The sequence below is a fragment of the Apodemus sylvaticus genome, chromosome 2 (genome assembly GCF_947179515.1).
Source record: "Apodemus sylvaticus chromosome 2, mApoSyl1.1, whole genome shotgun sequence".
In the NCBI taxonomy this organism is placed as follows: domain Eukaryota; kingdom Metazoa; phylum Chordata; class Mammalia; order Rodentia; family Muridae; genus Apodemus; species Apodemus sylvaticus.
Window position 1 is genome coordinate 105,351,824 of NC_067473.1, and position 72,089 is coordinate 105,423,912.

The following is a 72,089-nucleotide window of genomic DNA, read 5'->3' on the forward strand; positions in this document are numbered from 1 at the left end:
ACCCCTGCTGTCTCCTGAGCTTTTAACCTTATCCATTCTGACTGGTATGAGGTGAAATCTCAGGGTTATTTTGATTTGCATTTCCCTAATGATTAATGATGTTGAACATTTCTTTTTTAAATATTTTTATTTTCTATATTTTTATTTACATTCCAAATGATTTTCCCTTTCCCCAGAATCCCCCTCCCCATATGTCCCATAAACCTTCTTCTCTCCATCCATTCTCCAATCATCTCCCTCCTTTTTCTCTGTCCTTATATTCCGCTCCAATGCTAGATCAGTCTTTTCCAGGATCAGGACCTCTCCATACTTCTTCATGGGAGTCATTTGTTATGCAATTTGTGCCTTGGGTATTCAGGATTTCTGGGCTAATTAATATCCACTTATCAGAGATTGCATTTCATGTGTATTCTTTTGTGATTGGATGATATTTTCCAGATCAAACCATTTGCCTAAAAATTTTGTGAATTCATTGTTTCTAATTGCTGAGTAGTATTCCATTGAGTAAATATACCACATTTTCTGTATCCATTCCTCCTTTGAGGGGCATCTGGGCTGGCATTCCAGCATCTGGCTATTATTAATAAGGCTGCTATGAACATAATGGAGCATGTGTCTTTATTGCATGCCGGGGAATCCTTTGTGTATATGCCCAGGAGAGGTATAGCAAGGTCCTCCGGAAGTGTCATGTCCAGTTTTCTGAGGAACCGCCAGACTGATTTACAAAGTGGTTGTACCATCGTACAGCCCCACCAGCAGTGGAGGAATGTTCCTCTTTCTCCACATCCTCCCCAACACCTGCTGTCTCCTGAGTTTTTTACCTTAGCCATTCTGACTGGTGTAAGGTGAAATCTCAGGGTTGTTTTGATTTGCATTTCCCGAATGACTAATGATGTTGAACACTTCTTAAGGTTCCTCTTGGCGATCTGAATATCTTCAGGTGAAAATTCTTTGTTTAGATCTGTACCCCATTTTTAATAGGGTTATTTGGTTCCCTGAGGTCTAACTTCTTGAGGTCTTTGTATATGTTGGATATTAGCCCTCTATCAGATGTAAGGTTAGTGAATATCCTTTCCCAATTTGATGGTTGCCGTTTTGTCCTTTTAACAGTGTGCTTTGCATTACAGAAACTTTGTAATATTATGAGGTCCCATTTGTCAATTCTTGATCTTAGAGCATAAGCTATTGGTGATCTGTTCAGGAATTTTTACCCTGTGCCAATGTCCTCAAGGGTCTTCCCCAGTTTCTTTTCTATTAGTTTCAGTGTATCTGGTTTTACATGGAGGTCTTTGATCCACTTGGAGTGAAGTTTAGTACATGGAGATAAGAATGGATCAATTCGAATTCTTCTGCATGCTGACCTCCAATTGAACCAGCACCATTTGTTGAAAAGGCTATCTTTTTTCCCTTGGATGTTTTCGGCTCCTTTGTCGAAGATCAAGTGACCATAGGTGTGTGGATTCATTTCTGGATCTTCAATTCTATTCCATTGTTCAACTTGTCTGTCACTGTACCGATACCATGCAGTTTTTAATACTATTGCTCTGTAGTATTGCTTGAAGTCAGGGATACTTATTCCCCCAGAATTTCTTTTGTTGTTGAGAATAGTTTTAGCTATCCTGGATTTTTTGTTATTCCAGATGAATTTGAGAATGGCTTTTTCTAACTCTGTGAAGAACTGAGTTGAGATTTTGATGGGGATTGCATTGAATATGAAGATCGCTTTTGGCAAGATGGCCATTTTAACTATATTAATCCTGCCGATGCACGAGCATGGCAGATTTTTTCATTTTCTGAGATCTTCTTCGAATTCCTCCTTCAGAGACCTGAAGTTCTTGTTGTATAGATCTTTCACTTGTTTGGTTAGAGTCACACCAAGATACTTTATCTTGTTTGTGGCTATTGTGAAGGGTGTCATTTCCCTAACTTCTTTCTCAGCCTGCTTATCCTTTGAGTATAGGAAGGCAACTGATTTGCTTGAGTTGATTTTATAACCAACCACTTTGCTGAAGTTGTTTATCAGCTGTAGGAGTTCTCTGGTGGAGGTTTTCAGGTCACTTAAGTAGACTATCATGTCATCTGCAAATAGTGATAATTTGACTTCTTCCTTTCCAATTTGTGTCCTCTTGACCTCCTTATGTTGTCTAATTGCTCTAGCTAGAATTTCAAGTACAATATTGAAAAGATATGGAGAGAGAGGACAGACTTGTCTAGTCCATGATTTTAGTGGGATTGCTTCAAGATTCTCTCCGTTTAGTTTGATATTGGCTACCGGTTTGCTGTATATTGCTTATAACGATGTTAAGGTATAGGCCCTTGAATTCCTGTTCTTTCCAAGACTTTTAGCATGAAAGGATGCTGAATTTTGTCAAATACTTTTTCTGCATCTAATGAGATGATCATATGTTTTTTCTTTGAGATTGTTTATGTAGTGAGTAGCATTGATGGATTTCCTTATATCAAACCATCCCTGCATCACTGGGATGAAGCCTACTTGATCATAGTGGATGATCGTTTTGATGTGTTCTTGGATTCGGTTGGCAAGAATTTTATTGAGCATTTTTGCATCAATATTCATATGGGAAACTGGCCTGAAGTTCTCTTTCTTTGTTGGATCTTTGTGTGGTTTTGGTATCAGCGTGATTGTGGCTTCATAGAACGAGTTGGGTAGAGTTCCTTCTGTTTCTATTTTGTGGAATAGTTTGAAGAGTATTGGTGTTAGGTCTTCTATGAAGGTCTGATATAATTCTGCACTGAAGCAATCTGGTCCCGTGCTTTTTTTGGTTGGGAGACTTTCTATGACCCTTTTTATTTCTTCAGGTGTTATGAGTCTGTTTGGATGATCTATTTGATCCTGATTTAGTTTTGGTGTCAGATATCTGTCTAGAAAACTGTCCATTTCCTCCAGATTCTCCAGTTGTGTTGAGTATAGGCTTTTGTAGTAGGATCTAATGATTTTTTTGAATTTCCTCAGTTTCTGTTGTTATTTTTCCCTTTTCATTTCTAAGTTTGTTAATCTGTATACTGTCTCTGTGCCCTTTGGTTAGTCTGGCTAAGGGTTTATCTATCTTGTTGATTTTCTCAAAGAACCAGCTCCTGGTTTTGTTGATTCTTTGTATGGTTCTCCTTGTTTCTACTTGATTGATTTCAGCCCTGAGTTTGATGATTTCCTGCCTTCTACTCCTTCTGGGTGAAATAGCTTCTTTTTGTTTCAGGCCTTTCAGGTGTGTCATTAAGCTGTTAGTGTATGCTCTCTCCATTTTCTTTTTGGTGGCACTCAGGGCTGTGAGTTTTCCTCTTAGCACTGCCTTCATTGTGTCCCATAGATTTGGGTATGTTGTGTCTTCATTTTCATTAAGTTATAAAAAGTCTTTAATTTCTTTCTTTATTTCTTCCTTGACCAAGGTATCATTGAATAGAATATTGTTCAGTTTCCATGTCTATGTGGGTTTTCTGTTGTTTCTGTTGCTATTGAAGACCACTTTTACTCCATAGTGATCTGATAGGAGGCATGGGATTAGATTGATCTTCTTATATTTGTTGAGGTCTGTCTTGTGACCAATTATATCATCGATTTTGGAAGGTACCATGAGGTGCTGAGAAAAAGGTATATTTTTTTGCTTTATGATTGAATGTTTTAACATATATATATATATATATATATACATATATATATATATATATATATATATATATATATATATATATATATATATATATATATATATATATATGTTAAATCTAATTGATCCAAAGCTTCAATTTGTTTCTCTGTGTCCCTGTTCAGTTTCTGTTTTCCTGATCGGTCCATTGAGGAAAGTGCAGTGTTGAAGTCACCCACAATTATTGTGTTAGGTGCAATGTGTGCTTTGAGCTTTAGTAAAGTTTAGTTTATGAATGAGGGTGCCCTTGCATTTGAGGCATAGATGTTCAGGATTGACAGGTCTTCTTGTTGTATTTTTCCTTTGAACGTCAAGAAGTGTCCCTCAGACTCTCTTTTGATGACTTTGGGTTGAAGGTCAATTTTATCTGATATTAGAATGGCTACTCCAGCTTTTTTCCTGAGAACATTTGCTTGCAAAATTGTCTTCCAGCCTTTTACTCTAAGGTAGTATTTGTCTTTGACCCTGAGGTGTGTTTCCTGTATGCAGCAAAATGTAGGGTCCTGTTTATGTATCCAGTCGGTTAGTCTATGTCTTTTTATTGGGGTATTGAGTCCATTGATGTTAAGAGATATTAAGGAATAGTGATTATTACTTACTGTCATTTTTTATGTTATTTTTTAAATTTGATTGCCTAACTTCTTTTGGGTTTGAGGAATGAAGGTTACTATCTTGCTTTTTCCAGGGTGAAGTTTCCCTCCTTGTATTGGTGTTTTCGTCCTATTATCCTTTGTAGGGCTGGGTTCATGGATAGATATTGGGTAAACTTGGTATTGTCATGGAATATCTTAGTTTCTCCATGTATGGTGATTGAGAATTTTGCTGGGTATAGTAGTTTTGGCTGGCATTTGTGTTCTCTTAGAGTCTGCATGAGATCTGCCCAGGATCTTCTAGCTTTCATTGTCTCAGGAGAGAAGTCTGGTGTGATTCTGATAGGTCTCCCTTTATATGTTGCTTGGCCTTTTTCTCTTACTGCATTTAATATTCTTTCTTTGTTTAGTACATTTGGGGTTTTGATTATTATGTGATGGGTAGTATTTCTGTTCTGGTCCAGTCTGTTTGGAGTTCTGCAGACTTCTTGTATATTCATGGGCATCTCTCTTTTTAGGTTAGGGAAGTTTTCTTCCATAATTTTATTGAAGATATTTGCTGGCCCTTTAAGTTGTAAATCTTCACTCTCATCTATGCCTATAATCCTTAGGTTTGGTCTTCTCATTGTGTCCTGGATTTCCTGGATGTTTTAGGTTACAAGCTTTTTGCATTTTCTTTAACTGTTGAGTCCATGGCTTCTATGGTATCTTCAGCATCTGAGATTCTTTCTTCTATCTCTTGTATTCTGTTGTTGATATTTGCATCTATGCCCCCTGATTTCTTTCCAAGGTTTTCTATCTCCAAAGTTGTCTCCCTTTGAGTTTTCTTAGTTGTTTCTACTTCTGATTTTAGATCCTGGATGGTTTTGCTTAGCTCCTTCACTTGTTTGTGCTTTCCTGTAATTCTTTAAGAGATTTTTGTGTTTCCTCTTTCATGACCTCAGCCTGTTGACTAAAGTTCTCCTGTATTTTTTTAAGTGATTTTTGTGTTTCCTCCTTATTGGCTTTTGTATTCTCCTGGATTTCTTTCAATGATTTTTGTGTTTCCCTTGTAAGGGCTTCTAACTTTTGATCCATTTTTTCCTGAATTTCTTTAAGTATGTCCTTCATGTGTTCCTCAACAGTATCATGACCAGTGATTTTAAATCCAAATCTTGTTTTTCTGGTGCGATGGGGTATCTATGACATATTGTTAAAGGAGAATTGGGTTCAGATGCAGCCATATTGCCTTGATTTCTGTTAGTGACGTTCCTGCTTTTGCCTTTTGCCATCTAGTTCTCACTGGTGTTAGTTGGTCTTTTCAATGATGGACTCACCAGTGCAAGCTGCCTCTTCCCAGGTGGCCTCTGGTGCACAGCTGACCTCCTGCACTGCCTGGAGACATGGTGCTGTGGCCCAGGCTGTTCAGATCCGAAGCAGACACCTGAAGGCTCCTCCCTGGGGCCTGCTGGACTCACCAGAGCACACTGACTCCTCCCAGTCAGCCTCCCGGGTGCCCCTCTGGCCTCTTGCAGGGCTTACTCTGGTGGGTCAGCACCACAGAGCTTAGGTTCCAGTCCTGAGGCCTCTGGCAGGAGCCTTCAGATCTCCACTTTGGGATCCAGAACAGCCTGGGCTACAACACCACATCTTCAGGCCCTGCAAGAGTTCTTATTTAGTACAAAAATTTTTTTTTTGATATAAAATCAAGGTTTTCATTGGTATAAATTTTTTCTATTGATACTAAAAATTTGAAAGTACATGATTTAGACCTAGTCCTTCTTTGCTGTTATTATAACAGATTAGAGAGGTTTAAGCCTGTAAGTTTAGGGCTAAATAACAAAATAGGCTCTGAGTTTATTGTTAGGGTATTTTTTAGATTTTAATCAGAGAGAGCTGATAGTAGTTAACAGACAACATTCCACATTACTTAACATAAATGGTTGGTTTTCAAAAACGTCAAATATCCACATGATGTGACATTTAATATTACTTATGCACTTGTTCATGAGACTAGTGTGCTCCTGACAGCTTCCCTTTCTTGGATTCAAAGAAACTGAGTATCAGTAGAGCTGCTTCTGTTGTGGTGAGACAGCCATGAGGCAAAGATTGCCTCTCTTAAAGGACACTTTTACAGGTTGGGACAGCTTGATTTCTGCTGAGCCACAATGGCTAGTCCTTAATAATTCCTGTTTCTCTAAGACTGTCAGATGACCCTGGGCAAGGAGGCTCATGCTCCAATGTTTACAGAGAAGGACTGTCCAGGTTTTCATCAGCCTCTACCATTTGGCTAAGTGTTGGGAGCTGTGTTAGTCTTCTTGTATATTTATAGTTATTATTGGTCACTCTTGGATTTCTGACAAAGTTGAAGTCTGTTAGTCTAATAGCCAGCCCAAGCTGTTGAACATTGAGAAGAAACTTGATATAGAATTTAAATAGATGGTTTTCAGATGACATACAATTTATAGGCAAGACATGAGTCAGGTGTTAATTATTATAGTCTTTTAAGATAGAATAGATGACAGAGGTTCAGTTTGATTAACAGATGGATGACTGAGTGTTAGGTCTATCTTGTACTTTATAGTTTACAGAATGGTAAAAGTTGTGCTTAATTTATTTTTTGAGAGAAGGTATTTATTTATTTATTTATTTATTTATTTATTTATTTATATTAAGCGGGAAGGGTGAAATGTTGCAATATATTTCCTATCCATTCACGTTGAGGCAGTGAGAGGCCAGTGATTGGAGAGGAGAGAGGAGGAGGAGCTAAGGAGGGGGGAAGCTCACTGAACCACAGGAACCCTAGGGGCAGGCGGGGGGGGGGGGAGGGGGCTTAGGAGGAATGGATATCCAGATGGCTTCAGATGTATTTCTGGTGTTTTGGAGAGGTTAGAAAAATAGGGATAAGACTTTATCATTGTAAATTGGCATTATGTAATTGGGAGTTTTATATACATAAGGATATTTGGTTAACTATTCAAAAATAAGAGTCATACTTTACCAGATACTTGGAAGGAGTGGTGCAGAGGACTGGCAGAGCAGAACTATTTATTAATTATTACCCACTACATTATAGTTGATACATACACTATTACCCCCCTTAGGAAAGAAAAAAGTTTTTTTGCCCCTTCGCACAACTATTAGCTTCTTGTGAATAGCTTGTTTAGTGATGAGACTTTGTACCCACTTTCCTTCCTCTTTGCTAGCATTTTTTCTGGCTTGAGGTTGTATTTTAGAGTATACACCTAGAATAAACCTCTTGTAGAGGAGCAGAAATAAGGAAGGAATCTTCTAGGAAAAGGATGTAGCATAAAGATTTTGAAATGAACAGAGGTAAAATTAGAAAATGAGGGTTAAATGGAGAGAACATGTAAAACACACACACAGGAAATTTCAGTGAAATTACGACATGATTTGGGAGGCACAATATGGTATTATATGACACCAAATAAAACCATAGCCTCGCCTTCTTGTGGTAGATAATTTTAAAGACATGGAAGAAAGAAAAGCTTACTTTTTGCTTGCTCTCAGTTTTCCTGGAAGGTTTATTTCTTCATTGTTAATAGGACCTAATTCTTTGGGGTTTCAGTATATACTAAAAAGTAACTGAAATGTCTAGCCTTGGGGACTAAACAACTACAGGGTTCGTAGAATTTCCATGAGGACACATGCATTGTTTTTATAGTTAGAACAGAATGTGTAATTCACTGTAATAAATTCTGGTATGTTCATCTATAGAACCCTGACTAATAGAGGAACCTATTAGCCAATGACCCGTAAAGATGCAAACCATTCCTGGGGTTATCATATTTGGTACCATATGATATCTATTGTTGGTATTGGTTCCCTAATAATACCCATTGGATACAGAATCCAAATGACATCCCTATCTGCTGGTAACATCTCAAGTACAATTGGATTTGCTGGATCATATGGTTCATGTAGTAGATCAGAATGTACAGCATCCTGAGCCTGTTGAGCTTTATCCTGTGACAGGCCCTACTCAAAACTAACTGCTTTCTGAGTTATTGTTATACGGATAGGACTAACATATGCAAGTGAGGAATGTGCTATTCTCAAAATCTATGTAGGTCCACTAAGCATTGTGCTTTTTTCTTGGTAGGGGGTGCAGGTGAAGTAATATATCCCTCATTTTAGAAGAAAGACGTCTGCAGACTCCTACAATTCTCACAGTGGCAGAATTCCCTTGAATTTTGTTTGGATGTATTTTCCCTCCTCTTTTGATATGCACATGTTACCACCAAGGCCAAAGTGGTTGCCCTACCTACTCATTTATGGTCAGCTACAAACAAACATTTGATAGATCAATAGCTATAGATAATGTACCAGGAGATATGCTAATGTGTTCAAGTCAGGATCACATCTGGTACAACAGTGTCAATCAGACTCACTACTTGATTAAGTTTTGAAAATGGACCCTTATTTTTCATGACCCACCTGTCTTATACACTGGCCAAGTAGGAAAGTTAAAGAAATGCTTAAGAACTACCCTCATATATATTTCATGTCTTTGATGGTGGCTTAATTTCGGCAATTTCTCTATTATTATCTAGCATTAATCATGATAGCAGGTGCCATATATGATATTGGCAGATAACAAAATAATGAGTCTCACCTATGAACAAACCACACAAGCTAAGATAATGACCTGCCTATAAGGCATTGTCACTGCTGTAATAGTAATTACAGGAATACAACCACATTTAAATGCTGAATTTAAGTCCATCTACATGAGATAGAACCCTAACCCAACACTTAGTTTATTATTTTTACAAATTTATGCATATCGTTGAGATTATAATATAATCATATATTTCTCCATTTCCTTTCCTTTCTCCAAATCTTCCTATATACCTATTGTCCTTCAAATTTATGGTCTATTTTTGTTGTGCAATTAGAATAATGAAAATACATTCCTCTCTCATACAGCACATAAGACAATTTCTCCTCGCTCCACTCCTCCCAGTTTCCCAGCTTGCCTTTTCCCAGGATTCACTTTTTCTTCTCTTACGGATGAGCAGACATCAGAAAGACAATAAACAGACAAAATAATTGAGATACAATAAGGTAAATCAAAGTTCACTTATAGGACTGGACAGTGTAATTAAATGATAGTAAAAGAGTCCCAAAAGCAGGTTAATTAGTCAGAGACACACCTAATCCCATTGTTAATAATTCCACAAAAAGCTCAGGCTAGCAAGCAGAACTATGCACTGAACACCTGGTAAAGACCCTTGCACCCCAGGATTGTGGCTTCAGTCTTTCTGAGCTCATGTGAGCCCTGCTTATTTGATTCAGTGCATGGCCTCTTTCTTTATTAATGGTTTTCTTCAATATGACTTGCTCATTCCATATGTGTGTTTGTCGGGGCCAACTTGTTGGCACTGAACTAAATGAGGTACCATTTTCTGAGGAAGATTGCCTTTCCCTCTTTCAGCTTTCCTTAATTGCCTATTGTGTAGTGTTGATACATCACACGTTTGTACCACTTGATTTTGGTATCCTCCATGTTTACATCATATCTGGACAGTCATGTTTATGAGACTTTATGGGTCTAGTTTCTAATTCTAATACTATTTAGAAGGAGTCTACACCACTCTTTCCAGATATATCCATTCTTCTCTAACCCCAACTTTATATCATCTGTATAGTAACCCCTCCAGTAATTCTCCAGCAATACTACACATATATACTTGATTTGAAAATCATAATATGCTTTGAATTACTTTATTTTGGAGAAGGCATAAATATACTCTACTCCCTTCCTATACATAGTTCTATGAATGATTTTAGAATATATACTTAAGTCAGGCACTGGTGGTGCATGCCTTTAATCCCAGCACTTGGGAGGCAGAGGTAGGCATATTTCTGAGTTTGAGGCCAGCCTGAACTACAGAGTGAGGTCCAGGTCAACCAGGGCTATACAGAAAAAGCCTGTCTAAAACCCTGGTCCCTTAAAAAAGACATTAAGAGAATATATACTTAAATGCTTTACAATTATTATCTTTTTATGTGATAGTTGTTTGTGTTCATGTGCCATGCTCTATAAGAGTCAGAAAACAATTTGTGTGACTTGATTCTCTCCTTGCAAAATGGGGTTTCAGGGTTGTAACTTGGACCCTTAGTCTTGGTGCCAAGCACGTTTACTCACTGAGCCATTTAACTAGCACCAATTCAATAAATCCTTTTCTTAATGCATTCTTAAAAGCCAATATTTTCTGTGAATATTAGAGCTATAATTCTTAGCCAGGTGGTGGTGGTGCACTCCTTTAATCCCAGCACTTGGGAGGCAGAGGCAGGCAGATTTCTGAGCTCCAGGCCAGCCTAGTCTACAGAGTGAGTTCCAGGACAGCCAGGGCTAAACAGAGAAACCCTATCTTAAAAAAAAGAACAACAACAAAAAACAAAACAAAACAAAAAAACGGAATTATAATTCTTATTTTGAAATTAAAAGCATTTCACAATATGTTTTTACATTTACTTTTTTGTTCTGGTTACTTTGTGTCAGTGTTTCAATAAGTATCTCAATATGGCCTAGAAATCTCTATGTAGCAGAGGATATCCTCAAACTTAATATAAGCCTCATACTTCAGCCTCTAATGTGTTTTAACACTACAGGAATGATTAGTTTTTAGTAATATTAATGTTCAAATTTTTGGGTAGTATGCTTAATAAAATTTATAATAGTAGACATTCCTTTATTCTTCTTGATTGTAGCATGACATTCAGTTTTAATTAGAATGTTGACTAAAGCATTTTGTTTGTTATATATTTTAATTGAGGTAATTGCCAACTTCTAAATTTCTGAATATTTTTCGTTATATATCATATTTTGTCAAAATTTGATAATATTTTTGCTGTCAACTTGATGATATGAGGACTTATATTGACAGATTTCATGATTATAAATGATGTCTTTATAAACCGCTTTATATAATAAATATGTCTGTATAATTTTCCTTACCAGTGAGATTATTTCTAGACTCATAAGATGTTTGAATATCAATATATTCACCAAAATATATCGTAGCACATTTAACACATTTTCTTCTCTGAAAATTCATGACTTAGCTTTCGAGATGATGCTCATGATACTCCTGTCCTTGTTGAGGCATGATTGGCAGGTGACAGCGGCTGAATGAGAAAGAGTCTCTTTTCATTGACAGGTTTGCTTGCTTCCTCAGGAAATCAAACAACACTCATGTGCTATGTGTGTATAGGCATCAATAAGAAGAATCAAGGGAGTACTAAAAAAGGAATAAACTTCAAAAAAGATGATGAATGTGGGAAGAAGATATTGTTGAGGCATCTTAGGAAGCTGAAAAGGAAAAAAATCGTAGGTGAATACAACCAAGAATTCATATTATCCAGAGCAGTCTTTCTCTATGAGTTTCTCATGTTTCCACAATTGCTGGTCAACAACTTGAGTGGTGTACTGGCTGGTTTTGTGTGTCGACTTGACACAGGCTGGAGTTATAACAGAGGAAGGAGTTTCAGTTAGCCAAGTGCCTCCATGAGATCCAACTGTGGGGCATTTTCTCAATTAGTGATCAAGCAAGGAGGGCCTCTTGTGGGTGGTTCCATCCCTGGCCTGGTATTCTTGGGTTCTCTAAGAGAATAGGTTGAGCAAGCCAGGAGATGCAAGCCAATAAGAAACATCCCTCCATGGCCTCTGCATCAGCTCCTGCTTCCTGACCTGCTTGAGTTCCATTCCTGACTTCCTTTTGTGATGAACAGCAATGCAGAAGTGTAAGCTGAATAAACCCTTTCCTCCACAGTTTGCTTTTTGTGCAGGAATAGAAACCCCGACTAAGACAAGTGGCATCTCTTACCCAGTGTGTAATTCTCATCATTCCTGATATGATGGGTTTTGCAAGATTAGGAGATTCTTGATGCAGGTAGAAATTGGTAGAAACTCTCAAGCAGGTGGCACTGTCTCAGACTGATAGTGGAGGACCTAGCCTCAGATCCATGGAGAATAAAGGATTCCTTTTATTCCATGCAATTGTTTTTTTGTTTTGTTTTGTTTTGTTTTTCTTTTATCTCATAGCAGCCATGTCAGGTAGCTTTCCATAAAAGGAAGAATGTCAGATAGAGCACAGCTTCTCCTGTATGCTTCTTTGGGGGATAATTTTTCTTTTCTTTCTTTTTTTTTTTTTATTTTTTTGTTTTTAATTTTCTACATTCTTTGTTCACATTCCAAATGATTTCCCCTTTCTTGACTCTCCCCTCCCCATAAGTCCCATAAGCCCTGTTCTGCCCATTCCCCTATCAAATCCTTCCCACTTCTCTGTCCTGGTAATCCCCTGCAATGCTTCATCAAGCCTTTCCAGGACCATGGGAATGATTCTTCTTCTTGGGAATGATTCTATATGTGAATTGTATCTTGGGTATTCAGAGCTTCTGGGCTAATATCCACTTATCAGTGACTGCATTCCATGTGTGTTCTTTTGTGATTGAGTTACCTCAGTTAGGATGATATTTTCCATTTTCAGCCATTTGCCTAAGAATTTCATGAAATCATTGTTTTTAATTGCTAAGTAGTATTCCATTGTGTAAATATACCACATGTTCTGTAATGATTCCTCCATTGAGGGAAATCTGGGTTCTTTCCAGCTTCTGGCTATTATAAATAAGGCTGCTATTTTTATTTCCTATGTGTGTGTGTGTATGTGTGTATATGTGTGTGTGTGTGTGTGTGTGTGTGTGTGTGTGTGTTGTCGGAAGTTTATTTGGTTTTACAATTCTATAGGGATGAGAATCCTTCATGGTAGCGATGAATAGTAGCCAGAGATGGGCATGCTACTTGCTCTTTTCTTTTAATGCAAGCAGTAAGCAGAGAGCAAAGTAGAAGTGACCTGTCTCATTGGCCTACCTTGTCCAGCAAGGCTCTACTCCTAATGCTCCCCAAACAGTGCCCACAACTGGGACCATGTGTGAAAATGCCTAACGCTATAGAGGGCATTTCTCACTGAGATCAACATAGCTAAATTTAGTTCAGAATTTGAAGAATTTTCATGAGAATAGATAGTTATTATCTTATACCAAACAGAAATTAATACAATCCTTTCTTTTTATTATGTATGTTTTATAATTTTTAATTGTGGGGAGTTTTTGTTTGTTTCTTTGTTTCTTTTGTTTTTTTAATTAGATATTTATTTACATTTCAAATGTTGTCCCCTTTCCTGGTCCCTACCCCTCCAAAAATTGCCTAACCCATCTCCCCTCCACCTGTTCACCAATCTACCCATTTATGCTTCCCTGTACTGGCATGCCCTTATGCTGGGGCATCTAGCCTTCTCAGGACCAAATACATCTTCTCCCTTTGATGTCCAACAAGGCCATCCTCTGCTGCATATGTTTCTGGAGCCATGGATCCTTCCATGTGTACTCTTTGGTTGGTGGTTTTGTCCCTGGGAGCTCTGGGGGTACTGGGTGGTTCAAATTGTTGTTCGTCCTATGGCACTGCAAACCTCTTCAGCTCCTTGGTTCCTTTCTCTAGCTCCTTAATTGGGGACCCTGTGATCAGTTCAATGGTTGCCTGAGAGTGTCTCCCTCTATATTTGTCATGCACTGGCAGAGCCTCCCAGTTGACACCTATATTAGGCTCCTGTCAGCAAGCACTTGTTGTCATCCACAATAGTGTCTGGGTTTTACAACTGTTTATGGGATGGATCCCTAGGAGGAGCAGTCGCTGGATTGCCTTTCTCTCAGTTGCTTCTCCACATTTTGTTTCTGTATCTCCTCCTGTGGGTATTTTTTTCCCCCTTCTAAGAAGGACCAGAGTATCCATACTTTAGTCTTCCTTCTTCTTGAGTTTCATTTGGTCTGTGAATTGTATCTTATTTATCCCAGGCTTCTGGTATAATATCAACTTATCAATGAGTGCATACTTTGTGTGTTCTTTTGTGATTGGGTTACTTCATTCAGGATGATATTTTCTAGTTCCATTCATTTGTTTAAGAATTTCATAAATTCATTATTTTTAATATCTGAGTAGTATTCCAATAAGTAAGTTATGTATCCATTCCTCTGTTGAGGGACATCTGGGTTCTTTTCAGCTTCTGGCTATTATAAATAAGGCTGCTACAAACATAATGAAGCATGTGTCCTTATTACATGCTCACGAATCCTCTGGGTATATGCCCAGGAGTGGTATAGCAGGGTCCTCTGGTAGTATTATACCCAATTTTCTGAGGAATGGCCAAACTGATTTCCAGAGTGGTTGTACCAGCTTTCAGTGGTTAACCAGCAGTGGAGAAGTATTTCTCTTTTTCCACATCCTTGACAGTACCTGCTGTCTCCTGTTCCTAGCTATTCTGACTGGTGTGAGGTGAAATCTCTGGTTCAGCTGGTGGTTAGCATGCAGAAGAATGCAAATCAATCCATTCTTATCTCTATGTACTAAGCTCAAGTCCAAGTGGATCAAGGACCTCCAAATAAAACCAGATACACTGAAGCTAATACAAGGGAAAGTGGGGAAGAGCCTTGAGCACATGGCACAGGGGAAAATTTCCTGAACAGAACATAATAGCTTATGCTCTAAGATTAAAAATTGATAAATGGGACCTCATAAAAAAGTTTCTGTAAGGCAAAGGATACTGTCAATGGGAAAAAACAGCAACCAACAAACTGAGAAATGATCTTTACCAACCCTACATCTGAGAAAGGACTAATATCTAATATATACAAAGAACTCAAGAACTTAGACTCCAGAGAACCAAATAACCTTATTAAAAATGGGGTACCGTGCTAGACAATGACTTTTCAGTTGAGGAATATCGAATGGCTGAGAATCACCTAAAGAAATATTTAACATCCTTAGTTATCAGTGAAATGCAAATAAAAACAACACAAAACAAAACAAAAACTATCCTGGGGATAGTTTCTAAGCTCACCTCAGGTGGGATAAGGCTTATATGGGTTTATCAGAAGGAATTAATTTATTATCACAAAAAGAATAACCATTTTTGAATTCTGCTCTTTTGTTGTGCTAGAGGTGAGGCATTAATAATATTTCTACTTGTTAGGGCATATGAAACCTTGCAGTGGTTCTCCCTACAGTAGGTTCTCAAAACTCTTACTAATCTTAATGTTTTTATTGTTGTTCCTCTCACTTTGACATGTGCCTGAGAGAAAAAAGCACATCGTCCCTTTAATTCATGGTTTGTTCTTATAATAAGGAAGTTATTGGTGGCAAGAGCATAATGCAGTAGGGCTTTGCCCTTACTGGTAAGCAAGGAGCAGGTAGATGGGGAATGGAAATGTTGGAGACAAGTATAGTTTTTGAGGACACACTTTCAACTGTATCTCTCACCTAGAAACATAGTGCCAGCAGCTAGGAACCTAATTTTAAATGCAAGTCTTTTGGGGAGTGGCACTTAATATTCAAACCATAATATTCCTTCTTCACTTTTATCTTAAACAATTTTCCAAGTTAACAGATATATATAGTAGGGGAACACAGGGAAAATGGGCTTCAATTTGTCTTGCCTGAGCTTTAAGTCCCTTGTGTAATCCTTCCTGAAAAAGTAAATGTACTTTCCAAACAATTACATTAAATCACAGTCTCCAGGCACTATTTGCCAGGAGAAATGTTTAGAAAATTCCCCAGGACTTTCTGATTAGATGTACTGTTCAGATAAACTTTAAGTCTTGGCATACAACATTACCAAATGTGGCATAGTTACTTAACCTGAATTATGGTAACTATTCTTTGCATTTTAACAAATATGTAGTTTAATCACTCACTTTACAATGCAATGCATTTCACAGAATTTAAAGACCAAAAATATACTAATGGTAATTGTGTTATCCTCAGTAATTTACTAATCCATTAGAAGAAGATATTAATTAAAATGGGTGATATCTGTCTGAGGTTGGTATCACTGAACAGTTTCTGAGCAGGAATGAACACAGTTTAGGTTTTCTTCTTCTTCTTCTTCTTTTTCTTCTTCTTCTTCTTCTTCTTCTTCTTCTTCTTCTTCTTCTTCTTCTTCTTCTTCTTCTCTCTCTCTCTCTCTCTCTTTGTTTTTGTTTTTGTTTTTCTTGTACTTTCTTTGTTTCTTTTGTTTTTTTTGAAGATAAGATCCAGAGAGTATGCAGGCTAAACACTGAATTTACCACACCCCCATTTAATCTCTGAAATATTTTTTCTTTATGTTCTTATTTGTAGTTTATTTTTGTGATAGGGTCTCATGTATATCAAGATGGCTTTAATGTTTTAATATAGCTGAGAACAACACTGAGCTCCTGATCTTCCTGTCTACACCTCTTGAGGTGTGGGATTGTAAGCATGAGTACCTGTCCTAGAGATGGGCTGGAGCTCTCACTCTGAATAGGTTTGGCAAGCATGATACCAACTAAGCCAAATCTTCTGTCTTTGTTGTTTGGTTTTCCATTCTCTCCCTCCCTCCACCTCCCTCTCTCTTGGACAATATTTCTCTATGTAGCCCTGGCAGTTGTGGAATTCTGTATGTAGACCAGATTGCCTGTGCCTTCTGAGTGCTGGTATCAAATGTATCATAGCCTCAGTTCTGTAACCCAGACAGGCACCGAGTTCATCTTCTTGCCTCAACATCCTAAACTGGGATTACGGCTTGCATCAGCAGGTTAGGTTAAGTCATAGGAATGGAGGTGCTGCTATTTCTCTGTCCAGTTGAGGGAGTCAGAGTTCCTGTCAGTAAGTAATTTAGTCAGGGTTTCTATTCCTACACAAACATCATGACCAAGAAGCAAGTACGGGAGGAAAGGGTTTATTCAGTTTATAGTTCCAAATTGCTATTTATTACCAAAGGAGGTCAGGACTGGAACTCAAGCAGATCAGGAAGTAGGAACTGATGTAGAGGCCATGGCGGGATGTTTCTTACTGGCTTGCTCAGCCTGCTCTCTTCTAGAACCCAAGAATATCAGCCCAGAGATTGTATCACCCACAAGTGGCCCTCCCTCCTTGATCACTAATTGAGAAAATGCCTCACAGCTGAATCTCATGGAGGCCCTTCCCCAACTGATACTCCTTTCTCTGTGATAATTCCAGTCTGTGTCAAGTTGACACACAAAACCAACCAGTACAGAACGGAAACAAAAAACCCCAACAAACAATCAAAAATCAAGCAATTAATTGTTCAGGACCCTCATGAAGAGCAAGCTGTACATATACTACATAATAGCCAGGGAGTGTGAGGAGTAGGGCTAGATCCATCATGTGTATGCTCTTTAGTTTGTGGTTCAGTCTCTAAATCCCCCAAGGGTCCAGACTAGTTGACTACGTTGGCTTTTCTCTGGAGGTTCTATCCTCTTTTAAGTTTTTAGTCCTTCTTCCCAAATCTTCCATAAGAGTTGCCAACTTCTGTCCATCATTAGAGTATCTGCATTAGTTTCAGTCATCTGCTGTGTGGAGCTTCTCAGAGGACAACATGCCCCTCTCTGCAAGCTTAAAAGATTTTCATTAATAGTGTCAGTATGCAGGATGTGACCTGTATTTTATGGCTAATATCCACTTATAAGTGAGTGCATACCATCCATGTCCTTTTGGGAACTGGGTTACCCCAGCCAGGATGATATTCTCAAATTTCATTTATTTGACTGCAAAATTCATGCCTTTGTTTTTAACAGCTGAACAGTTTCATATTTAGATGTACCACATTTTTTTATCCTGTCTCAGTTGAGGAACATCTCTGTTGTTTCCAGTTTCTCCCTATTATAAATAAAATTGCTATGAACACAGTTCAGCAAATGTTTTTGTGGGATGTCATAGCATCTTTTGGTATATGCCTAGTTGTGGTATAGTTGTGTCTTGAGGTAGAAGTATTTCCAGTTGTCTGAAAGACTGCCAAATTCCAATAATAAGGAAGACATATGCAAGGAGTCTTGAATATCACTTAAAAGGGAATAAAATAGTCATGAGAGGCAGATGGAGGGAAGGAATTGGGAGGGAGAGGGAATGGAGAGAGAAATGGAGGAATCAGGATCAGGTGTAGGGAAGGACAGAAAGGATGGGCAAGTGGCCAGGAAAATGAATGGAAATCCACAACTGATTGGGTGAGAAGGTGAATGGCATCTCTAGGAACGAAACAGAGATCTGGGACAATGGAGGTTCCCAAGAATCAATGTGGGTGACCTTAGCTGTGACTCAGAGCATTGGGGATATGGAACTGAAAAGGCCACTTGCTGTAGAAGGGCAAGAACTGCAGTGGAACAATACAGCAGGATAGTCATGAATTCTACCGCTGTGAACTGTATATATTATCAGGCAAACCAGACTGAATAGCAAGACTTTGTCTCAAGAAAACAGTCAATGATTTGTCATTAACCTTTTTAGCTTCTTTTTTCCTTTGTGTGTGTGTGTGTGGCAAAATGAGGGAATGGGCTGCCAATGTGTTGATTTGGAGATTTTAAGATGGGTTGGAGCAAGTGTATGGCAGGATCCTGACAACAACCAAATTGGACCATTTTATGGCCCACAGGGGGACATTTGGAGTCCTTAAGATCAGGGTACAGGCTGAGTTGGAATGAGGGTATCTCATAGTTGGTAAAATTTGGGCCACAGGAACGATGCTGGTAAGACTCCCTGATGGTATATTCTCAGTCTCGGATGGACTAGCATTGACTATGGCATGAAATGACTGCCGATTTTGGAGTTGAGGTGACAGTTGATGATCAAGTTGTGGTGACTGCTGGTGTTGGAGTTGGGATGACTGATGATGTTGAAGTTGAGGTGAATGTTGCTGTTGGACTTGATCAGATTGCTTGTGTTGGAGTTGGGGTGAGTACTGGTATTGCAATTGAGTTGACTGTTCATGTTGAAGTTGAGATGACTGACAATGTTGGACATGAGGTGATTTCTGGAGTTGAACTTGAGGTGACTGCTGATGTTGAAGGTGAGGTGACTGCTGGTCTTGGAGTTGTAACTGATGAATTTGGACTTGAGGCAAATGTTGATGTTGGAGTTGATGTAACTGCTAGTGTTGAGGTTGAAATAGCTGTATTGGGACTTGAAGTAACTTCTGGTGATGCTCTTGGATATGAGGTGTTATATAACTGCTGACATTGGGTTTGAGGTGACTTCTGTTGTTGCTCTTGGACTAGAGGTATTTTCTGGTGTTTCTGTAGGACATGAAATGACTTCTGCTGTTTTTCTTGGATTTGAGGCAACTTCTGATGTTGCTCTTAGACTTGAGATGTCTGTTGGTGCATTTGCAACTTCTGAATGTCAATTTGACTTTCTTGTATTTTGCTCATTTGTTTTAGAACCATATCACTCACAGCTTCTCTCCTGCCCTATATACTCATGAAGCATCTTTCTTGTTTTTTTTTTTTTTAATGTATAGAGACTGGCCCATTCTTTTGCCTGGGATCTGTACAGAGGATCACAGGGTGTGGATTGGAAAGCCAGGGTTTTGAAAGTCGAGATTGGAATGGTTGGTAATCTCCCAAATGACTGTCAGGGCCCTGCATTTAGGAGAGTTCGGGAGGAATCTTAGGGAGATGGGAAAGCTGCACTCCTAGCCAACCTGTACTGCTATGAGATTTATCTTCATTTGTGATGCTAATTCCTTCCTGAGATTGTTGCTTGGGTATGGGTTCTGGTCAAAGAAAAGTGTCAGTATCTCCACGTGTTTCTGAGTGAATGTAGTTCAAATCCTCTGTAGACACAGATTCAGAGGTTGAGTCCATTATCCTCAAGGTGAGAACATGACAGCATCCAGGCATGCATGTTTTGGGAAGCCATTTTAGGTTTTCATTATCAAAATGACAAGGCTGATTTTATCCTCATGCAAGTGAGAAACTGAACTCTTGACTACAGTTCATGGCATAACTTATCAATAATCATGTGTTTAATAAGGATTACCAAAATGTGGCTGTAGTGTAGTTGAATGGCTTAGTGTTTGTCTAAACAGGTCCAAGGTCCTTGGTTTAGTATCCAGAAGTACACAAATCAATGAACCATACAACGATAAATTTTATCTGTAAACAATTTGTGTCTGATAAGGGACTAACTGTAGTCCAAAATACTAAAATTCACATGGAATCATCCAAGCACACACATCTCATTGATTAATAGCAGCTTGTAGAATTATGATCACTCTGAAAGCATTCAGTATTATACTTATTACAACTGCAGTTTTATTCTTCCTGTCTCTCTATTTCTTTGAGACTAAGAGAAAAATCAATTTTCTTCTTTTTTTAACAACATCTCAAACGACTTTCTGTTACAAGTAGGAATGATAGCCCTTTAAGAAAATAAAATCCAAAATGAATGCTTCATTCCAGATGAAAAATAGCAACTTGCTTTTCAGTTGTTATTCTGTGCCTCAATGTGTTTTTCTTAATTGGAGTGACATAGAATCTCAGTATAAAAATTTTAATGCCAGCACCACATCTCATATCTATTGACTTTCTATTCTTTACAAATTCATAACAGTTACTACATTTACATTAATAAGTCTTATTTTGGATAAAGTAATAGATAATTTTTCACACCCAAATCTTTATCAGTCAAAATAGATTGCTGAAGAAAAAAATCATAAAAATTAAAAGCAAACAAGTAATCCTCCCAAGATGATTTAAATCATTTAGGGGAAACGATGGAAAATCAAATCATGAAAAAATATCTAGGGTTGTGGGGAGACAGATCCATCAATGAAGAGAAGACCATGTAAGCACAGGGTTCTGAGTTCTATTATCAACTCACATTAAAAGTCAGGCTTAGTGAAATGTATTGCAGTTCCAGCACTCAAGACAGAAAGCTCCTGATATGTAGTCTATCTGCATGGTAAGGTCTGGAATCAGAAAGAGAACTCTTCTGGAAAGATAAAAGTGTGACTGATAAATCACCTGATATTGACCTGTGACCTACATGCATACCCACAGACACACACACACACTCGCGCGCACACACACACACACACACACACACACTCACATACACAGTGGAGGGAGGATTTGGGCAAGAGGGTAGTCGGAGAGACAGAGAGAAGCAAACAGATACTTAAAGAGAGTCAGAAATATCAGCGACAGAGAGAGAAAATCAAAAATGAGTATGATTGTATAAAGTAGATTTTGAGAAATAGTTGGTCAAGTTTTTGAATATATAAATATATTAAAAGAAATTAAAACCTAAATCTTAAACTTAAATCACAAATTCAAACAGGTAATCTGTCCATTTTCTCAGGCAGGCAGGCTTCTCACAAGCATTAGCTGAGGACAGAAGGTATACATATATAGTGAAATTCATACCTGTCTCATGCCAAAGGACTTTGTTATGTGCCAAAGTTTGCTATATATACTTTGGCAATTATTAATGTATTATTTGATGTGCTTTATATTTTCTAGCATCATTGAAAGCTGTATTATTTCATGCATACTGTCCATAATTTCTATTTTAGGAAACATTCCCCAATATAGTCATATTATAACAAAATTTTCTTTCTAGCCTAAAAAGAAAGGCTAAGGACAATTAGTGTGCATCTGCAGTGGTGTGGATACATTCTTAGAACCAAATAAATCCATCATAAACAGTACTATAGTTTTCATGAAAATTGAATAAACAATTTCTTGAGAAAATAGGTAAATCTTTACAGAACATTTTGAGTATGTTTATTTGCTTCACTCCATGCCTTATCAATTTTCATTTGGCTCTTTGCATCTGGCATTACCTAAACTCCCATTCGGACAGGTATGTCCATGATGTGCATCTCATTTTCTTCAGCATCTGTCCAAGGACTACCATATGTCAAAGTAAACCCAACCACCAACAGGTCTCATCTCTCCATACTGTAGCAGTTCAAGGTTCAAGTATAGGTTGGTGTTGTTTACATGATTCTGGTTCCTTTTATCCACCAAACTATAATCTTAGTGTTTTCTGTGGCCCAGAATATTAAGCATACTAAAATCCTATAGTACTCCATCTGCCCTTCTAATAGGGCAATAATATCAGGTTGTATGCCTAGAAGCTATTTTAGATATCCCAGTGTCTTGTTCATAAACTAGAGTTATCAGTCTGAAAGAAGCAAGCTGTTCTGTGTTCTGAGCACTAGACTGTTGACCAGAAAATATACAGAGGAGATACCCACCTCAAGAACAAAGAAAGTGTTTTAATCAATGCACCCAACATCAAGCAAATAGCATCCACAAAACCAAAGTTGAGGATAGTGACAATGAGTTGTGTTTGGCTGATTTATAACAGCAACAACCTAGACAAAGGCTTACTAGTTATCAAAGTTACAAAGGTGTGTGTAGGCAAACAACAGCTAGGCAGAGCCTCACATGTAACTCTTAATATGTCTACCCAGTCTCAAAATTGGATAGACTAGGGAACAATTTATGCCTATTCTCCTAGTATCAAAGTAATATTCAACATTCATTCACAGTGGGCAGGGGAATCAGTGGATTTGAAGCCAGAAATTGAGAAATTCAATGAAAGGAGACAAAAATTATCAATGAAGAAAATAATGGCTTCTGTCATAATTCACTAATCTTTATGATTAACATTTGTGTGTTGGGGCAGAGATGGAGATTAATGATGATTGGAGAAGATCTTGTTTTTCACATGTGGCAAATTTTCTCAAAATTATTGAGACATTTCAGCAACTATTAAAATATTTTATCTTTAATTTACACATATTAGATGGATTAATTATACATTTCTTAAAACATATAGGTGTATTCATCAACATCAAATATACCAATGACACTAGTATGGTTAAGTGCCATTAATAAAACTCAAATTATTCCTTAGGGATGTATTTTCCTTGAGAGTTCAAATTCCTGGAGATTATGTTGAATGAAATGTGACATTGGGATGTTTTCATTCCTATGTTTAATCTAGGAGCAAAGGAAAATAAAGGCATAGGGCCAAAGGAGGAACTAGCATGGTGTGGAAAGGAGGGAGTAGGAGAACAGGAAAAGTGAGTATTAGGGGAAATGAACTGCATCACAGTCTGTCACGTGCCTGAGTGGAGAGGCCATGTGGAAATCCATCTATATTGTTAACAAATAGGTATTTTAAAATAGGGAGGACAGAGATATGGAATAGCAGTAAAAGTCCCTTGACAGTAGAAGATACAATGACCTGAGTTTAACCTTGGAACCTGCTGAATATAAACTGGGCATCAACAAAACAAGCAGCACTCAGAGAGTACAAGAGAAGATTTTTTTCATGTTTCCACTCATGGGCCTGGACCCAGATACTGCTCTGCATATTGTGGCCCCAAGGTATATTTCAGCTTTTATAGGGCATTCCTAGATTAAACATAGGAATGAAAACATCCCAATGTCACATTTCATTCAACATAATCTCCAGGAATTTGAACTCTCAAGGAAAATACATCCCTAAGGAATAATTTGAGTTTTATTAATGGCACTTAACCATACTAGTGTCATTGGTATATTTGATGTTGATGAATACACCTATATGTTTTAAGAAATGTATAATTAATCCATCTAATATGTGTAAATTAAAGATAAAATATTTTATCTTTTCATACAATGAATTTTTCCTCTACATTGCCACCCTCTAGCAGATTTTACACTTCTGAACCAGCAAAAGGGAATTCCACTGCACCTAGGCATGTCTGTACAAGCTGAGTTTAATTGGGCAGATGCTGCAATGCATCTTTCTTCTTCTTCTTCTTCTTCTTCTTCTTCTTCTTCTTCTTCTTCTTCTTCTTCTTCTTCTTCTTCTTCTTCTTCTTCTTCTTCTTCTTCTTCTTCTCCTTCTCCTTCTCCTTCTCCTTCTCCTTCTCCTTCTCCTTCTCCTTCTCCTTCTCCTTCTCCTTCTCCTTCTCCTTCTCCTTCTCCTTCTCCTTCTCCTTCTCCTTCTCCTTCTCCTTCTCCTTCTCCTTCTCCTTCTCCTTCTCCTTCTCCTTCTCCTTCTCCTTCTCCTTCTCCTTCTCCTTCTCCTTCTCCTTCTCCTCCTCCTCCTCCTCCTCCTCCTCCTCCTCCTCCTCCTCCTCCTCCTCCTCCTCTCTCCTCCTCCTCCTCCTCCTCCTCCTCCTCCTCCTCCTCCTCCTTCTCCTCCTCCTTCCTTCTCCTTCTCCTCCTCCTTCCTTCTCCTTCTCTTTCTCCTTCCTTCTCCTTCTCCTTCCTTCTCCTTCTCCTCCTCCTCCTGCTCCTCCTCCTCCTCGTCCTCCTCCTTGTCTTTGTCCTCGTCCTCATCCTCCTCCTCTTCCTCCTCCTCCTCCTCCTTCTTCTTCTTCTTCAATTTTAATTTAAGATTTTCCCTTTTTATTGAAAATATATTTTCTCATAAAATATATCTGATTATAGTTTCCATCCTTTGACTCCTCCCAGTCATTTCTTCCCTTCCCCTTCTGGTTTACCCCTTCTGTCTCTCATTAGAAAAGAACAGGCTTCTAAGAGATAACAACAACATGTAACAAAATACAATAAGGTAGGGTTAAACAAAAACTATAACACTGAGTTGAACAAGGTCCTCCAAAAAAAAAAAAAGAAAAATAATAAAGCAAGAGAAAGCACACTTGTTCATACTTCCAGGAGTCTCATAAAAATGCTAAACTGGAAGCTATACTATATACTCAGAGTATCTGGCAGAGACCCATGCAGGACCTACAATTGCTGCTTCAGTCTCAGTTAGTTTATCTGACCTTTGCTAATTTGGTTTAGATGGCATTATTCTCCTGGTGTTCTCCATGACCCCTGGTTCTTATACTATTTCTGTCTCCTCTTCTACAGGGCTACCTGAGCCTTGGAGTGAGGGAGGATATGATAGGGACATCACATATAGGGCAGAATGCTTCAAGGTCCCCCAACCCATTTCTGGATAATGATTGGCTTTAAGTCTCTATATTTATTCCCATCTGCTATAGGAGGAAGAATATTTGATAATGGATAAATAAGGTTTGATCTATGAGTAAAGCAAAATATCATTAGGAGTCACTTTATTAATACTTATATTTTGACCAATAGTATTTTCTTTTACCCTAGATCTCTATGCTATTTTTTCTCCTATATGTGGTTACTGAAGCAGTGTTGGGTATAGGATCCATTACATGAAATGTGCATTATGTCAAGTCAATCATTTGTTTGCAACTCCCACCTGCTTTGTGGCATCATTGTCTTAATAGAGTGTGCAAGCAAGAAATAATTGGTTATCAAAGTGTTTATGGCTGCTTTGGTGTTTGTATTTCTTTTTTTGGTAAAGTGTAAAAGTTTCTTTTTGTTAAAGAGTACCAAATACTCTTTTGGTATTTTGGTAAATTGTCAAAGGCATTAGAACTCATTTCTGAACTTTGTAAACTTTACATTTAAATTATTTCAGCTTTGTCAAGAATACTGTATTGAAGTTAGTGTTGTTAAATTTACACTCAATGATATTATCCATACATTTAAATTATATTAAGAAAACAGCAAAAATGTTTTTTGGTGTAAGTACATATTACTTATACTTGTCTTTCAGTTACTACTATCAGAAGAACACTTATGAGGAAAACCATGTCAATTATTTTATAATCACATTTAATTGCTCGTCTTTAGAATAATTATTTGTTCTTTGATAATTTCATGCTGTATATTTTGATTTCTTTCAGCCCCTCTGTTATTTCATTGAAGATTCTCCTTCCCTCCTGCCCTAACTTTATATACTGTTTATTATTTTTAAAGCTATCGTGCCAAATTGTACTGATCATATATTCTTGAATTTGTGGCCCTCCACTAACATGGTATTCAATTTAAAAACAAATCAAAACAAAACCAAAATGGCTTGTGCAGTCCCATCAGATATCAATATCAATAACTCCTCAGCTGGAAGTGATCTAGACTAACCCACCTTCTGTCCACTTTAGGATTTTTGTCTTTCTTGATCTTGAAAAGATCTTATGGATGCTTTCTCAAATTTTGTGAGTTGTAGTCATATGTTATATCAGAAATTTAATGCTTCATTTTCAACTCAAGAGTAACCAACTACCAAGAGTATTTGTTTTTGTTCACTTATTTTTATTATCTTAAATTTGATAAAAAATTCCATAGATGAGTACTGTGGGCGCACCAATTTCCCTCTCTATTCCCTTGCCACAATCATATCTTCCGTCACTCCATCTAGACATCACAAACAATTCTCCTATAATTATTGTGATGCACACAGGTACATACAAACAACCTACACAGTGCAACTAGTGTTGATCTTCTTTGCATATGTTTAGGTATGACCACTTATAATTGGGATCTAACACGGACTACAAGGAAGTCTTTTTTCTGTAGCCACTTGAGGTTTGAATCAGTGTGCTCCCTATTGACTTACGTGCTTGAATGTTTGGCCCAAAAAGAGTAGCATTATTAGGAGCTATGGCCTTGTTAGAGTAGGTGTAGCCTTGTTGGACAAAGTGTGTCACTGTGGCATCAGGGTTTGTGGTGTCCTATTCTCAAGATATACCCAATGTAACAGATGGTCTCAACCTGCTACTCTTGGATCAAGATGTAGAAATTAAGGCTGCTCTATGAGCATGGGAGGTTTTCCCATTTTTTGAGGTCTTCTTCCATTTCCTTCTTCAGAGTCTTGAAGTTCTTGTCATACAGATCTTTCACATGTTTGGTAAGAGTTACCCCAAGATACTTTATACTGTTTGAGGCTATTGTGAAGGGGGTCATTTCCCTAATTTCTTTCTCAGCCTGCTTATCCTTTGAGTATAGGAAGGCCACTGATTTGCTTGAGTTGATTTTATAACCTGCCACTTTGCTGAAGTTGTTTATCAGCTGTAGGAGCTCTCTAGTGGAGTTCTTTGGGTCATTTAGGTAGACGATCATGTCGTCTGCAAATAATGCTAGTTTGACTTCTTCCTTTCCAATTCAGGACTTTTGGGGAGTGGGAGGGCTAGAAAAGGGGAAATCATTTGAAATGTAAATAAATTATATCGAATAAAAAAAAAAGGCTGCTCTAGCACCACATTTGCCTTAAGTCTGCCTCCTTCTTGCTATGGTGATAACAGAATAAGCCTGGGAGACTGGAAGCCAGCAAAAAATATCTTCATTTATTAGAGTAGCCTTACTCATGCTGTATCTTTACAGCAATAAATCCCTAAATAAATAACCCTAAATACCTGTACCTCTTTAAGTACAAGTGAACCTTCTGCAAGTTTTTTTTTTTAATTTTTTTTATTCGATATAATTTATTTACATTTCAAATGATTTCCCCTTTTCTAGACCCCCCCCACTCCCCGAAAGTCCCGTAAGCCCCCTTCTCTTCCCCTGTCCTCCCTCCCACCCCTTCCCACTTCCCCGTTCTGGTTTTGCCGAATACTGTTTCACTGAGTCTTTCCAGAAGCAGGGGCCACTCCTCCTTTCTTCTTGTATGTCATTTGATGTGTGGATTATGTTTTGGGTATTCCAGTTTTCTAGGTTAATAACCACTTATTAGTGAGTGCATACCATGATTCACCTTTTGAGTCTGGGTTACCTCACTTAGTATGATGTTCTCTAGCTCCATCCATTTGCCTAAGAATTTCATGAATTCATTGTTTCTAATGGCTGAATAGTACTCCATTGTGTAGATATACCACATTTTTTGCATCCACTCTTCTGTTGAGGGATACCTGGGTTCTTTCCAGCATCTGGCAATTATAAATAGGGCTGCTATGAACATAGTAGAGCATGTATCCTTATTACATGGTGGGGAATCCTCTGGGTATATGCCCAGGAATGGTATAGCAGGATCTTCTGGAAGTGAGGTGCCCAGTTTTCAGAGGAACCGCCAGATTGCTTTCCAGAGTGGTTGTACCAATTTGCAACCCCACCAGCAGTGGAGGAGTGTTCCTCTTTCTCCACACCCTCTTCAACACCTGCTGTCTCCTGAATTTTTAATCTTAGCCATTCTGACTGGTGTAAGATGACTGTGTGACTTTTCAACCCCATAAACTCTTTCTTCATAAAATGCTTTTGTTAGAGTATTTTATCACAACAATAGGACAGTTAACTAAGACACATACTTTTTCATATAGTCTGCAAGCTTGGCAAAATAAACTTCCTGATTTAGTGTTCTTTCCTATGGCTGTTCAAATTCTGCTTCTGGAAATATTACATCAGAGCCACCCAAATAGACATCACCTGAGAGATTGTTAGACCTGTGCTGACTCAGAACCCACCCACAATCCTGTATATCAGATCAGTCAGTGGGCCATGATCTCATCAGATACTTCTTGTATGCATTTCTAGTTAAAAGACTGTCCTAAAATTCTCCAGTCCTTTGTAAGACAACAGATACTCTTTGATAAAATTTTACTAGATTCTTTAAAGAATCATAAAAAAAATTACTAGACGAGAACAAAATTGTCTTCACTCACAGGACAGTTCACATAGAAGTTGCTCTCAAAGAGACTTTCAGCCACTGAGAGGGAAGTTCTATCATGAGTATTTCTTAGTAGCTAATGTTTGCTGATCATTTTAGTAAATTTTGGATTGGTACATTGTCTCAATTTTCACCCTACCACCAGGTTCAAGTTATTCCTTTCTTTTTGTGACCACTATTCTCAGGTCTTTTATATAAACCTTCCATTGGACAGGAAGATTCCTTCAACTTGTATTGTACATACTCAACATCCCACCAATTCCTCATTACATGTATGAAGACCAATTGTCTAAAGGCAACATTTTCAAGTTTTTGATACACTTGAAGTTTGGGGAAAGTATTCAACTTACTGAGATATGTAAAAAAGAACCTTACATATTATAGGTTTTAATTTAGTATTTTATGAGACTCTTGACTGTAATTGACTTGGGTCTATTATTGTTGTCCCTTCTCTTGGGAATATGTTTTTCTGTTGATTTGCCTTGTCTAACTTCAATACTATATTTTTCTCCTTCTTACATAATCCAGAATGCAAGCACAGATTATGGTTTTATTCATAATAGGCAGGACTTCCCACCACATGTAACCTACTGAGAAACCATACATGCCATGGTCATATCTAGAGGAACAAATGTCAAGTAACTATAGAACTGATCAGATTGACATTTGAAATTGCCAACAATATTTTGTGTATCTCATCAATATGGAAAACAGAAACAATTGAAAAATTATATGATACAGATGATCAAGAATAACAAAAGTTAAGGAAAATCTATTTATCAGTGTGAGTTGAATTAAAAAGGGGACATTTTTACAAAACAAATACAGTAGAACATACACAAGTAAACAATGAGCGATAATATTACTGTATAATATAAATTCATCATACACAAAACAAGTATGAATCAGTGTCATGTTTGTGGCAATACAATTAGTATTTAATATGTTCCCATGTTAGACATTTCTGGTAAACAAAAATTAATGAAAATTTCATTCTGTTTCCAAATATTTGTTTGATGCAAACTCTCATTTAATTCACAATGTAAACACTATAGGAAGAATATATGCACTGTAGATAAGATTATTATAAGTATGTAAAATACTCATGCAAAATGACAGAGTTGGGTAGATTGGGAACAACATGGACTCTTGTGCTTCTTTTTATTACAAATATTGTTTGTGTTTTTCTTAATCCTGGGACTACTATTTTAATATCTGAAGCCTGTGAGTTTTATAATGACACAAATAACACTGATGGCAATTTTAATTCACAGTTTTCTGGGATATTAGTCAAATGTTATAAAATCTGCCTTTCAAGGCTAATGACGCTTCTCACACATGGCAAAAGATAATTTTTTTACCAATAGCTTCATAATTAAAAACATATTTAATTAGTGAATATTTCATAGTTCTTTTATTTCTTCTACTTTTTGGATCAACACCATGACAACAGCAGGAACAGTGTTGCAAAAAAGAGATAAATAACTTCAATTCAAATGTATAGAAAACTTGAAAAGATTTCAGATGAAGCTGACAATTATATTGCTCCTTGTGATTACTACTGGAAGCAATGTCCATACATCTATATATGATGTTAACAAGCTTGATGTTAATTTTGATTTGACTTGCCAGATATGAAATGATATTTATTTTTCAACAGGTGGAAAAATCCAGAGAGACACAGGACAGAAACATCCAGGGAAGAAAAGCACACTCATGGGCTGGGTTATAACTCAGTGGTCAAGAGTGCTTGTTCTATGAACATGAAGATCTCAGTTCAAATCCACAATATCCATGTAAGAAACCAGGCATGGCCTAATGTGTATCTATTGCTGAGGGAAAGTGAGGCATGATGATCATTTGACTAGCTCCATGATCCATGATACCTGGTCTTAAAGATATAATGAAGAGAATGATATAAGCAGATTGATATAACCATTCTTTTCTGGTCTTTGCATAATCATGAGCATATATGTGTAGTACATACACACACACAAATAAATATATACAGGCACACATATGAACACATGCATTCATGAACTTGTTGCCTCAGACTATCCTCCATATGTTCAAGATGCTCTTTATATACACCTTCCATATTCAATCAAATATGTCTAGCTACTAGAGACTAAGCAACTGTTGATGAACATACAAGTCTCATATTTTTCTAAAAGAAAAAGAGAGGTTTCATAATAAAACTGCAAAATAATGAAACATCAATAAGGGTATGACTTTTGGAGGGAAGTCTGGAAAGTTAGCTCAGTCAGGACTATGCTTATCCAACAAGTATGAAGACATGGATTAATTTCCAGCAAACAAGTTAAAATCTGGATCCAATAAGATATACTTATAATGTAGAAATCCTAAAAAAAGAGACAGCAGCTAATTGAGCCTGGATTCCCAGCTAGCCTACCTAATTTTTGATCTCTAATCCCTGTACTTACTTTTGTAGTTTTTCATTTGCATGTACATAAGCATGGCATGAGTATGCATGCAAGTGTGCATGCACATAAACCCAGTCACACACACAATCAAACACACACACACAAACACACATACTTATACACACAGGAAAAATATATATCATTTAGTTTGGGGTAGAAAGAAACCAGAGTGCACTAAGGTTATTAAGCAAAAATTAAGAGCATATAATCCACTACCATAAACTGAGAAATTTAGAATATTTGCAATATTATTAATCTTTTCAATTTCACAGCTGTATTTATTAAAATGGTCTCATATTTTATAAATACATATCTAATACTTGTTTTGGACTTATATGAAGTCTAATATGTATTTTTCTAGTATTGTAAAGGGAGATATTGGATCTAATAATCTTCCTATATTCCATAGATTTCAATTGCCTGAATTCTTCCTTTCTTCCTTCCTTTCTTCTTTCCTTTCTTCCTTCCTTTCTTCCTCCATTCCTTCCATTCTTCCTCCCTCCCTCCCTTCCTCTTTCCTTCCTTCCTTTCTTTTCTTTCTTTCTTTTCTCTTCTCGCACTCCAGATTGTATCCCCCTCCAGATCTCTACCCACTGACAGACTGTTCAGCATCCTGTACTTCCTCTCCACACTTTGTCTCCACATGGATGTCCCCATCCCTCAACCCACTTGACCCCTAAACTCCCTGTGCCCACCAGTCTCTTGAGGGTTAGGTTCATCTTCTCTGACTCAACCCAGATCCAGCAGTCCTCCACTGTAGATGTGTTGGGGATCTCATATTAGCTAGTGTAGGATGCCTGGTTTGTTCTCCAGTGTCTGAGAGGTCTCAGGGAATCCAGATTAAATTTTTTAATGTTTTTATTCAATATTTCTTAATTTAAATTTCAAATGCTATCACCATTCCTAGATCCTCCCTCCCCAAAAGTCCCATAAGCCTTCTTCCTTCCCCCTGTTCCCAAATCACCCCCTTCCCATTTCCCTCTCTTGGTATTCCCCTATACTGCTACACTGAGCCTTTCCAGGACCACTGAGCCTTTCCTTCCCTCTTCTTGGGTCTCATTTCACATGTGAATTGTTTCTTGGGTATTCCGAGTTTCTGGGCTAATATCTGTTTATCAGTGAGTGCATACCATGTATGTTCTTTTGTGATTGGGTTGCCTCACTCAGGATGACATTCTCCAGTCCCACCCACTTGCTTAATAATTTAATGAATTTATTGTTTTTAATAGCTGAGTAGTATTCCGTAGTGTAAATATACCACATTTTCTGTATCCATTCGTCCATTGAGGGATAATTGGGTTCTTTCCAGATTCTGGCTATTAAGAATAGGTATGCTATGAACATAGTGGAGCATGTGCCCTTATTACATGCTGGGAAATCCTCTGGATATATGCCCAGGAGTGGTATAGTGGGGCCCTCTGGTAATATCATGCCCAGTTTACTGAGGAACCGCCAGACTGATTTTCAGAGTGGTTGTACCAGCTTGCAACACCACCAGAAGTGGAGGAGTGTTCCTCTTTCTCCACATACTTGCCAGCACCTGTTTTCTTCTGAGTTTTTGATCTTAGCCATTCTGACTGATATGAGGTGAAATCTCAGGGTTGTTTTGATTTGCATTTCTCTGATGACTAAGGATGTTGAGCACTTCTTTAGGTGCTTCTCAGGCATTCAATATTGTTCAAGTGAAAATTCTTTGTTTAGCTCTGTACCCCATTTTTAATAGGGTTATCTGGCTCTCTGGAGTCTAAATTCTTGAGTTCTTTGTATTTCTTGGATATTAGCCCGAAAAGGCTATCTTTTTTTTTTCTATTGGATGGTTGTAGCTCCTTTGTCAAAGATCAAATGATCATAATTATGCAGGTTCATTTCTGGGTCTTCAATTCTATTCCATTGATCTACCTGGCTGTCTGATCCTCCTACAGGGCCACCCTTCTCCTCAGTTTCTTCCAGCTTTTCCCAACTTCAACCATAGGGATCGGCAGCTTCTGTCTACTGGTTGGGTGCAAATATCTGCTTCTTACTATTTCTGCTACTTGCTGGCTCATGCTAGGTCCCATTTTGTGAGCCTCAGTAATAGGGTCAGGCTTTAGGGCTTCCCCTAGAACATCATTCAACTTTGGGCCTGTCACTGAAACTCCTTTTCCTCAGTTTCTTCTCCATTTTTTTTTTGTCCCTGTAGTTCTTTCAAACAGGAACAATTATGGGTCAGAGTTTTGCCTGCTTTTATCAACCCCATCTCTCACTTGATGCCCTGTCTTTCTGCTGAAAGTGGGCTCTACAATTTCCCTCTTCCCATTGTAGGGCATTCCATCTAAGGTCACATTTCAGTCCTAGTTTCAGTTCACTACCCAGGTTTCTGGTACATTCTGGAGGGTTCGCCAACCTCCTATCTCCTGAGACTAAATTCTTGTTTTTAAAATGCTTTGTAATAGAAAGGAGAAATGGCATCATCATAATACTTCATTTAGTGCCAATCACTACAGGGTACCTTCAAATTCTATAAAACTATCCTTTGTCTCTAATATTATAATATGCATTCCATAATGCAAAGGACTTTGTTGATTTTCTTACCCAGGGTACCTATAATGACTATCACTATATTTATCACATGTTACTGGTTTACTAAATATCACAAGGTGAACGCATTTATGATCTGTTATTTGAGGAATCATGTAACCTCAACAAATCAATACATTCTGATATGAAATTTCTTTGATGATAGTTGCATAGATCCCCTTTTCCTCGCTTACAGAGACTTGTGTGAAATTATACCCTTAGAGAAGAAAGGTTGAAAGTAATTATGAAATTTACTTTCTGCTCTAGTAGAGGACTCAGGCAGTTTGAATTCTGTTACATTTTTCAGACATGAATCTCACACTTACCTGTAACTCCAGCTCCAGAAAAATCAAATGTCCACTTCTAGACTCAATGAGAACCTACATGTTATATACCCATACTAAGATACACATTTACATACAATTAAAAGCATATAGATTATTGTGATACATTTTAATTCTGTATAAGTTGATAAAATGAAGTGCAACTTCTTTTTGTTTTACTCCTGGTGTCCCTTCTGGTTCCTCCTGCTGATTCATGTCAAGGCTGAGGCTGGGCTAACTCTGATGTTAAAACATAAGTATCAATGGCATAAAATTTTCTTCTGAAAATTAGAATATTATTGTTCAAATATAATGACAAACTACAAGTCTTTATATATGAACAGGTTTGAGTTATATTTGAAAACTGTTGAGAAATACTATAAAGATTTTGTGGATAAATAATTGTCTCAGTAGTTAAGAATACTTGCTACTTTAGCAAGGAATCAGTGAATTTCCCAGCATCCACATCTGATGGTTCACAAGTGCCCATTGTTTCAGCTCCAGGGTATCCAGCAACATCTTTTTAAAACTCTGAGAAGTTTCCTTTGCAAAGTATTTTGAGATTTAAATATGATTTCTATCTTTGGCTTTGTTTTTCAGCATCATTAGGAAACTTTTATTACAACAATTACAAGAGTTGGTTCTACTTTTGTCTTCTACTATGTGGGTCTCAAACTCAGCAACCACCTACACCTGTTGAATCATTTTGCTGTACCTACTCTTGTATATTACTTTACTGCTCTGTATAGCACAAAACAAAGTAATGTTGACATTCACCCCATTTTGTATTTAATCTTGGAGAAACTCTGGTTACATTACATTCTTTTCAAGTATAAAATCTGACACACTTCCCTAGTCTCTGTGGCAGAATGAAGACCTTTTCTGTTTCATACTTTGTTTTAAATCATTAAGAAAATTCACACTAACAAATGGTTTGCTGTATTATGAATTCCAGAGACGTTTTGCCCTCATTCTGTCAAATGCCACAAAACTTCAATGGAGGTTTTTATTTTTCCCTTTGAACTAGATCATTTATTTATTTACAGTATTAAATATCCCTCTGTATAGCCTATTTCACCTCAACAACCTTAAAAGTGACTGAGGGAGTTGTGGTTGGTTGTAGTCTATTATTTTATGGTATCACTGTCAGTAAGTAATTTCATGCAATTGACCGTGAAAGAGCACATTAAATGTTTGATCATAAAATAAAGCATTATTGGCAAGTGAAACAATGAAAATAAAAATTTCTTGAACTCATTTTGATTAAAGTATCCTCCTCTGGCTGTTTCTGACAAGCAACTAAAATATTTTGTAAAGACTCTGAACAAGGAATGTAAGGCAGCCAATGGAATTAAGTCCAATCATAGAAGTGATCTCTATCTAAGATCCTGAATTCAGCTGATTAATAATGTCTTCATGGTGATAACATATAATTGATTTTTAAAACTATTTTACAACAGTTTTGACCAGAAGTATTTAAATATTAGCAATCATGATTTTGTTATATGTTAACTGCATTTGCAAGATCATTTTCAATTTTCCTTTCCCATTGGGAATGAGTACAAGTTTAAGAAGTCAAAGGAGGGACAGGTAAGGAGGACAGAAATGGTAAAACATAATGAAGAGTGAAACAACATTTTATTCCCTCTGTATATTGGGATCTGTGTGAGTCTTCTGATGCCCATCATAAACCAATATACATGCTTTCTCCAGTTATTTCATATGTTATTGATAAGTAGTAGCTCTCCCTTCTCTGAATAATTTCTTCACCAAACAATCATGGAAAGTAGCCTCAGCATCACTCCATGGATCAGAAATTGGGCAACATATACCTGACAAACAATACAACCTATGTTCTCCAGATTAACTATATAGTAATTCCATTCTTACTTGTGGAATTTTTCCATATTTGTCTTCCTTTTCTATCCTATTTCCCTCATACCCTTTTACCAAGAATTCTTGCAAACATTTAGAAAATATTTCAAATTGTGGAAAACAGAATCTAAGCCATCTCTCTAGCTCCACGAATGTTATTTTAATCAATAAAATACTTTGCACTTGTTTGTAAAGGATGTTTAAAAGCCTAGGAAAGAAAAAGAAAACATAAAAATAATTTCAGTGCCATAAAACATCAAGTTCAGAGATGATACATACATACAAATTGTGAATTAGCACATATGGTAACAGTTCATTGTTTGGAAGCCAAACTAAGATGAGTGAGAACTTGAAATTATTTTAGGAATAGAAGGGAACCAACATTCTCTGTGCTAATCAAAGAGTTCTGATGTTTTCTCTTTCTTAAAAGTTACTTGGAACTAGCATTGACATTAAGAGAGGGAATCAACTTGATTATATTTGACAGGATTTGATGTTATTTGAAATCTTAAACAAGAACTAATAAGGTTTAATGCCTCATGGGTAGATATGTATTTAACCAAAGAGAGGCAAAGCCTTGGTGATATAATTAAAAGCGTGGATTTTGTAGAATAAATTTCTAATATTAAGTGTACCAAATTAAGGCTATTAATTGTTGTGCAGCAATGCTTCTTTTTAACTAAGATAGGGAAGTAAAGTTATCATTTCCAATAAGACATCAATAGAGCCAGTCAAACATTCAACTATTTGAAAGCTTTCCACCTGTAAGATTCATCCCCACAGAGCTAAGTTTGTTTTCAGGTTCTGAAATGCAGAAAAAAATGTAAGAGTATGCTCTCTAGAGAGAAAGTTGTTCCTAAGAAGCTGTGTGAGTTAGTGTGCTGTAAGATAACAATAACGAATATATGAAATCCCAGGAACAATACGCCAATATTTAAGACAAATTATCAAGATTTAAATTACGAATAATGTATATAAAAAGCCTTATCACTATCTTTGTCTTATGTCCCTGAGGCCCACTGTGTTTATGAGATGAATATCTATGGGCTTTTTTGACAGGTCTTGTGTCAGAGAAAGTATTATACTATTTTCAAACCTCAACAAGGTATGTCTCTCTCTCTCTCTCTCTCTCTCTCTCTCTCTCTCTCTCTCTCTCTCTCTCTCTGTGTGTGTGTGTGTGTGTGTGTGTGTGTGTGTATGTGTATATGTGTGTGTTGTGTATGTGTGTGTCTGTTTTTGTGTGCATTCACACATGTGTGATTAGAATTTTTCGAAAACTCTATATTGGAGTCTAATAGGAAAACTCCCAACTCGAATCTAAATCAATCTGCACTCTCTCTCACCTTACATCAACACTTCCTTGGCCTGCTATGACTTTTAAATATTAAAAACTATTCCCACAATGCCTTATTGCCATTGTTTTAGGAAGACAGAGAAAGGCAGGAAAATATATCCATTAATTAAACACTTTCAATATTCTAGAAGGCAGGAAAACTATTTTTATCATACTTTTTAATGATTTTACCAAAATATTTCCATTGTAACTAATAAGCAAGCCAGACATGTGTGTTTGGTTTGAAATAAAACTGTTGTCCCCAATCAGAAGGCATATACAGTTGTCTGGAAAGATTTTCAAACATATCCATGCTGAATTACAATCTCTAAAGTCACTGGTCTGAACTGCAAAGTGGTTCAGTAAGTATTTGACCCCAATTTATATTGATGTTAGAGACCTCTGAGGCAGAGAAAGGAAGGGTATATCTACTTGCAAAACTGTATTCTGTCGTATTTTAAAGTTACTGCTGTTTGGGTCAGAATGTCAGCAAATACCAATTAATTATAACAGAACACAAGATGGTTTAGTCAAAATTAATGATATTCAATATTATAGTATATTCCAGAATCAAAATCTTCATTTGATACATATTTAAAAACAAATCAGAATCTCTGCTCTTGTTAAACACACCAAAAACCCCTAGGTTACCAAAAATTAAATTTTTGGAGATGAAATAATTACCTTAGTGCACTTTGTAGAAATTATTCTTCAATTATAATTCTAAAATTTTAAGAATCTAGAACCAAGTAAGATGATAGTTACAAATATATTTATCTAAAAATTTAATCAAATGTTGCCATATTTAAGTTATACCTTTGTTGTAATAGTTAAAATATACCAAGCTATGCAGATTAGACTACAGATATGAATATGAAACTATGTTAACCTTAAGTGCTTTATTCTCCTGCCTCGGCCATAAAAACGTTGAGATTGCAAACAAGATCAACCAAACCATGAAAATGAAGTTAAGCTCAAATGGAACAAAACTTAACAAAACTATTGTAAAGACAAGGAACAAGTGGACTCACACAAGAAGGCTAGTTTCAGTCTGGCTAATATTGTAGTGAACTGAAAACATGCTATATTTAATGAAGTAAGCTGTCAAATACTAATACAGAAATTTCCTCAACTTCTCAGTGACATGCAAAGCTACAAAAAACATATTTGGACTATTTTACCAATTACCTCAAAAGACAAAATAAAAACTCCATAGAGAAAGGCAAGGTTATCCACAAATCTTACTATTGCCCACTTCTTGGATGCTGTCCAGATGGGCTTGACATAGGAGACAGAATTATATTTCTTATTCTCACAAACACAAAAGGCCAAGTCTAAGTATTCACAATTTGTAATAGGCAGGCCTAAATTTGTGAAAAGTACATTGTAGGAAATAATGGAGAATGAGAATATATACTTTTGAAAAAATGAAAAATTTGACTTGTGAATGCTGTTGTTTCCCTACTTTCTTTTCATCCCACTTATCATTTGTATATAGAAGGCCTACTGATTGTTTTGAGTTAATTTTGTATCCAGACATATTGCTAAAGTTGCTTATCAACTAGCAGTTTCCTGGTAGCATTTTTCTCGTCACTTACAAATACTGTCATATCATCTGCCAATAGTGATACTTGACTTTTTCAAATTATCACCATGGATATTCTTTATTTGTGTTGTTACTCTAGCTGAATCTTCAAGCACTATGCTGAATACATATGGAGAGAGTAGTCAGTCTTGTCCTTGATTTTAGTAGAATTGCTTTAAGTTTCTCTATTTGATATGGGCTATGAGGTTACTGTATATTGTCTTTATTGTGATTTGATATGAGCCTTGTTTATCTGATATCTCCAAGACTGTTTTTCCCTCCATTAATTTGTTTATTTATCCACTTTACAGCCTTATGATAGGTGCTGGCTTCTGTTAAAAGCTTTTTCAGTGTTTAATGAACAGGTTTTTATTTTATTCTTTCTGTTTGTGTAAATGATGAAATACATTGATTGATTTTCAAATGTTGAACCATCCCTGTAGTAAAAAATAGCTTACACAACTTGCATCTGTCAATCAAAATATAAAACCATCCAAGATACCTACTTATTAACTAGCTCCTCCTTCCTTTGTATTACCTCCCCCCAACCCCCGCAAAAAAAACCAAAACAAACAAAACAAAACAAAAACAAACAAACAAACAAAAAAACAGAAACCTCTCCCTAGAGAACTTTTACACTGTTGGCAGTATTACCAAAGCATTTATTTTTCATTTGATCTTGATAAAGCTTATTGCTGTCTTGTGTGTATGTGTGTGTGTGTGTGTGTGTGTGTGTGTCTGTATGTGTGTGTGTATGTGTGTGTGCTTCTTTTTTTTCAATTGTTTTAACAGAGATCCATGAACCTGGAAATTTCCAGACTGACCACATAAGCATCAGTATTTATGAATGTATGTATGTATGTATGTATGTATGTACATATTTTACATCTTGCCCATTGCAGCCCCCCACAATCTGTACCCCTACCCCTATGCCTTCTACTCTGAGAAGGTAACCCCCAATATCCTCCTGCCACATGAAGTACTGCAGGACTAGACTCATCTTCCATTGAAGCTACACAAGGCAGCTTGGCTAGAAGAACTTATCCCATATGCAGGCAACCAATTTTCAGATAGCCCTTGCTCTAGTTGTTTGGATCCATATGAAGACCAAGTTGCATATCTGCTACATACTTGTGTGGAGATCTAGGTCTAGCCAGTATTTGCTCTTTTGTTGGTGATTCAGTCTCTTAGAGCCACAAGAATGCAGGTTTATTGACTGTTCATTTTCCTGTAGAATTCCTATGCCCCTCAGGCCCACAAACCTTTCCCCTAATTTTTTATAACACTCTCCAAATTCAGTATATATACCTTTATTTGTAAAATTTAACATGCTGACATAAATTTTCTTGGTTCCAAATTCAAAATCTCTGTTTCAGACTCAAGATAATCTTAACATTTTTAAAGTTGCCTAAAGTCTAAATTATGTGTATCAACTGAGCCACAGACATTCTGTTAACAACTGTAAACTCATATGTAACTGTGAAAATGTTATATATTCCTGGCATGTAATCAGGCATAGTAAAAGCTCCACTTCAAAATGTTGAAACGAGGGGTGGAAGGACAGTGGAATAATATGGCAAGATTGCACAAAATTAGACTGAAACCCAGTAAGGTAGGGATGAGAACTTTTAGCCCCATGTGGAACATCTAAGGCACATGGAGAATTATTTGGCTTCAGAGCTCTAGAGTGGACTTTCACTCTCTTCTACATCATCTAGAGTTCATAGTGCCTGTCTATTGGTCTGGCCATGCTTGGTGTCAGCAGATTTTTCTCATGAATATCCTGTGGCCCTGACATATTACACATTATTTTTTATTTTTTAATAAAACTAAATATTTACCTTCACAACTTCTCACAGTGGTCTTTCAGGTCCTTGCAGAGAATCTAATCCTACCATCTACTGACTGTTCTTAGCAGCTTTCAGGCCTCATGAGAGTCAAGATTCCACTGTCTCTGTTTACTGATTCCTACTCTCCAAGACTCCTACCAGAGTGATACATTAAGCACAAATTCCTCTACTGCAGGACTACTAACCCTAAACTCTTCCACATTACTTCTATAAATCATCTCAGAATGTCTATAAACCTCAGATTGAGGTTTATAATAGTCAGACTTCTTTTTATCAATAACCTAGTTTCATTTCTATTGCCAGCTAAATATGTACACTGAGCTTGTTGTGTCAACAGCTGTATCCACTTCTTGTGTACACAGACTATTATTTTCCATAATTCAGAAATATTCCCAGGCAATCATTCTTCCTTCCAATAAACCCAGGTCCACAGGAAACAGAGTTTCCAAGGGGTAGAATCTTGCCCTCAAAACACCCTTTCTATTTTCTCAAAATAACTTAAGAGGTTTCAGTACAGTAGTGCTAGGATGGTGCATGTAAGGTAGAGGAGATTTTATATCTAAAGTTAGAGAGTTAAAGACAAAGATCAAGATATATGTGGAAGACCTCTTGTACAAAGAATAAGTTAAAATACATGAGAAGAGAAGCCAGAGAGTTTATTTATTCCATAGGTGATGAATGACTTCAAGGGAACATTTTTTTCCAGACTCAATACGGCAGATGTACTTGTGAATTGGCAGGGCTGTGGCAGTAGGCACAAGACTTGCACAAGCTCAAGACAGGAATCTCTAAGAATACGGAAACACTGGGCAGGAAGAGCTCACCCTAACTGAGGAGATACAGGCATTTGATTGCTGCTGGTAGAGGAAAAATTCATTTTCCTTTAGTGATTTTATAATTTGACCTATGGTCTATAGATCACACACTCCAACATAGTACCTGTACCTAAGAGCAATCAACCAACACAAAGTAAACTCAATGGCTTAAACTATACCCTCACACACGCGTGTGTGCACACACACACACACATACACACACACTCTCACACACACATGCACACAAACACAAACACAGAGAGAGACAGAGACAGAGAGACAGAGAATATGAAGTTGAGGGAGATATATTTGGGAGGAGTTGGAGGTGGAAATGATTATGATTGATACAGTGAATAAAATTTTCAAAGATTAAAAATATTTTCAAAACTTAGAGAATATTTGTAAATTAGAAATAGAAAAAAAATCCACATTTAAAATAAGTACTGCTTTTGGAGAATGATAAGTTCCAAAACAATAAATCTGGCAGTTAGACAGTGTTATGTTATCTATATTAGGGAAGTTAAGTGTTTATCATAAATTATAGTGAGGAAATACATAAGAAGAATTGAGTTGATGTCCAAAAATGAATAATTATTAAGATAGGTGGTATAAATAAAATCTCCACCTATGACAAAATTTTGCAGACAAAAACTAATGTAACTAAATAAACTGATACAAGCCAATTCCTTCTGCCCCTTGACCTGGTCTGTTCTTGGGAAGTTGTCTGCTCAATATTAGGAATAAACATTCTTTTCTTATGAATACTCAATAGGACAGACTCATCTAAATGGCAACATTGCAGAAGAATTTTCCACTCTTCAATAAACCTCTGTTAAGAATATATTTATGAAACTATTTCAAAATAAAATAATTATTTTTCAATAATTGAAAGAAAGAAATGGAATGGATAGAAGAATGGAATGTATATTAAGAATGTAGAAAACTACTGGCATAAAAGTATTGCTGTAAACATTCAACAGGATGTTTATTATCCTCTTAAATTTGAGAAGAAATGCAAAGTGATCACTCAAGAGAGACTTCTCCTATTTGCTGCCCAGAGAATGAAAATTAATTGGTGACAATCCACAGCATCAGGAAGGAAATTGTTTAGCTTTCTACATCACTTCTTGTTAGTTAATTGAAATTACAGTTCTTCAGTGCATTCCTTGTGAGTACTGGCTATCTTAAGAAAATATTTAGACCTGTTTATTTCATTGTTGTAATAAGAATTTGCCTTTATTTGGAGAGGTCATTCCACTACATTTAAGAAAATATGCTATGTCTAGTGTTCCCATGGGTTTGCTTGGTAATTGCCTTTAGAAAACAGCAATTGATAGAGTCAGGAAATTTGACACCTGGGGCATTATTGATGGGTCCAGTATGGACACTGAAGGGACAGTGTGGTAGGTTACCTGCACCTGGGGCAGAGCAAGCAGGGTGTGGTACTTTTTGAATGCTGACAGTTACTGTAGGAAGCTTGTTTGAAGACTTGTTTGTTAAACAATGGATATATTTTAGTTTAGTTCTTCATTAGGGGAATAGTCTCCCTGCCAAGATTATCATGGAATATTCTCACTGACAAGGTTAATGACCCATGATAATCAGAAACAGCACAATTCTAAGAAGCAAGAATGTACTTGTTGTTCTTCAGGAAAATGGTGGCTCTGACCTTCAGGACAACCCTGAGGGCTGTGGGAAAAGCTCTGAAAACATGAGTTCAAGAACACATAAATCCAAGTGAAACTTTTTTTTTTTTACAGGATTTCTTGATTAAGTAAAATATAAGAATGCAATATGAATTACATGAGAGTTTCACTGACATGAAAGAATACAACTAGCTTGACTAATGAGCCAGCTTTTTTAGAAAGGTATTACAGAAGTAGATACAGATATGTAGGGAGTGGTGCTCTCTAGGCAAAAAAAATAAATAAAATAAAATAAAATAAAATAAAATAAATAAACATATTGTTTGTGTTTGCAGTTGGAAAAGGAATAATTTCAATGTTTAACATGGAGTCAACTATAATCAAGAAATGAAGGGCACACTTGTGATTCAGATCTTTCAGTTGGAAGACAGAGGCTTTTGATCTAGATCTTGAGCAATAGTGGCTATGAAAACTTAAGCCCAAGCATGGTGGTATACACCTTTAATCACAGAATTGAGAAGACAAAGACACTCAGAACTCTGACTTCAAGGACTGTCTAAAATGTAAATTGGAGGATGCTTAAGCTTAGGAGGTAAAAGAGCTGGAAAATAGAAAGCGTATGATAATGTATTAGAACAGTGCGGTCATGTTCCAACTCTAGCAAGCAGCAAGACTTGTCAACTTCAGCAATGAAGTTCTGTCTTTAGAGTCAAGTAACTAAGATCATAAAATACTCATTTGTGGGATGATAAAAAGGGAATCTGGGGTAGGTGATTGAATTGATAAGCAATTCCTAAGGAAGCAGCCTATGTGAAATAGGCTGAATTTAATCTACAAGAGAGAGTGGTCTTGAGCAGCGAGTGATATTGAGCAAAGAGCTATCTTGAGCAGAAAACTATCTTGAGAAGAACACAGGGCTGACAGCTTGCATCCATTCCCAAACATCCTTTCCTCAGGACAATTAGAAACTTAGAGAAGGACTGAAGATGGAAATAATGGATCTTGAGTTTGTATCATCTGAACATTATATTAGACAATAATACATATTTTCAAATAATATGCTGGAATTATGCAGATTATGCCTAAGTAGTCTGAGAGTATTTTCTGTATTCAAATTTCCTTCTAATGTGGTTAGATTTGTCAACTTGAGACCACCTAAAATCACCTGAACAAATAAATAGGGTATTGTCTACATTGAGTAGGCCTATGGGTGTCTGTATGGAAGAAAATCCACATTGCAGATAGTACCACTCTCTAGGAAATGGGTTATATACAAGTGGAAAAATCACTTTTAGCACAAGTGAGCAAATAAGTTAGCATGCATTCATATATTTTCTGATCTTGACTTGGATCCACTTGACTGCAGATGTGATGTGACTAGCTGTTTTAAGTTCCTGTCTTGACTTCCCCATAATGAAAATCTCTAACCTATAATTGTAAGCTGAGTCAAAACCCTTATTTTTGACCTTGTGATTTTCCCTTTGGTTAGTGTATTCTGTAATAGAAACACAAATTAAACTAGATCCACCTTTCATATCATTCCCTCAGCTATTTGTGTTTTATTATTGTTTTGTTCGTTGATGTTTAGTTGTTTTTACAGGTAGTTCCCTTTTTATTTTTAATTAATTAATTAATTAATTAACACTCCAGATTTTATCCATCCTTCTACTGTTCCACATCCCATATCTCTTCCCTAGACCCTGTGTGCACAAGGGTGTCTCCCCCTCCAACCCCAGATGAACTGTAAACTCTCTGAGGCCTCCAGTCTCTTGAGGGCTAGGTGCATCATCTCTGATTGAACCAAAACCTGACAGTGCTCTGCTGTATATGTGTTGCTGGCCTCATACCAGCTGGTGTATGCTGCCTGCTTGGTGGTCCAGTGTTTGAGAGATCTAGGGGGACTAGATTAACTGAGACTGCTGGTCCTCTTATGGGTCACCCTCCTCCTTAGCTCCTTTCAGTCTTCCCATGATTAAACCACAAGAGTCAGCAGCATCTGTGCATTGGCTGGGTGCAAATATTTTCATCTGACTCTGCTGCTTGTTGGGTCTACTTGAGTGCTCTCATGCTAGATCCCTTTCAGTGAGTGCTCCATATCCCCAGTAATAATGTCAGGCGTTGGGACCTCCTCTTGAGCTGGATCCCACTTTTTGCCTGTCACTGGACCTTCTTTTCCTCAGGTTCTTTTTCATTTCCATTGCTGCAGTTCTTTCTAATTGGAACAATTATGAATGAGAGTTTTGACTGTGGGATGATAACCCCCTCCCTCATTTGATGCCCTGTTTTCCTGCATGGAGGTAGGCTCTATTTGTTCCCTCTCCCTACTGCTGGGCATTTCATCTGAGGTCCCTGCCTTTGGGTCCTGAGAGACTCTCACCTCTAAGGTCTCAGGAACATTCTGGAGGGTCCCCCCAACTGCCTACCTCCCAAATTTGTCACTTTTCACACACTATGCTGGCCCTCAGGGCTTCAGTCCTTTGCCCTTGTTCAATACTAGATCAGGTTCCACACCCCACCCCCCCCAACCCTGTCCTCTTTCTCTCCCTGGTCCCTCCTCCCCCCAACTTGTGATTGCTTTCTTCTCCCTTTAAAGTAGGACTGAGCTGTCCTCACTTGGGCCCTTCAGCTTGTTTTTCTTTTTTGAGTTCTATGGGCTAAATCTTGAGTATTCTGTATTTTTTCTTCAGTTTTTGACTAAAATCTACTTATTAGTGAGTTTATACCATGCTTGTCCTTTTGGGTCTGAGTTACCACACTCAGGATATTTCCTAGTTTCATCAGTTTGCCTTCAAAACTCAGGATATTCTTATTCTTAATGGTTGTATAGTATTCATTTTTGTAAATGAACCACATTTTCTGTATCTATTCTTCTGTTTTAGGGCATCTGGGCTGTTTCCAGTTTCCAGCTATCACAAACAAGGCCAATATGAACATAGTGGAACACCTGCTCCTGCATCATGGTGGCCCAAATTTTGGGTATACTCCCAAGAGTGGTAGTTCTGAGTCTTCAGGTAGATATATTTCCAATTTTCTGAGGAACCTCCAGACTGATTTCCAGAGTGGTTCTACCAGTTTAGAATCTCACCAGCAATAGACGAGTGTTCTTCTTTCTCCACATCCTCACCAACATGTGCTGTTGCCTAAGGTTTTGATCTTTGATTGGTGTAAGGTAGTATCTCAGGGTCTTTTTTAATTTGCTTTTCTTTGATCATTAAGGACTTACTTTGAACATTTCTTTAGGTGATTCTCAGCCATTCAAGATTCCTCTATTGTGAAATCTCAGTTTAGTTCTATACCCCATTTGTAATTGGATTGTTTTTTTTTTTTTTGATGGTTAGCTTTTTGAGTTATTTATATAATTTTGATATTAGTTCTCTATCAGATGTGGGGTTAGTAAAGATATTTTTCCAATCTGTAGGTTGCCCATTTGTCTTATTAACTATGTCCTTTGCCTTATAAAACCTTCCTCATTTCATGAGGTTCCCTTTATCAATTCTTGATTTTAGAACATAATCCATTAGAGTTCTGTTTAGGAAATTTTCCAAAGTGCCAATAAGTTCAAGACTCTTTCCCACTTCCTCTTCTGTTAGGTTCAGTGTATCTGATTTTTTGTTGATGTCCTTGATTCACTTTGACTTGAGCTTTGTGCAAGGTAAAAAATATGGGTCTAGCTTCATTTTTTTTCTACATACAAACAGCCAGTTATACCAGCACCATTTATTGAAGATGCTTTCATTTTTCCATTGTATATTTTTGGCATCTTTGTCAAACATGTAGTATCTCTAAGTGTGTGGTATTATTTCTGGGTCTTCAATTCTTTTTTATTTTTATTATATATTTTTATTTTCTTTTTTATCTTATTTTTGTATTTGATATATTCTTTATTTACATTTCAAATCATTTCCCCTTTTCTGGCTCTCCACTCCCCAAAAGTCCCATAAGCCTTCTTTCTTCCCCCTATTCCCCCATCTACCCCTTCCTACTTCCCTGTTCTGGTATTCCCCTACACCACTGCACTGAGTCTTTCCAGAACCAGGCGCCACTCCTCTGTTCTTCTTGGACATCATTTAATATATGGATTATGTCTTGGGTATTCACAGTTTCTAGGCTAATATCCACTTATCAGTGAGTGCATATATTTTTATTTTCTATATTCTTTGTTAACATTCCAAATGATTTCCCCTTCAATTATTTTCCATTGAGCAACTTCTCTGTCTCTGTACCAATACAACACAGTTTTTATCACTATTGCTCTGTAGTAAATCTTGAAGTCAGAGATGGTGATTTCCCCCAGCTATTTTTTGATTGTATACTTTCTTTTATTTATTTATTTATTTATTTATTTATTTATTTATTTATTTATTTATTTATTTATTATTTTTTTATTTATTTTTACTTTCTATATTCTTTGTTTACATTCTAAAAGCTTTCCACTTTCCCAATTTCCTCCCCCCATATGTCCCATAAGTCCTCTTCTCTCCATCCATTCTCCTATCTTTCCCCCTCCCTTTTATCTGTCCTCGTACTCCCCTATAATGCTAGATCAAGCCTTTCCAGGATTAGGGCCCTCTTCTTCCTTCTTCATGGGAATCATTTGATATGCTAATTATATCTTCAGTATTCAGAGCTTCAGGGCTAATTAATATCCACTTATCAATGATTGCATTCCATGTGTATTCTTTTGTGATTGTGTTACCTCGCTTAGGATGATATTTTCCAGTTCTATTCATTTGCCTAAAAAATTCATGAATTCATTGTTTTTAATTGCTGAATGGTACTCCATTGTGTGTGTGTGTGTATATATATATATACCACATTTTCTGTATCCATTACTCCATTGAGGGATATCTGGGTTCTTTCCAGCTTCTGGCTATTATAAATGAGGCTGCTATGAACATAGCATGCAATAAGGACACAGATATTTTTTTTTTTATTGTTAAGAATTGTTTTCACCATTCTGGATTTTTTTGCCTTTCCACATGAATTTGAGAATTGCTTTTTCCATGTCTTTGAAGAATTTTGTTGGGATTTTGATGGGCATTGCATTGAATCTGTAGATTGCTTTTGGTAGGATGGCCATTTTAACTGTATTAATTCTGCCAATCCATGAGCATGGAAGATCTATCCATTTTCTGAGATCATGTGAGATCATTTCTTTCTTGAGAGACTTGAAGTTATTGTCACACAGGTCTTTCATTTGTTTGGTTAGAGTTACCCCAATATATTTTATATTATTTGTGCTATTGTGAAGGGAGTTGTTTCCTTAATTTCTTTACCAGCCTGTTAATCATTTGTATAAAGGAAAGCTACTGATTTATTTGAGTCAATTTTATATCCTGCCACTTCGCTGAAGTTGTTTATCAGCTGGAGAAGTTCTCTGGTAGAAGTCTGGTGTTGGTGTCATTTATGTATACTATCTTATCATCTGCAAATAGTGATACCTTTATTTCTTTTTTGCCAATTTTTATCTCCCTGATCTCTTTTTATTATCCCATTGTTCTAGCTAGTACTATATTGAATAGATATGGAAAAAGTGGACATCCTTTTCTTGTCCTGGGTTTTAGTGGGATTGCTTCAAGTATGTCTCCATTTAATTTAATATTGTGTGTTGGTTTGCATTCTTAAGTTTTGTCTTAGATTTTCAAAAAGAAAAACTAAAGTGTACTTTTCACCAAAAGTACTCCCAAAGCAAAAAATTCTTAAAACATTGAGTGTACACTAAAATCGGTGCCCACTGTGCCAGTACCAACTTTTACCTCTATTCCCCATGCCCAGAATTACAGTCTGCAAGTCTGGGCATCCTGGAAGGTTCATTAATTTTTATGGTCTTATCCTTTTACCCTAGTCTCACATAACCACTGGCTTAGGTGATTGCTTTTAGGAAGAGAAAACTCATTTAAAATCCAAGATCCCAGCAGGGAAAGAGAAAGTTCATTGCCTGGTTAGTTAAGTTCTCAGAGTCCAGGACAAGCATTTTTATTAAGTCATGGATGGGCCTGAGTGGATGCCCACCCCCAACCCCTGAAGCTGAACTGACAGGATAAAATACACTTTATTAGTTCATCTAGTGCATTGCTTACACAATGGTCTAATAGCTGTGAATATTTGTAGCTTCCTTAGTGCCAGAGAGGGATTTTAATTAGGCAAACAGTAACTTCTGTCCATTTATTAATCCTTTCCCTTAGGTTTGCCTTATAAAAAGGTATGTATAATTAAAACCTAGGGGGGGGAGTTGTTGCTGTACAAAAATTTTAGCGCCTCTGTCATGTCCTAATATAATAGAAGTACATGATGTGGTAAATGTATACACACATATGCTTTTTCAAGTTGCATGTTGAGGCATGTTATGCAAATTGCTTTAGGGAAAATAGGCACAACATGCTATCAATTGAGGAAGTGCAGTGTCAGACTATTAATACCCTGGTCAAGGATAAATGCTATGCTATGACATGTGTTCCATTTTCAACTCAGATGCACTTTATATTAGCTGTGCAAATGAACAGCTATGCAAGGCTCTCCTCCTTTGTTAATTGTATGTAGTATGCCATTTTTTTCTTTTCAGAACAATTGTACTAATTGAATAAGACATCAGTATAAGAAGAATATTAGTAGAGAGTATCCTCTGTGTAAGTAGAGGCTTTATTAGTGCTATTTCTTCATACTTAATACTTGGAATAACAATTCTTTTTGACATTTTAATATAAAATCACTTTTTAAATAGAATCGCAGAAACATAGTATTTGAGTCTTTGTATCCTAATTCTTCAAGTTGATAGAAGCTTTTGAAAATTGAGTATCTGGTCTTGAACAAAAATCTCAATCCAAAAGAAAGAATACATTAAACCTTAGATCACAGAATTCTTCTTTTGACATTTAATGGAACCAGGAGCAGCATTTCTCATAAAGATGTTCCTATAAGTGAGCTTGTGGAAGATTCAGAGAACTACATCCTTACAGCACTATTTGAATAGGTCAGTTGAGGCAGAAGTTTTTAAAAAATTAGCTACAAGACTCAGGCAAAAAATTATGAAAAAATATAATTGATCAATAAATCAACAGCTGCCTCATGCCCTTAATAATATTAGGACACAGGCTATAGATTTAACTCAGTCGATAAAATACTTACCTGGTGTTCATGAATTGCTAGTTTCAATTCTCTGCATCATCTGATCTGGGAAGTTGTCGCTCATGCCTGTATTGAAGAGGTATATATTAGAAGATAAAAATCTCAAAATCATCCTCTGTTTCATGATGGATTCAAGCTAGTCTAGACTACAATATACCCCCCTTCTCTCAAAAAAATAGCAATTAATAATAACAAAGAATAAGAAAAGCCAAAAAGTTAAAAGATTTAACCACATTTTAAAATTATAGCTAGATTGATTTGTTGGTTTTTGGTTAATGTTCATTTTTTTTTCTTTTTAGAATAATGATAGATTATACTGATGGATTTAGTATAATGAAGGATTTTGATGCATAATATAAACACTAACGTTTTAAAGGAATTTTCCTGTGTGCTAAAAATTTTGTTCAACTAATTTTGTTTCATATGTAAACCTTAATTTTAAAATTTCAAGATTTGCAAGTTGGTTTTGCAGGTGTATCCATAAAAGCAGCAACATCCTTTCAGATTTTGTTTTTATGTTGATAAACATCCATTGCCACCAATTGTAAGAATGTATAAGGAATAAATATAAGCAATATAAAAGAAATTACAAATGTAACCCAGCCCAGAGTGAGTGTGATATGTGATAAGGAAGTGGCCTGAGTAGGTGAACTCCTCAGTTTTAATTGACTCAAACGATATCATGAAGATCAAGTCCAGGGGAGTGTGTGTGGAGATACATTAGCTTATGTGGTATTGCAGGCCTGAGCTGAAAGACTGAAAAACCCTGGTCTGACAGCTAAGGTTTGGGTTCATTCCCAAGAGCTCCAACAGAGGATCTTCTTGTTAAGACTAACTCATTCCCAAAGCCAGCCCAGTGATTTCAGGCACCCCAACTCTGGACCAAGGCAGGTATCCAAAGCACAGTGAGAAAATGTAGTGGGCCTTGCCTGAGCTTCTGTCAGAACTAGGCTACAACACTTAGCAGACTAGAGGTGAGCATGTGCATGAATGAATGTGATCCCTTTCCTCTTTATATTTGCTCATTGTTGCTTATGAATAAATATTTGTGTAACAAATATTTTAAAAAGTCAAATTCAAAGGTACTTTCTTTCTCTCACTCTCAGCTCCATCCCTAAACCTGACTCACAGCAATATGCATGTGAAGCTTCATCATTCATAAAACAGTAAAAATGTATTCTGTAGACAAGACAGAAAATTCTCAAAAACCAGCAATTTAAAAACTGTATTAACATCTATAATTAAACAAGAAAGACATTTTAGACTTTTTATTTTATTTAGACTTTAGATTTTTTATTCTGTGTCTCAGAAACACATGAAACCAAAATGTGAGAAAACACACACAGACACAGACACACACACACACACACACACACACACACACACAAGCATACACATACACACACAGAGCAAATATAAAATGCTTCCATAGGAATATATTTTAAACGTCTAAATGAACAGACATTATATTTACATGTACATATTCAAAAAGATCTATGCTCAAGAACAAAGCATATAGATTCTAAGTGATTTCAAAGAATAAGTATGCAGATACATGCTTTCAATTTATTCACTGCTCAAAAGAAGTAACAGAGTGGAAGGGTTAGTTAGAATCTTTGCAGACTGATGTTTCCTGCTTTTCAACTTCTGTTATCATTTGGTATACCTTGCTTCAATTGGAAAGAAAAAGTCTTAGAGAAAAAGATAAGCAAGAGGAAATGGGTGTGGATGTCACTTCTGTGCACTTCAAGGTAGCAAAGCACAAAGAAGCTCTCTGTATTTTAAATCAATATGTCCCATTTATATGCATTCTCCTCTGACACTTTGCATACATCCTTTATATAGTGCCAGAAAATACAGTACCATTTTTCCTAGAAGTAGTTGCTCATGCCACCACTCAACCCCTTACTCTATAACACACAGGGCACTGTATCAACACTGACAGCCCTCGGCTTCTAAAAGGCATAAAAACTGACATTTAAATGGCCTTTGATGTTTTACTATTCAATTAGCCTGCCTTAATCAGTGTGTTCCTGACTGTGTGGTATGCTGGGTTCATTCCAGTAAAAAAGGCTGGAGAGAGCCAGATACAGATGGATTTAAAGAGCTGGAGACAACTAATTTTACAGTGCAGTACTTTGGTGCTTACTGTCAGGAGTTAATAGCTCAAATCACCAAGCAAAAACCCCAAGCCCATTATTGCAACCAGTAGTTACCCAACAGTTCTGATTAAGGGGTTCTCAAAAGTCATCTGTGAGTAAATTGTATACTATGGTGTATGCATGCACTATGTTCTTTGTGTTAAATCTCCTCTTCCATCTCTTTATTTGTAAATTAGTAAGGGTAGGAATGTTAAAATACATACTGGATTTACAAACATACAAAACAACACCTCATGAGTGTTCTTTTGCAGATGACTGAAACAATGTCCACTAGATTATTAAAATAAATATACATATTATGGAAAGCTGAATTGTGATCTTTATCATTCCCTCTTTGTTTCATAAAAGGGTAAACAGTCTGATCCTTTTCATGGTACTTACAACTACTCACTTTCGTTGGACTCATCCTGTGCCGCCTTAAATTTTTCAATGGAATGTGAACAGATAGATATAACCTTGAAGATTGAGTTGAAGTGTGAGTGTATGTATGAAGTGTATTTGTATGTGTATGGCAGAGAGATAGAGTCAGAGAGACACAGGCAGAGGCACAGAAACAGAAACAAAGACAGAAAGAGAGACAGACAGAAAACAGACAATTAGGTTTGAGTTTTTTATCCATCTTTATTGTTATGATTATTTTACAAGATAGAAATCAATTCAAATTACCTGAATAAAATCCTATTTTAATTAGCCAACCCCAGAGTTGTTCCTGAAGCATACCACACAGTGTAATAATGAGGGAGGGACCTGAAATATTTCTTCTACATCTGCAACAAGAAACATAAATGTTTTCTCACTATACAATCAATGCAGTTATAAGATGGTGACTAGTGGATACTGGGATTGTGACTCATAAAGAGGACAATGTAGCTTTGATATCAGACTTTGTTGAAGCCTAGTTTAGATTAATTGGAAGGAAAACCAAATAAATCTACAAAGTTTTTCTCTAAATACACTTTGGCACACATAAACACAGATAAAAGTAATAATATGTACTACTACTACTACTACTACTACTACTACTAATAATAATAATAATATAACAACAATAAAAATGGTTAAAAGTTAACAAATATTGGTAAGAAAATAGAGAATGAAAACCAGCAGTTCACCTTGTGTATGGTAATGAAGGTCACATAGGTCACATTAAAATTTTGTGAGGGTTCCTAATAATGGGTATGTCAATAATGTCATTTTTGGACCCTTCTCAATAGGAGAAATCACTATCATGCACAGTGTTTATGATTATCATAGAATGTTTCATATTATTGACTGATGAAAGCAACATATAAGTTGGTGAATGGAGAAATATGAATATCATTCACCCTTACGTATTTAAGAAAATTTTGCCCTGTGTCAACTAAAAGACATCAAAACAAATGGAGAAAGCCACTGATAAGGCAGTTTATGCATGACTCATTATTTGACTCCATTGAAGGAGTCAAACTTGTTCAACTCATGGAAACAGAAAAATCACTGCTTTCCGTGGAAAAGGAAGAAATATACAGAGGGAATTTTTGTTCAGTGTGTACAGATTTTCATTCATACAGTGTGTAAATAGACTGAACACACCATTTGCTAGTCATTATTATACATATAAAATCTGTAAAGAAGTTAGGTCTAATATTAAATAGCTTTGTCACACTAGAAAATAATATTGGAGAGATTAGAGAGAATATCAACATTAATTAGAGTGATGTCTCAGCAGTTAAGAGTGTATACTGTTCTTTATAAGCTCTGCTCTCGATTTCTAAAACTCATATTGGATGGCTTATAGTAACCTATTACTCCAGATCCATGTGAGATCCAAAACCTCTGTGGGTACTCACACACGCAAACACAGACACACACGCACACACATACACACACACACACATGCATGTGAGCACACACACCCACACACCCACACACATGCACACACACATACACACACACACACACAAACACACATGCAGAGGGGTAAAGAGAGAGAAAAACAGACAAACTCATAAAATGAACATAATTTGAAGTAAAAAAATTATTTTTATAATTCTACTTTTTATTGAAAATAGTAATCTTTTTTCTAAAGAATATATTCTAACTGTGGTTTTGCCTCTCCTAAGATAATCCCCAGCAACCCTACCAATCCAAAACATACCCCTTTTTAAATTTCTCTAATTAGAAAATAGACACATGCAACAAAAGAAGATAAGATATTAGAATAGGACAAGCAGACATTAAAAAAAGGGGGGGGGCAAAGTAAAAATGCACATTCAACCACACATACATACACACACACACATGTGCACACACTCACATACACATATGGACACACACGCAATCCTTAAACAAAAACAAGACAGATGCAGAAACACACTCTTTTGAATATATAGAAACCCCATAAAACACAAAATCAGGAACCATAATATATAAGCAAAAATATGTAAGGTTAAAAAAATATAAGCCCAGTATAAGGCAATGCTAGGATGGTGAGGCAGTATTGATTGGCTGGGTGAGCATCTTCATATATATATATAAATATAGTTTGTGCACCGAGTAAGACTGTGGGTTTTTCTTTTTCTTTCCTTTGCAAGTGGTTATACTCAAAGGATAAGCAGGCTGAGAAAGAAGTTAGGGAAATGACACCCTTCACAATAGCCACAAACAATATAAAGTATCTTGGTGTGACTCTAACCAAACAAGTGAAAGATCTATATGACAAGAACTTCAGGTCTAATTAATATCCACTTATCAGAGATTTCATTCCATGTGTATTCTTTTGTGACTGGGTTACCTCACTTAGGATGATATTTTCCAGATCAAACCATTTGCCTAAAAATTTTGTGAATTCATTGTTTATAATTGCTGAGTAGTATTCCATTGTGTAAATATACCACATTTTCTGTATCCATTCCTCCTTTGAGGGGCATCTGGGTTTTTTCAAGCTCCTTGCTATTATAAATAAGGCTGCTATGAAGATAATGGAGCATGTGTCTTTATTGCATGCCTGGGAATGTCCAGTTTTCTGAGGAACCACCAGACTGATTTCCAAAGTGGTTGTACCATCTTACAGCCCCACCAGCAGTGGAGTAGTGTTTCTCTTTCTCCACATCCTCGCCAACACCTGCTGTCTCCCGAGTTTTTAACCTTAGCCATTCTGACTCTAAGGTGAAACCTCAGGGTTATTTTGATTTGCATTTCCCTAATGACTAATGAGGTTGAGCATTTTGTAAGATGCTTCTCAGCCATCCGAAGTTCTTCGGGTGAAAATTTTTTGTTTAGCTCTGTACCCCATTTTTAATAGGGTTATTTGGTTTTCTGGGGTCTAATTTCTTTAGTTCTTTGTATATATTGGATATTAGCCCTCTGTCAGATGTAGGGTTGGTGAAGATCTTTTCCCAATTTGTTGGTTGCTGATTTGTCCTTTTGATGGTGTCCTTTACCTTACAGAAACTTTGCAATTTTATGAGGTCCCATTTGTCAATTCTTGATCATAGAGCATAAGCTATTGGTGTTCTGTTCAGGAACTTTTCCCCTGTACCGATGTCCTCAAGGGTCTCCCCCAGTTTCTTTTCTATTAGCTTCAGAGTGTCTGGCTTTATGTGGAGGTCCTTGATCCATTTGGAGTTGAGCTTAGTACAAGGAGATAAGGATGGATCAATTCACATTCTTCTGCATGCTCACCCCCCAGTTGAAGCAGCACCATTTGTTAAAAAGGCTATCTTTTTTCCATGGGTTGTTTTCAGCCCCTTTGTAGATGATCAAGTGGCCATAGGTGTGTGGGCTCATTTCTGGATCCTCCATCTTATTCCATTGTTCCACCTCCCTGTCACTGTAACAATACCATACAGTATTTAACACTATTTCTCTGTAGTATTGCTTGAGGTCAGGGATACTGATTCCCCCAGAATTTTTGTTGTTGTTGAGAATAGTTTTAGCTATCATGGGTTTTTTGTTATTCCAGATGAATTTGAGAATTGCTCTTTCTAACTCTATGAAGAACTGAGTTGGGATTTTGAGGGATATTGCGTTGAATCTGTATATTGCTTTTGGCAAAATGCCCATTTTAACTATATTAATCTTGCAAATCCATAAGCATGGGAGATTTTTCCATTTTCTGAGGTCTTCTTCCATTTCCTTCTTCAGAGACTTGAAGTTCTTGTCATACTGATTTGGTCACAGTCACACCAAGGTACTTTATATAGTTTATGGCTATTGTGAAGGGTATCATTTCCATAATTTCATTCTTAGCCTGCTTATCTTTTGAATATAGAAAGGCTACTGATTTGCTTGAGTTGATTTTATAACCTGACACTTTGCTGAAGTTGTTTATCAACTGTAGGAGTTCTCTGGTGGAGTTTTTTTGGTTCACTTATGTAGACTATCATATCATCTGCAAATAGTGATTGTTTGGCTTCTTCCTTTAAAATTTGTATCCATCTGATTTCCTTATGTTGTCTAACTGCCCTAGCTAGTACCTGAAGTACAGTATTGAAAAGATAAGGAGAGAGGGGGCAGCCTTGTCTAGTCCCTGATTTTCGTGGGATTGCTTCAAGTTTCTCTCCATTTAGTTTCATGCTGGCTACCAGTTTGCTATATATTGCTTTTACTATGTTTAGGTATGGGCCTTGAATTCCTGTTCTTTCCAAGACTATAAGCATCAAAGGATGCTGAATTTTGTCAAATGCCTTTTCAGCATCCAATGAAATGACAATGTGTTTTTTTTCTTTGAGTTTGTTTATGTAGTGAACTGCACTGATGCATTTCCTTATATTGAACCATCCCTGCATCTCTGGGAAAAAGCCTACCTGATCATGGTTGATGATCATTTTGATGTGTTCTTGGATTTGGTTAGCAAGAATTTTATTGAGTAATTTTGCAGCGATGTTCATAAGGGAAATTGGTCTGAAGTTCTCTTTCTTTGTTGGATCTTTGTGTGGCTTTGGTATCAGCATAATTGTGGCTTCTTAGAAGGAATTGGGTAGTGTTCCTTCTGTTTCTATTTTGTGGAATAGTTTGAAAAGTATTGATGTTAGGTCTTCTTTGAAGTTCTGATAGAATTCTGCACTGAAACCATCTGGTCCTGTGCTTTTTTTGGTTGGAAGACTTTCTATGACTCCTTCTATTTCTTTAGGGGTTATAGGACTGTTTAGATGATCTATTTGATCCTTATTTAATGTTGGTATTTGGTATCTGTCTAGGAAATTGTCCATTTCCTTCAGCTTCTCCAGTTGTGTTGAATATAAGCTTTTGTAGGAGGATCTGATGATTTTTTAATTTCCTCATTTTCTGTTGTTATATCCCCATTTTCATTTCTAATTTTGTTAATTTGGATACTGTCTCTGTGCCCTTTGGTCAGTCTAGCTAAGGGTTTATCTATCTTGTTGATTTTTTCAAAGAACTAGCTCCTGGTTTGATGATTTCAGCCTGAGTTTGATGAGACATCGAAGGACACTTCTTGCTAGTCAAAGGAAAAATCCACCAAGAAGAACTCTCAATTCTGAACATCTATGTGTCAAATGCAAAGGCACCCTCATTCGTAAAAGAAACTTTATTAAAGCTCAAAGCACACGTAGCACCTAACACAATAATTGTGGGTGACTTCAACACTCCACTCTCCTCAATGGACCGATCAGGAAAACAGAAACACAGTAAACAGGGACACAGTAAAACTAATTGAAGCTTTGAACCAATTAGAGTTAACAGATATATATATGTGTGTGTGTGTATATATATATATATATATATATATATATATATATATATATATATATATATATATAACATTTCACCCGAAAGCAAAAGAATATACCTTTTTCTCAGCACCTCAGGGTACCTTCTCCAAAACTGACCATATAATTGGTCACAAGACAGACCTCAACAAATATAAGATCAAAATTATCCCATGCCTCCTATCAGATCACTATGGAGTAAGAGTGGTCTTCAATAGCAGCAAAACCAACAGAAAGCCCACATACACATGGAGGCTGAACAATACTCTACTCAATGACACCTTGACCAAAAAGAAATACAGAAATCCGAGACTTTTTAGAATTTAATGAAAATGAAGCAAAACTTACCCAAATCTTTGGGACACAATGAACACAGTGCTAAGAGGAAAACTCGTAGCCCTGCATGCCTCCAAAAAGAAATGGGAGAGAGCATACACTAGCAGCTTGATGGCACACATGAAAGCTCTGGAACATAAAGAACCTAATTCATCCAGGAGGAGAAGAAGACAGGAAATCATCAAAGTCAGGGCTGAAATCAATCAAATTATTCTGTTCTTAATGGCAATCTGAGTGTTCATGATTGTGCTTTCATTCTTTACATGCTTGTACTTCTCAAAAAGAAAGAAAGAAATTGGGAAGCAGGAGTATACTCCATCCTGAGTATGACTATGTAGTACTATAGTCTACACATTTATTATTTAAGATGGTGACCTAAAGAAGCCCTGCTTCAAATAGAAAACAACAGAGACTTCACACCATAGCCCTTCTCATTGAGCTCCAAGTATTCATTTACACTGTTTTAAGATTGGGAAAATCAATTTTTCTATCCATAACCTCTTAAAATAGCAATTTTATATATTTGTAATTAAGTATAGAGGTTTAATTTTATAGCATCATTTCTTTTAATTATTTTATGAAATATAAGATAGCAAGAAAATACATTCCGTTAGAGCATACCTTATGGCAAACATGGAAGAAATTGTGACTCAGGTGGTTAGGAAAGTGTGCTAAGATTAGCCACAACATAGGCTTAATATTATTATCACCCAACAGAACATATCATATCAAATAAATGCTATTAAAAAATCACTATTATAAAATTATTTTATTTTATCTAGCTAGAAATTATCATACTAAGATCAATCATACATTGCACTTGCTATGTGCATATCTTAAATAATCTTTGCTTATTTGTTTCGCTCTCTGATTACATTTAAATATTATACATAAGGCTGCAGATGTAGGATGTGGCTTAATTAGTTGGGTAGGCTAACCCCTCTAAAATGTAAACTCCTGTTCAACATATTCAAAGCCAAAGGTAATTTAAAAGACCACATATTTTGATTTATTGAATTTAGAAACTGTATGTCTTAGAAATATTGCTGTTTTTGTTGTTTTTGTTGCTGTTGTTGTTACTAGTGTCTTATGACAATGAAATCTGGAAGTTAATGAAGGAAATAGTTCTAAAATGCTTGTCCATGACTAAGCACACATAAATAGATCTCTGTGTTTACTGCATGAGTAAATATTGTAGGAGTAGATACTGTAAAGTCAAACATTTCAACCTAAGTATGTTCATACTAGAACTTGATACCCTTGGTTATGTCCTTTACTCTAGAAGGAACAGCAACCAACATCACCACTGTTTTACTAAGTTATTTCCCCAACCTAGATTCTTGCTACTTTCCTCCTTAGGGTATAGCATTAAAGTTTTGTTCTAGGGAAGCACCTCTCTTTAATCAGTGTATAGGAGGAGGTTGAGAAGAGCCTTCAAAACACCCTATTGACTGAAAATGCACAACTAATTTTGGATTACATTAAGATATGAACTTTTTTTTTTTTTGGATGTGAGTCCCTTTCCTATTCAGGTTTGAATTTTCTCTAGAGTTGTAGACATAGGGTTAAATTACTACTCGAAAACAGCATTGTTTCCACTTGTGTCTTTTAGTTTATATATCTAAAATCAGTATCTTTTTTCCACAATGTACACGAAGAAATGCCAGTCTATACCATGTATGATGTTACTATTTTCCAGAAGAATTTTAAGAACTCATTGATTGATTACATTATTAGCATTCATATAATAGGATTCTTTCTCCTTTGAGCATTATTATATATGCTGAAAGGCTTTACTTTTCTTCATATTGTATCTTTTCCTATTTAACTAAAGAGCATCCTCATTAAAGGAATTGCTAAGGACATTTCCTTCTAAGATCTTAACTCAGTAAGCAGTGAGATAGATAAAGTACATTTCATATTCACATAGCAGAATGAATAAGAAAACATTTTGGATTTTCCTTCAACTTCGATTAAATACTGAGTGGTACTTCAGACAGAGAATGCAGGCTTCTGGGAAAATGAAGAAAAGATATCATATAATTAATTCAACTATAAATTAAATATGTTTGACCTTGACATTGTATTACTCTCTCAAAGGCAACTTTCAGAATTAATATGCAGATGTATTTCTATAAATTCTATATTTAATGGAGCCATGATGATTCATTGATGAGAAAGATAATTTGAGAATACTTAAATAAGTAATATAATTCTTTTCTGGTCCAACCAAATCTCTTCTGATGTCAGGATTCTCTCTTTATGGAATGACAATGTAGCCAGGAAGATTTGGAACACTTCCTAGGCTTCTTTACTGTTGAGTTGGTTAAATGCTCTGCATGAATCACTATAAAAGGCATAGAGTATTGTCGTATCTGTATTATTTATCATACCTGTTAATTTTTTCCCTGTTTATATTTTGTTTTGGAGGTCAAGGCAAAGAATAAAATATTAAAAATACAACATTAGATTTACTTAAAGTGAATTATGTGTTGCCAAGAAGAGCGTGGAAGGAGCTAACCTGAGAAAACACAGTGTAGGGACATGAAATTGTCCAGGTGAAAGTGAGGAAGAGATGAGAGCAAAGAGCCTGGTTTTGCAGTCCCAGTGTGTACCTGCCTTGTCTGAACAGTCCTCTGTTGCATTTCTCAATGTGCTTTCATATATTTTCTTTTTTAATTAATTATTTTATTTATTTAAATTTCAATTGTTTCCCCCCTCTTGTTTCTCCTTCATAATTCCCTTTCATACTTCCCCTTCCCATAGTTCTCCACATGCCTTCTACACCATATTCCCTCTCTTTTGCTCACTCACCCACTCTCAATTCACTGCCTCTAACATCCCCCTTCTCTGGGGCATCAATCCTCCACAGATCCAAACTCATCCCCCCCACTGAGGTCAGACAATGCAGTTCTCGTTTACATATGGAGAGGCTATAGGCCAGATCCAGTATGTTCTTCGGTTGTTGACTTATTCCCTAGTAGCTCTGAGGGGGTCCAATTAGTTGCAATCTCCTTCAGCTCCTTCAGACCTTTCCCTAACTCTTCCTTTGGTGTCTATAGGCTCAGCCCAATGGCTAGCTGTAAGTATCTGTATCTGTCTCTGTAAGGTGCTGGCAGAGAATCTCAGAGGACAGCCACACCAGGTTGCTGTCTACAAGCATATCATGGCATTAGCAATAGTGTCAGGGTTTGGTTTCTGTGCTTGGGATGGATCCCAATGTGGGACAGTCTCTGGATGGCCTTTCCTTCAGTCTCCTCTCCATTTTGTGTCCCTGTATTTCCTTTACACAGAAACAATTCTGAGTTAAATTATTTGTCATGGGTAGGTGGCCCCATTCCTTAACCGGGGTGGGGGGGGGGGCAAGCCTGTCTACTAGGGAAAGTCTCTTCAAGTTCTATTTCTCTGCTGTTGGGCATTTTGGCTAATGTCATCTCCTTAAGTTTCTGGAAGCTTACCACATTCCTGGTGCCTAGAACTTTCTATTGTTTTCCTCATTCTCCTTGCTATGCTGCTACATATTTCTATGTATCCTCCTAGCACTCTGTGCTTCTCTCCTGTCTGTCTGCATCCTGTTCTGCTTTGCTCCTCCCCCTTCTCTCTCCCACCCTAATATCCAAAATATACAAACAACTCAAGATGTTAAACTCCAGAAAACCAAATAATCCAATTAAAAAAACGGGATATGGCTCTAAACAGAATTCTCAACTAAGGAATCATGAATGGCTAGGAAGCACTTAAAGAAATGTTCAACATCCTTAATCATCACGGAAATACAAATCAAAAGATGCTAAGATTTCACCTTATACAAATTATAATGGCTAAGGTAAAAAAAAATTCACATGACAACAAATGCTGGTCAGGATATGGAGAAAAATTAATACTCTTACATTGCTGATGGGATTGCAAACTGGCACAAACACTTTGGAAATCAATCTGGTGGTTACTCAGAAGGTTGTAAACAGTTCTATCTGAAGTGGAAGCTATACCATTCCTCAGCTTATACCCAAAAGATCCATCACCATATCACAATGATACATGCTCAACTATTTTCATAGCAGCCTTCTTTATAATTATCAGAAACTGGGAGCAACCCAGTTGTTCCTCAGCAGAAGAATGGATACAGAAAATGTGGTACATTTACACAATGGAATACTACTCAGCTCTTAAAAATGAGGACATCATGAATTTGGTAGGCAAATGGATGGAACTAGAAAATATCATCCTGTGTGAGGATATTTTAGACACAAAAGTACATACATGCTATATACTCACTGATAAGTGGATATTAGCCAAAAAGTTTAAAATACCCATGATACACCTCAAATACCATATGAAGCTTAACCAGAAGGAAGGACTCAGTATGGATTCTTCAATTCCACCTAGAAGGGGAGTCACAATAATCACAGGAGTGAGAGGGAGGGATGTTTTCTATTTTGTTAAAGAATATCAATACAGGTAAAATACTTTTACTTTTCTGGATATAAAGTGAATGTATGTTAAAGATTTCAATTATGTCATTGCCAGTGAGGAAAAGTGTTTGAAATCCTAAAGAATGCAGAGATCATTTCCAAACAAAGATTCATGGAGAGATTAAAAGAAATAAAAAAAACATTGCAAGCTGAGGTGCAATTGGATTATTTTTGATAAGGAAATAATGTGAAGCAGTACTTTCACTACAAATATTTTAGTAGCCTAGTTATAATGAATCATTTATATTTATTTAGTCTGTAACTTGCAAAATACTAGCATTGTAGCATCATTTACCTGATTGAATCTCACAGGAAGATCTAATCAGTGACTAACATTCTATTTCTGTCAATTCTTAATTATTTTCCTTATTCAGCAGTTCCAGGCAGTCATGGCACATGTCTTTAATCACAACACTCAAGAGGCAGAGGCAGGCAGATCTCTCTGAGTTAGAGGCCATCCTAGTCTAGAGAGCCAGCTTCACAGCAGCTAAGACCACACAGAGACCACACATCTGTCTAGAAATGAAATGAAAGAGTTTCAAGATTACTTGCTTCTTTTCCTCTCATACAATATTAAGCATTTTGCAAATTTCAACAAATTCATCACCATTAATGCCAAAATTCTGATTTTTACCAACCTTAATTCACTGCATTACCTATAGAGAAAGTTTTTGGTGTAGTTGTCAGAAACAACTTGATTTTCAATTTCAGTTTGTTTTGATATTCCTGCTGAATTCTGCCAAATTCATGATGTACAAAGCAGCAACCTCATGCCTTATTACCACATGACATTATTTTTCTAACAGTCACATCTGTTTTATAAGTTCTATTCATCAGTTTTTCAAATGTCTGTTTTCAAGCTCCAATATATTATTTTTCTTTATATAGATTGCCCTTTAATTTTACTGAACGTTTTAATTATTTCTAAAGGTTTTAACAGTTCTACAGAGATTTTTCAGGGCAAGTAAAGCATCTTGAATTTCACAGGAGAACATAATTGACATTGAATTCTCTAAAATAAGTTCACACATCACATAGATGTTCCTAGAATTTGTTCTAAAATTTTTGTCACCTAATTCCACTCAGAAAGTATACAGAAAAAAAGTCATATAAAAGTGAAAATGAGTAGACCCTGTTCTAACAATTCATTTGCAATGTTTATAAATTATAATATTGAAAATGTATTGAACTAACAGACTGTGAACCAACACATTATAACTTTCTGTTTTTTCCTTTTTTTATTCGATATATTTTTATTTACATTCCAAATGATTTCCCCTTTTCTAGACCCCCACTCCCCGAAAGTCCCATCAGCCCCCTTCCCTCCCCCTGTTTTCCCACCCAAACTTTCACTTCAAAGAGATATTACTTGATGTAATGTATGGACTGGGTTCTCACTGTTTAGAAACTTAAGGACTCATGGAGATCAACTCATGAAATAAATAAGGACTTTTTTTTTCTTTTTAAAAGTGATGATAACAGGGATTAAACTTTTATTCAAAATTTTAAGGTAATATACTTAGGAGTGTGATAATATAAAAATCACTTAAAATATAAATTCAATAAAATATAGTCATGACAAAAGCTTAATAAATCACATAAAATATATGTATATGTAGATGTGACTGAAGGAAGATAAATGTATGGAGGTAATATACTAACTCCTTAGCAAAAGAAGAATTTCACTCATACAAATTCAGAGAAAAATTATTGAAATATATTCATTTTAGCTACATAGTTTCTGTAGAAGGATGCAATGATACGTTTATATCATAAGAAACTACTTAAAGAAATGATATCACTTAATATTGAAATCTGAATCACACTTGAGATTAAAATTTGACAGATGGATGCATATTAATCAGAGAGATAAAACAAACTTACTAAATTTTAGCCAGATAGAACTATTACAATAACATTTTATTCTGGAAGTATTTCTTTTCTCTCTTGCTCTTAATGAATTTTTAGAAATCTAATTAACAACTGATGTTTTCAACTGCTTTTTTATTGGGTATTTTGTTTATATACATTTCAAATATTATCTCCTTTCCTTGTTTTCCCTCTGCAAACCCTCGATCCCATCCTGCCTCCCACTGCTTTTATGAGGGCGTTCCCCACCTACCCACCCCCTCTGATCACACAGCCCTGTCATTCCCCTACACTAGGCCATCCAGCCTTCAGAGGCTTTTGTAAATATAACAGGAGACTAAACATTGCAACATTAACAACTTTTTACAGTTGTAAAAACAGTATTTTTTCTTCACTATGTAATAGTTAACCTTAATTATCAACTTGTTGGACACTAGAATAACCATGGAAACACATCTTCAGGAGTACCTAAGAAGTTTTTTTCTAGAAAGGTTTAATATATATATTTAACATATATTAACTGATAATCAAGATTCATCTCTCTCTGCTTTCCTTTAATTGATGCTATGTGGCTACCTTATACTTTTGATACCACAATTTCCCACCATATTTAACTGCAGTCTCAAGCCATAAGCCAAATATGAATTCTTATTTCTTAGTGATATTCTCAGCACCATGAATAAATCAAAACAGAGCTTTAAAAGATATTTAAAAGACTTGTGTAGATTGGGAAGATTGAGTTGGTCTTTGTACAGAACATTTTTACTAACATTAAATATGTTATTTCTAAAAAAGTACCTTGTAGGCTTTATAAGACCAAAGTAGATACTGAAATCAGTTTCAAGCCCTCATTTTTCAGTTGTATTTATTATTGTTTTATTGTTCTGTAATTATTTTTGCTATCATATAAATTTGTGTCTATATATACATATATATACATATATATACATATATATACATATATATACATATATATACATATATTCATATATATATATGTCTATTTGTCTGTTTCTGTGTCTTGGTCACTTTCTATCTCTCTGTCTCTCATCACTTTGTCTCTGTCAGACTCTATTACTCTCAAACACACATACACAGGTAAACTGTGATTTTATCTATAATAAAAACTGTAAAGTTTTAGTGATTAACTACCATTTTGCCTTTCACTATATCTATAGACATACAAAAATTGATATTTTATTTAATATTTATTAATATTATTTATTATTTACTTATTATTAAATATTTATTTATTATTAAATACTTGTTAATATTTAATACCTAATGAAACACAGCATTGACCTTCTTATTGATATCCCTCTGTTACTCCTATTTTATATGACTTGTTTTCTATGAGGTAATTCTTTTTTATAGGGAGAACTTTTTGTCTGAAAACTATAAATAGATCAAAGGAACAAAGAAAGATAATGTAGCCATTTTCTATTTTGCCTGGTGTGTATGTGTCCATGTGAATAACTTTTTTCCTGTCCTTATTCTCTCTGGTTCAAAATAGTTAATGAGCTGTGAGAACTTGCCTGGCCAGTGAGGGGCTCCTGGCTTCCTCTCCAGAGAAAGGAGCCCTAGAAATAAATGTTATTTTTTAATTTTCCTCCACTAAACAGCATGTGTCAGTTTGCCAGAATTCAGCATTTATTTAATCACAAATATTCAAAGTTAGAGAATAAGAGGTCAGCATTTATTTAAACATAGAGTTTAAGTTTTTAGTACTTGTTTAAGCACAGAACAGTAAGAAAGTGTTGTGTTCTGTGTTTAATAAAACATAGAGATTTACAAAGCTTAATAAAGCATAAATAGCTAGAGAATAAGGCGAGGGATTACCCAGTCTTTACCCTTCATGCAATTCTGTGTTCTACCTCAGCTCAAACCTGAAAAGTTTGGGCAGGACCCCAGCAATAAAATGTGAGGAAATGAATAATATGATCAAGTTGAGACAGCTATGGCATGGTTGAGCTAAATTTGAAGGCATTTATTATATACTGTGTGAATTCTAAAGTTAACCAATATTATGACATTAACCTGACAGAGACAAGTGGACAGAAATACAATGAAATAATTTCATTATATCATGTTCTTGGATAAATGGTATACCATTAAAACAACTGATATGTAAACACTACCACAGACTCTTTGCTGTACAAACTGTTGACTGTTCATTTTCTTATGTGGAACTCTGATGGTGAGTGCTACCACAGATTCCTCTAATGGTGGGAAGTGAGTTAATATAAATGGTTTTAGGTGGACATTACAGATTAATTTCTACAAGCTCCTTTTGAACTGATTTTTGATCTTTTTTAATAAAGTATTTAATTTTACTAGCTTATAAGGAATATAGTTTGATAATGGCCATTTCAAGTAAAATTTAATTTTGTAGTTTTACTCCACTAATTTTATCCTACCTTCTTTCTGTCTCCCATGTGCTCCCCCCTAGTAGTCTTATAGCTTTAAAGGAAAGATAAATTATTTTTTTAGGAAAAATGTAATAAATGGATCAGGAAAATATAATATTAACAAGATGACTTTATATCAGAAATACAGAAACCATGCATTTTCACCATGTTAGTGATAGGATCTAAAGACCTGTCTTTTGCAAGTCTAACAAATGCTCTTAATATTTGCGCCATTTCTCCAGTTCCTAACACCACTGTCCCATTGATAACATATTCTTCATTATGTAGCATCTTGTAGTTGGTGACTAAAGGGATATAAATGGTTAAAAGAAATGCTACAATTTAAAATTTGGAGTGCAATATAGAGTATAATATTATGCCTTCCTTTAATCTGTTTAACATTAAATTTGCAATCCTGTAATTGTAACACCTTTGAGACTCTAAGTCATGTGGTCATTTGTCTTGCCTCCGATCTGGTAACTGAGTAAAGGGGTAGAGCCACACAGAATCACAGCTGTTTAATTTTCTCCACTGCTTTTTTGTAATGTGACTCATCTGTACTTACTTTTACTTTTTCTCCAAGTAATTCCCTTTTGGCAGCTTCTTCCCAAATTGCTCCCACTTATGGTAAATTAACATTCCTTACCCATTAATTATTCTGCTCCTTGATTATTTCATTAAACACTTTTGTTGAGAAAAATAGTGTGGGGTAGAGCTAGATGGTGGAAATAACCATAGCTGCCTGTGTGTTTAACTGTGAAAAACAGATTTTTGATCCCAAATAGCTCCCAGATTTCTAAAAGGTATATGCATACTCACAGATAAGTGTAGTTCTCAACTTGTAGCAAAAAAACTCATTTCAGCTCACAGAGACCATTCAAGAAACCACTTTATTCACAACTCAGATATCTACTAACTATGGAAGGCAAACCCCAATACATACACATATATCATTACTACAACTATGATTCAAGAAACATTGTGGAAAGAAAGTGAAAAGATTGTAGGGATCAGAGGACCAGCAAATAAGCTGTAAGAAATATAAGTATGATATTACAGCAACATGGATGCCTAAAGAGGTGCCAATCAATAAGAACAACAATAGACATGCTAACATGTAAGAAAGAAATCTCATGGGACCATACATAGTCAACTTCAGGCAATGGACAATGGCTTAAAGAGAGAGAATTCATCTACCTGAAAGTCAAGACTCACCAGTGTGAGGTAGCCATCCCTGAAAGAGCATACATACAAGTTATGCTTAACAAACTCAGCACCTTGACTTTATATATCTATGTACTTTCATATGTGTACCAACAGCAGAGGGGAGGGGAAAAGAAAATAGAGTGGAAGAGGCTGGAGGGAGTAAATGTAAGGGAGAAAATATTTTAATCATGTTTTAATTCAAAAACATCATAAAATAGATAAAATGAAATAAAAGTTCTATTGTGAATACTCAATGCATTATTTCTACCATTAAAATGTTTGGATATGCCAGGCAGTGGTGGCACACACCTTCAATCCAAAACACTTGGGAGGCAGAGGCAGGTGGATTTCTGAGTTGGAGACCAGCCTGGTCTACAGAGTGAGTTCCAGGACAGCCAGAGCTACATAGAGAAACACTGTCTAAAAAAATACCAAAAAAAAAAAAATGTTTGGACATTTTCCTATCACCTTGATGGATTATGTATATTAAATCAGCAGTGATCCCTCTAGGAACATACTGATCTTAAATTACACTGTATCAAGAGGCCCCAAGAAACTCAAACAATTTGTAAAGCACAGAGCCAATTCTGAAGCCTGAGGACAGCTTTCTACCTAAGTCATTATGTCTGCATTTGTTTGCTAATTGATCTCAGTGCTGTAAGAAAAAAAAAAAGATCTGTCCAAACCATATTTTCTGCAGTTGTATGATGGACGATTATCAATCAGTTTTAAAATGCAGACAAAATCTATGTTGTAAGAAATTGGTTGAAGAAATTTAGTATAATTGTGGTCCTAAGAGTCTATTAAGCCTGGAAAAATGAAGGTTATAATAACCAGATGGCAAGACGTAAGCAACAGACCATAAGCAACAGAAACCAAAATATTTTGGCATCATCAATAGCTAGTATTTTCACCACAATATGCCCTGGATAAACCAACACATCTGAAAATCAGGATGCTGACTTAAAATCCCTCTCATGAAGATAATATTCTTTATATAGGATATGAATAACTCACTGAAAGGTAGAAGTCATGAAAGGAAACAAATTAATCCTTTTAAGAAGTACAGAAAAACACAATCAAACAGGTGAAGGAACTGAACAAAGGGGTCCAAGACCTAAAAATGGAAGCAGAAACAATAAAAAAAAATCACAAATGGAGTCAACCGTGAAAATGGAAAACCTAGGAAAGATGTCAGGAGCTACAGATACAAGCATCCACAGCATAATACAAGAGCTAGAAAAGAGAACTTCAGGCATAGAAGGTATCTTAGAATATATTGACACAACAGTCAATTAAAATTCAAAACATAAAAATCTCCTAACTCAAAGCATCCCAGAAGTCTAGAACACAATGAAAAGACCAAACCTAAGAATACTTGTAATAGAAAAGAGTGAATATCTCTAACCTCAAGCTACACTGCACAGCTATAGTGATAAAATCTGCATGATATTGGTACATAGACAGATAGTTTGATCAATGGAAAAGAATTGAAGACTCAGAAATAAAACTAAACATTTACAGACACTTGATCTTTGACAAAGAACACAAATATATGCAATTGAAAAGGGAAAGCATCTTCAATAAATGGCACTGGTTTAATTGGTGGTCAGTATGTAGAAAAATGAAAATAGATCCAAATTTGTCACCTTGTAAAAAGCTAAAGTGCAAGTGGATCAAGCACCTCAAGTTAAAACCAGATATACTGAATCTAATAGAAGAGAAAGTGGAAAAGAGCCTAGAACTCATTGAAATAAGATTGGGGGAGGGTGGCTTCCTAAAGAGAACTCCAATGTCTCAGGCTCTATAATCTAGAATCAATTAATGGGACCTCTTGAAACTGAAAAACTTCTGTAAGGCAAAGGACAAAGTCAATAGGGCAAATTGGCAAACTACAGATTGGAAAATATCTTCACTAACACCACAACTGATAGAGAGCTAATATCCAAAACACATAAAAAACTCAAGAAGCTAACCTCCACAAAACCAAATGACCCAATCAAGAAAATGGGGTATAGAACTAAACAGAGAATTCACAGCAGAGGAATCTTGGATGACCAAGAAGCACTTAAGGAAATGATAAGAGGCCTTTGTCAACAGGGAAATGACCCTGATACTCCACCTTACATCAATCTGAATGGCTACGATCTAAAACTCAGGTAATAGCACATGTTGTCTGGATATAAAGAAAGGACACTCTTCTATTGCTGGTGCAATTCCAAACAGAAAAAGATGCTTTTGAAATCAATCTGGAGGTCCCTCAGAAATTTGGAAATAGATTTTCCTGAAGACCCAGATACATCACTCTTGGGCATAAACCAAAAAGATACTCCATCACACCACAGGTGCGTATGCTCCACTCTCTTCATAGCATACTTATCTGTGATAGGCAGAAGCTGAATATAACCCAAATCTCCCACAAAGGAAGAATGGATACAGAAAATTGGGTTTTTTAATACAATGGAATACTACTTAGCTATTAAGAAAAAGGACACCCTGAGTTTTGCAGAAAAATTGAATGGAACTAGAAAATATTATTCTGAATGAGGTAACCCAGACCCTAAAGAACAAGCATTGTGTGTGTACTCACTATAACATTAATATTAGTCCAAAATGTGTAAAATACCTAGGGATACAATCCAAAGAACTCTAGGAGAGTACCAAGCAGAAAGGTACAAGTGAAGATCCTTCAATTTCTCTTGAAAGGGAGAAGAAAATAGACATGGCAGTCAGAGGGAGAGAGGGACCTGGGTAGATGAGGGGAGAGAGAGGAGAATAGGGGAACATGATCAGGTATGGGGAGTAGGAGATAGGAAATAAGCCCCGAGGGCAAGCGGAATCAATGAAAATATGCAGCCTCAGGGGTTTGAGTTGGGGAGAGCCTCTAGAAAGTACCAGAGACCTGAAAGGTAAGAGAGTCTCAGGACTCAAAGGGTGGCACCTTACATGAAACTCCCAACGGTGGGGAGAGGGAAGTTTTAGAGTCCACTTCCAGTAGAATGACACTGCATCAATTGGAGGGATGAGTTTGACATTACACAGTCAAAGACTTTGACGAGTAATTTTTCCTGTCTAAAAGATCTGTAGGGAGAAAAATAGAGAAGAGACTGAGGGAAAGGCAGTCCAGTGACAGGCCTAGCATGGGATCCATCTCAAGGGGAGGCTCCAAAGAAGGACAGTATTATTGATACTGTTGGGTGCTTACAGACAGGAGTCTAACATGGCTGCCCTTGGAGAGGCAATGGACTGCCTAAGACAGAGGCAGATACTTTCACCTAACCATTGGACTTAATTCGGGGACCCCTGAGGCTGAGTTTGGTAAAGGCTGGAAGAAGGTAAGGAGGGTGACCACATGATAAAACCAGCAGTTTCAATTATCCCGGACTCCTGAGATCTCTCGGACCATGAGCCAGGAACCAGACAGCATACAGGAGCTGGTCTGAAACCAAGGACACAAATACAGCAGAGGAATGCCTGGTCAGGCCTCAGTGGAAGAAGATGTGCCTAATCTTCAAGAGACTTGAGGCCACAGGGAATGGTGAGACCTGGTGGGGCATGTTCTTGAAGACAGCAGGGAGGAGGAATTGGTTGAGGAACTGTAGGAAGAGGGATTTGGAGGGGTCAATGACTGGAGTTCAATAACAGTAAAAATAATAAAAATAAATCGAATATTCCAAAATCAGAATGTTATTCTTGTTTAAAATATTGTATCCAATAGCTATAATAAACAGAAGCAAAGGAATTTGAAAGCTTCCAATATAAATAATATTGAACATTTATAGAAGGGAAAATGCTATATAACTATTATTAATCATTACAAACC